Below are 72,089 nucleotides of genomic sequence, written 5' to 3'. Positions count from 1 at the left end.
TTTCGTTTTGTCATCTCGTTTCCCTCTCTCAGCTGTCATCTAGTTGCACTGATTGCATCCCTTTAATTCCCTTCCCATACTGCATCACTTTGTGGTTTATATAACTTCCTGGAGTGTGCTGATGCTAGAAGCTATTACTGCTGCATCCACAAGATAAGTCTGTTTCTTTAATCCTGTTTTCCTGTTTGCTTGATCCTAGGTGACCCTGACTCCCTCCGTATTAAGTGTAGGGAGCCGGTGGTCGTGTCCCCTCACTATTATAGGGTGTTCAGGTGTCATACAGTCGAGGAACGAGGGTATGCAATTATCTACCATAGAGATTTTTGCATATGCTGAGCAGTAAGGGAGAGAGCTAGGGCTGTTACAGGGCTTACCCTTTGGTTCCTTAGTTTTGGGATCAAGTCAGTCGGATCTTCATTTGTGTCTTCTAGTTTTCTGTAACACCTTCCGTGACATTATAAACCGCCAAAACCGTCTCAAGCATGGATCCGGTTTCACTTTTGACTGAACACATGCAGGGTCTTTCATTGGAGGTAGCAGATCTCCGTAAAACTGTATCTCAGTTTCAGGTGACCGGTTCAGCTTGCGTTCATGGAGTTTGTTCTGAGCCTAAGATCTCGCTCCCGGATACGTTTTCCGAGGGTAGTGAGAATTTTGTTTGTTTTAGAGAGGCTTGCAAACTCCATTTTCGCCTACTTCCCCATTCCTCTGGTGATGAGGAGAAGAGGGTGGGGATCATCATCTCGCTGCTCAGGGATAACGCTCAGTCTTGGGCCTTTTCGCTGCCGGTGGGGGCACGGCCCCTCTGTTCAGTGGATGAATTTTTTTTAGCTCTGGGTCAGATATATGATGATCCGGATCATATTGCTCTGGCTGAGTCTAGACTACGTCTTTTATGCCAGGGTAGACAGTCCGCAGAGATATACTGTTCAGAATTTCGGAGATAGGCAGCTGATAATGGTTGGAATGATGCTGCACTCCGAAGTCAATTTTGCCATGGTCTTTCAGAGGGATTGAAAGATGCATTTGCCTTATATGAGAGACCTACCTCCTTGGACTCTGCCATGTCTCGGGCCGTTCGTATTGACAGGCGTCTTAGAGAGAGAGGAGAGATCACTCCTTCCTGTTATACTCACTCCAAGGACAGTGCGGTGGTCTCTTTCAGTGCGCAGGGGTCTCAGTCTCTCTCAATCCCCTCTGAGCTGGAGCCCATGCAGCTGGGTTTGCTTGCCTCTGACAATAGAAGATTCAGCTCTCAGAGGAGGGTATGTTGTTGTTGTGGAGGTATAAATCATTTGGCAAATGTTTGTCCCTCTAGGAGATTCAGGCAGTTTTTTGAGAGTAATAAAGAAACAAAAAGAAAAAAATCCTCTAAAAACGTTCCATCTGTTACTATTGGCAAGGTTGATGCGGAAATTGAAGGTTTATCGTTTGCTTGTAGTTCCCGTTTTGTCCTACCTGCCAGGGTATCGCTAGACAGCAAGAACATTTTTTGTAAGATTTTTGTAGATAGTGGAGCAGCTGTCAATCTCATTGATAATCAATTTGCTATAACACATGGTTTCCAGGTATGCACTTTGGGAAAGGATATACCTGTTTTTTCTATTGATTCCGCTCCACTTTCTCAGAAATCGTTAAAGGGCATAGTTCACAATATCCGTTTGATTGTGAGTGATACTCATGTTGAGGATGTGTCATGTTTCGTCCTTAGCGGGTTGCCTACTCCTTTAGTGTTGGGGCTACCCTGGCTCACTAAACATAACCCCACCATTGATTGGCAAGCAAGGCAAATAAATGGTTGGAGTGACTTTTGCAGAGAGAATTGCCTCACAACATCTGTTTCAGAGGTTTCTACTAAGACTGTACCATCTTTTCTCTCTGAATTTTCAGATGTGTTTTCTGAGAGTGGTGTTCAGGAGCTGCCCCCTCACAGGGAGTACGATTGCCCTATTAATCTCATCCCAGGCGCCAAGCTGCCTAAATCTCGTTTATACAATCTCTCCCAACCTGAAAGGGTCGCTATGCGTGCTTATATCTCTGAGAGCCTGAGAAAGGGACACATACGACCCTCAAAGTCACCTGTTGCCGCTGTTTTTTTCTTTGTTTAGAAAAAAGATGGTTCTTTAAGACCATGTCTGGATTTCAGGGAGCTGAACAGTATCACAATTCGTGACCCTTATCCGCTTCCTCTGATCCCGGACCTGATTAACCAGATTGTTGGGGCTAAAGTTTTTTCCAAGTTGGATCTAAGAGGGGCATACAACCTGGTCAGGGTCAGAGAAGGAGACAAATGGATGACCGCCTTCAATACCCCTGAGGGCCATTTTGAGAATTTGGTTATGCCTTTTGGTTTGATGAATGCTCCAGCCGTCTTTCAGCATTTTGTGAACAGCATTTTTTATCATTTAATGGGGAAATTTGTACTAGTGTATCTAGATGACATTTAGATTTTTTCTCCTGATTTCAAAACTCATAAGGAACACCTACGTCAGGTCTTGCTCATCCTGCGGGAGAATAAATTGTACGCTAAACTGGAAAAATGTGTGTTTGCGGTTCCAGAAATTAAATTTCTGGGGTTTCTTCTCTCCGCTTCTGGTTTTCGCATGGACCCCGAGAAGGTCCGCGCTGTGCTTGAGTGGGAGCTTCATGAGAATCAGAAGGCGCTGATGCGTTTTTTGGGTTTTGCCAATTATTACAGGAAGTTTATTTAGAATTATTCCTCTGTTGTTAAACCACTCACTGATATGACTAGAAAGGGGGTAGATTTTTTTCCTCCTGGTCGGTAGAGGCGCGTAAGGCCTTTTCTAGTATCAAGGAGAGTTTTGCTTCCGCTCCCATCTTGGTACAACCTGATATCTCTCTGCCCTTCATAGGTGGACGCTTCTGAGGTGGGTGTGGGTGCGGTCTTGTCTCAGGTTCCCTCTCCTGCCAAATGGTGACCGTGTGCCTTTTTCTCAAAGAAACTCTACTCCGCAGAGAGAAATTACGATGTGGGAGATAGGGAGTTGTTGGCCATCAAGTTAGCTTTTGAGGAATGGCGCCATTGGCTAGAGGGAGCCAGACACCCTATTACTGTGTTTACCGACCATAAGAATCTGGCCTACTTGGAGTCAGCCAAGCGTCTGAACCCGGGACAGGCCAGATGGTCTTTGTTCTTTTCAAGGTTTAATTTTGTTGTCACGTTCCGCCCTGGGGTTAAGAATGTGAAGGCGGATGCCCTGTCACGTTGTTTTCCGGGAGGTGGGAATTTTGAAGACCCGGGTCCCATTTTGGCTGAAGGTGTGGTGGTCTCTGCTCTTTATCCTGAATTGGAGGCAGAGGTTTAGGCAGCCCAGGCAGAGGCTCCTGATCTTTGTCCTCCTGGGAGGTTGTTTGTGCCTCTCGCTTTAAGACACAAGGTTTTTAAGGAGTACCACGATACTGTCCTTGCTGGGCACCCGGGGGGTAGAGCCACAGTGGATCTCATCGCTCGGAGATTCTGGTGGCCGGCGCTTCGTAAGTCGGTTGAGGGTTTTGTGGCAGCCTGCGAGACCTGCGCTCGTGCCAAGGTCCCTCATTCACGGCCATCAGGTACTCTCCTCCCGTTACCCATTCCTTCCCATCCTTGGACACATCTGTCCATGGACTTCATTACGGACCTGCCTGGTTCCTTGGGGAAGACTGTGATTCTGGTGGTGGTGGACCGCTTTAGCAAAATGGCACATTTCATTCCTTTTCCTGGGTTGACCAATGCTAAGACGCTGGCGCAGGCATTTGTTGATCACATTGTCAAGTTGCATGGTATTTCTTCAGACACAGTCTCTGATAGGGGCACTCAGTTTGTTTCCAGATTCTGGAAGGCTTTCTGTTCTCGCTTGGGGGTTCGGTTGTCATTCTCTTCTGCTTTCCACCCACAGTCGAATGGCCAGATGGAGCGCGTCAATCAGAATCTGGAGACATATCTGCGCTGTTTTCTGGTGGAGAATCAGGAGGATTGGTGTTCTTTTTTGTCCCTTGCTGAGTTTGCTTTAAATAACCGTCGTCAGGAGTCCTCTGATAAGTCACCATTTTTTGGTACATATGGGTTTCATCCGCAGTTTGTGACATTCTCTGGAGAGGGGTCTTCTGGTTTACCTGATGAGGAGAGATTCTCCTCGTCTTTGTCATCTATTTGGCAAAAGATTCAGGATAATCTAAAGAGCATGAGTGAGAGATATAAGCGTGTAGCAGATAAGAGACGTGTGCCTGGTCCGGACCTGAATGTTGGTGATCTGGTGTGGTTGTCTACTAAGAATATCAAATTGAAGGTTCCCTCCTGGAAGTTGGGTCCTAAGTTTATTGGGCCTTACAAAATCTTGTCCGTCATCAATCCTGTTGCCTACCGTCTTGATCTTTCTCAGACTTGGAAGATCCATAATGTTTTTCATAAGTCCCTATTAAAACCTTATGTCCAACCCATTGTACAAAAATCAAAGGTAAAGTAAAGAGGTCAGATCAGGGTATGTCTGCGCTCTGGATTATCTGAATTAAGGAGCAGAATACTGAAGAAATCATCCTAATACATAAAACATAACATTTATTGATATGCTAATAAAATCCTAGATAATGTGTGCAACAACTGTATACTGGAATGGACAAGGAATGTAGCCACTAGTAGCAGTGGTCAATGGTCACCCCAGTAACAAATACAAAGATAATTAAAGTGCACAGCGGCACTGAGTAGGTAACCAGTGTGTCCTACCGGTACCCAGGGAAAGTCGTCAGAAGCTTCACCACACGATGTAATAATAGTAGTTCATCCTGTATGGATAGACGGATAAATCACAGGGGGAAAGAATACAACGGCTGACAGTAGAACACATGCGTGTAGGGTCCCTAGGGTATTCCCTATAGCTGTCTAACCGTAGACCCTGATACTAAAAGTGTGGTAGCAGCCTGACCACAGGGCACTCGTCCTTGAAAGGACGACCCTGTCTGGAACCTGTCCCTAACTCTGGAAACTGTACAGTATGTCCCTAAATATGCATAGGCAAAATCCCTACATGCATGTTTCGCTGCCGGGACATGCGGCAGTTCATCAGGGGAGATGATAAGCAATCAGGCAAGTCGATCCTGGATGAAGCGGTCAAGCCTGCAGACCAAGTATGACACGGTCAGTCATATGGTCAGGAGGTGCATGATGATAGTCAACCCCTCCAAGGGCTACCTCATAGGTAAGAGGTTACAGGTAAATGCAGTATGCAGATGAGAATCACTGCATATGGGACGCCAACTAACCTGGTGTACCCACCTTATTTAAATACACCTCGTTTCCCGCCGCTGCCATCCATAATAGAGGCCAATGGGCGCGTCTGCCCGCTTGCACGTGAGCGCGGCGCATGCGCTCATCACAGGGTGGAAACGAGTCCTGCAGTGCAGGAAGGGTGCGTGATACGAGACGCACTCCTGCGCATGCGCGAATTCGCATTAGGTATCGCGAGATCGCGGGAGCTGTGCAGAGCAGCAAAAGAGATAGGAAGCAACATAGGTATCGATTACTTCATAATATTCGGCAAAGTACAAACGATCGGACATACGGAAGTACAGCCGAATATGCCAAACCACGATCGGTTCTAATTTAAAGATATTTGTGGCTTTTAATCCTGTGTTGGATAAGTGCAGCTAGAACATAGTGGAACAAACGAAAAGACAAGTCAGAGTAGGTAGTCATGAGAGATATGTTGAAATCCCATGTGGGGTCATAGTCAATGGTGATAATAGACCTAGAGACTATTGATACAGAGTTAAGATACTAATGAATAATATCAAAAAGAGGTACAAACTACGTGCATAATGTTTTTACTACAAAAAGAAAGTACATACTGCACGTACTTACTACACGTATATACAACGCCTCGGTGTACATAATAATTTACTGCTCGCAGAAAGATGATTAGTACAGAATAGTGACGGCTAGATCAATTACTGCCAGGTAGACTGGTACAGACGGCAATAAGACTAACAAAAGGTCTATTCTACAAAAAGCAGCTATAATTCAGCTGCTCATTAAGACCATTAGGTGTAACAGTCCTCAAAAGGAATATCCAACGTGACTCCTGCGCTGCAGGCCTCGTTTCCACCCTGTGATGAGCGCATGCGCCGCGCTCACGTGCAAGCGGGCAGACGCGCCCATTGGCCTCTATTATGGACGGCAGCGGCGGGAAACGAGGTGTATTTAAATAAGGTGGGTACACCAGGTTAGTTGGCGTCCCATATGCAGTGATTCTCATCTGCATACTGCATTTACCTGTAACCTCTTACCTATGAGGTAGCCCTTGGAGGGGTTGACTATCATCATGCACCTCCTGACCATATGACTGACCGTGTCATACTTGGTCTGCAGGCTTGACCACTTCATCCAGGATCGACTTGCCTGATTGCTTATCATCTCCCCTGATGAACTGCCGCATGTCCCGGCAGCGAAACATGCATGTAGGGATTTTGCCTATGCATATTTAAGGACATACAGTTTCCAGAGTTAGGGACAGGTTCCAGACAGGGTCGTCCTTTCAAGGACGAGTGCCCTGTGGTCAGGCTGCTACCACACTTTTAGTATCAGGGTCTACGGTTAGACAGCTATAGGGAATACCCTAGGGACCCTACACGCATGTGTTCTACTGTCAGCCGTTGTATTCTTTCCCCCTGTGATTTATCCGTCTATCCATACAGGATGAACTACTATTATTACATCGTGTGGTGAAGCTTCTGACGACTTTCCCTGGGTACCGGTAGGACACACTGGTTACCTACTCAGTGCCGCTGTGCACTTTAATTATCTTTGTATTTGTTACTGGGGTGACCATTGACCACTGCTACTAGTGGCTACATTCCTTGTCCATTCCAGTATACAGTTGTTGCACACATTATCTAGGATTTTATTAGCATATCAATAAATGTTATGTTTTATGTATTAGGATTATTTCTTCAGTATTCTGCTCCTTAATTCAGATAATCCAGAGCGCAGACACACCCTGATCTGACCTCTTTACTTTACCTTTGATTTTTGATCATTATTGTATTTTTGATATGGCAGGCTTTTTGGATAGTGGAATAAATACTGAGACATGGTTTGAGGAGGCCAAAGAGGTCTTTTCTGATAGATCATATCAGATCAATCGACTTTATAAAGAGCACTTGTCCACCTGGTGGGAGGTACAGAGCCTTGATAACTACATCAAGCAGGGCATTATACCGCGAGGACTTCGTATCTCTGTTACTCCGGTGCAGAAACAGCGGAGCCCAGGTTTTACCACCCGTTGGGAACAAGTGGCCACCAAAAGTTCACTTCAATTGATGACACTGTTGTTGGAGGAAGAAAGACTTAATCTAACTTGTCTTACTGAAAAACTTAACACCCAAATTGAGGTCACCAAAACCTTCTCAAGTGATCCTGATTCTACGGTTGAGAAATATCAGTATTATTTGCGTGAACGAAAACATATGCAGTTCAACAAGGATCTAGCCGAATTCAAAGAGAACAAGGCCTACCTGGTCTTAAGAGAAGCGGCCCCCAAAGAAGCAACCTCAGAGATCTCCACCACTGACACTGAGGTTTCAGACAGTGATAGAGAGCCTGGTGGCAATCCCAATAGAAATAAACAAAAGAATTTCAACAAAAAAGGGAAAGGCAGGGGGAGGGGTAGAGGTTTAACTGGCCCCGGCATAGTCGGTTTTTTAGATCAGGGTGTGAACTACCCGCTCAGGAACCGTCCCAACACTCGGGATCCATCGGGCCTGAAGAAATTAACCTCTCCAGCCGCATCCTCACACATAGCGAAATGGCGATACTATCTAAGGGACTGTCCTTTGTCCCTATTCGCCATTACGATATGTTCACGTGGGTTAAAGACCTACACCTGTTCATACGAAAGCTCAGGTGGCATAAACATTTTAAGATCTCCGAAAAAAAGAAATGTCAGCTGTTAGGCATACCGACTGACATCCTGAGGGATGTGGAATTGCTGCATGGCCTCGCAGAGGACGCCCACACATCGCAGGGAGTTGGTCCATTTACTCCTTTGCGTAATAAAAGTAATAAAATGCCGCCGGCTGGCGACATTTCGTGTGTGGACGTCTTTCTGCAACTTGTCAGTACCGACATGATGGCTATGCAACATTTCCCGCATTACAACAATTGTTCATCTGAGGAACATCGTGCTATCAGGTCATTGAAAGAGGATAAGGATATAATTATCAAACCATCAGATAAAGGTGGCAACACGGTGATCATGAATCGAACTGATTACCAATCCATGTGTGAACATATCCTAAAAGATAAGAATAGCTATCAGTTATTGACATCTAACCCGACAGCACTATACCTAGTTGAACTTAAGGAGATCCTTTTGGCAGGAAGAGCATCGAATCTAATCTCAGCAGATGAGCTGGATTTTTTGTACCCCAGGCACCCGATTGTGGCAACGTTTTATAGTCTCCCCAAGGTCCACAAAGGCCTGAAACCACTCAAGGGTAGGCCAATCGTGGCCGGAATCGGGAGCATTGGACAAAATCTAGGTGTGTATATTGACCAAATCTTAATTCCATTTGTCGTTGCACTCCCCTCTTACACCCGTGATACTATGGATCTCTTAAAACGGGTGGAAGGGATATGCATCGAGGATCACTCCCTACTAGCCAGTATTGATGTGGAGGCATTATACTCCTCCATACCACATGAGGCTGGTTTGTTGGCGGTCAGTTACTATCTAAGTATGCGGGGGCAGCAGTACAAAGCGCACAATACTTTTGTTTTACAGCTGCTCAGATTCTTGCTGACGCATAACTTCTTCACCTTTGACGGTCGCCTCTACCACCAGCTCAGGGGTACGGCCATGGGTTGCTCCTGTGCGCCGTCCTATGCCAATCTGCTCCTGGGCTGGTGGGAGGCCACCGTTGTTTTTGGTGAAGGAGAACCGATGACCGGGCCCATTACCTTATGGGCCCGGTACATCGATGACATCCTCATAGTCTGGAATGCGGGCACCCTGGCATTCAAAAAGTTTGTGGACTTTCTCAATGTAAACACCATTGGCCTCCGTTTCACTTATGAGGCTAACGATAGTTCCCTTCCTTTTTTGGATGTCCGCATCTCCAAGAAACCTGGAGGTGAGCTCTCTACAACGGTTTTTCTTAAGATCACGGCCACTAACTCAGTCCTACATTGGCAGAGTAGCCATCCACTGCCACTAAAAAGAGGTATACCCTACGGACAATACCTGAGTTTACGCAGGAATTGTTCTGATGAACAAGAGTTCTTACATCAGGCAGCCGACCTTCGACTAAGGTTTAGGGCTAGGGGTTACCCTGATAAGGTACTGAGAGGAGCCTTTCAGCGAGCAGTCAACACCGCTAGAGAGACCTTACTTACCCCCAAGACTAGACAGGAGGGTGAGAAGAAGGTGAGATTCATCACTACTTTTGACGGCTCTGCCAAAGAATCTAGAGAGATTTTGGCACGACACTGGTCCATCCTACTTATGGACCCAGATGTCCGAGAAGTCCTGCATGAATACCCACAGGTGACGTTCAGAAGAGGCCAAAGTCTCAAGGACTTATTGGTGCATAGTCATCTTGCACCACCAACCCGACCTAGTACGTGGCTGAGCCGTCGCCCCGTGGGTTCTTTCAGATGCAGTGGATGTGTGGCCTGTGGCAACATTGACCAAGGAAAAATCTTCCACAGCACTAATCTCAAACGTAATTTTGAGATTAAAGATTTCATTTCATGCAGAACAGCTGGGGTGATATATAAAATCACATGTATTTGCCAAAAGGAATACATCAGCAAGACTAAGCGCGAGTTGCGCAGACGCATAGGAGAGCACCTCTTGGATATTGATAAGCGTCGCGACACCCCAGTGGCCCGTCATGTCTGTGACTTGCACCAAGGCAATCCCAAGGCCATTAAAGTCATGGGCATTGAAGTTGTCAGTCCCCCCAAAAGAGGTGGTGATTGGGATAAGATCCTTCTACAACGGGAGTCACGTTGGATATTCCTTTTGAGGACTGTTACACCTAATGGTCTTAATGAGCAGCTGAATTATAGCTGCTTTTTGTAGAATAGACCTTTTGTTAGTCTTATTGCCATCTGTACCAGTCTACCTGGCAGTAATTGATCTAGCCGTCACTATTCTGTACTAATCATCTTTCTGCGAGCAGTAAATTATTATGTACACCGAGGCGTTGTATATACGTGTAGTAAGTACGTGCAGTATGTACTTTCTTTTTGTAGTAAAAACATTATGCACGTAGTTTGTACCTCTTTTTGATATTATTCATTAGTATCTTAACTCTGTATCAATAGTCTCTAGGTCTATTATCACCATTGACTATGACCCCACATGGGATTTCAACATATCTCTCATGACTACCTACTCTGACTTGTCTTTTCGTTTGTTCCACTATGTTCTAGCTGCACTTATCCAACACAGGATTAAAAGCCACAAATATCTTTAAATTAGAACCGATCGTGGTTTGGCATATTCGGCTGTACTTCCGTATGTCCGATCGTTTGTACTTTGCCGAATATTATGAAGTAATCGATACCTATGTTGCTTCCTATCTCTTTTGCTGCTCTGCACAGCTCCCGCGATCTCGCGATACCTAATGCGAGTTCGCGCATGCGCAGGAGTGCGTCTCGTATCACGCACCCTTCCTGCGCTGCAGGCCTCGTTTCCACCCTGTGATGAGCGCATGCGCCGCGCTCACGTGCAAGCGGGCAGACGCGCCCATTGGCCTCTATTATGGACGGCAGCGGCGGGAAACGAGGTGTATTTAAATAAGGTGGGTACACCAGGTTAGTTGGCGTCCCATATGCAGTGATTCTCATCTGCATACTGCATTTACCTGTAACCTCTTACCTATGAGGTAGCCCTTGGAGGGGTTGACTATCATCATGCACCTCCTGACCATATGACTGACCGTGTCATACTTGGTCTGCAGGCTTGACCGCTTCATCCAGGATCGACTTGCCTGATTGCTTATCATCTCCCCTGATGAACTGCCGCATGTCCCGGCAGCGAAACATGCATGTAGGGATTTTACCTATGCATATTTAGGGACATACAGTTTCCAGAGTTAGGGACAGGTTCCAGACAGGGTCGTCCTTTCAAGGACGAGTGCCCTGTGGTCAGGCTGCTACCACACTTTTAGTATCAGGGTCTACGGTTAGACAGCTATAGGGAATACCCTAGGGACCCTACACGCATGTGTTCTACTGTCAGCCGTTGTATTCTTTCCCCTGTGATTTATCCGTCTATCCATACAGGATGAACTACTATTATTACATCGTGTGGTGAAGCTTCTGACGACCTTCCCTGGGTACCGGTAGGACACACTGGTTACCTACTCAGTGCCGCTGTGCACTTTAATTATCTTTGTATTTGTTACTGGGGTGACCATTGACCACTGCTACTAGTGGCTACATTCCTTGTCCATTCCAGTATACAGTTGTTGCACACATTATCTAGGATTTTATTAGCATATCAATAAATGTTATGTTTTATGTATTAGGATTATTTCTTCAGTATTCTGTTCCAACCCATTGTACCCTCCTCTTTGCCTCCTCCTCCGATTGTGGTTGATGGTAACCTTGAATTTCAGGTCTCTAGGATTGTGGATTCTCGTGTTGTCCGCGGTACTCACCAGTACCTCGTTCATTGGGAGGGTTAAGGTCCTGAGGAGAGGATGTGGGTCCCAGTGACGGACATTAAGGCCACTCGTCTCATCAGGGCTTTCCATAGGTCCCATCCTGAGAAGGTGGGCTCTGAGTGTCCGGAGTCCACTCGTAGAAGGAGAGGTACTGTCACCGCCAGACATCTCTGAAGCTCTGACAGACGTTCTTCAGAACCTCCTGCTTGAGGTTCTTTTGTTTTGCTTTCGTTTTGTCATCTCGTTTCCCTCTCTCAGCTGTCATCTAGTTGCACTGATTGCATCCCTTTAAATCCCCTGCCATACTGCATCACTTTGCGGTTTATACAACTTCCTGGAGTGTGCTGATGCTAGAAGCTGTTACTGCTGCATCCACAAGATAAGTCTGTTTCTTTATTCCTGTTTTCCTGTTTGCTTGATCCTAGGTGACCCTGACTCCCTCCGTATTAAGTGTAGGGAGCCGGTGGTCGTGTCCCCTCACTATTATAGGGTGTTCAGGTGTCATACAGTCGAGGAACGAGGGTATGCAATTATCTACCATAGAGATTTTTTGCATAGGCTGAGCAGTAAGGGAGAGAGCTAGGGCTGTTACAGGGCTTACCCTTTGGTTCCTTAGTTTTGGGATCAAGTCAGTCTGATCTTCATTTGTGTCTTCTAGTTTTCTGTAACACCTTCCGTGACATGAGCTTTACGGTTGATTTTCATGTGCACACTATTTCATTTTTGGATCTTACTCTCCATGGTGATGTGGAAAAATCTGAGATAGCCACTTGTACTTATAGAAAAGAGACAGCTGGAATTACCACTTTATTAGCCCTGTCCTGTCATCCGAAACATGTGGTTAAAAACATCCCTAGGGGTGAATTTATCAGATTAAGAAGGAACTGCTCAGATGATTCCACCTTCCTTAGAGAGGCAGAAAAGTTGACTGCTCGGCTGCAGTTCAGAGGTTACGGCCAGTCTTTAATAGACACAGCTAAAAAAACAGCTCTTGCATTACCCAGGCGAGACCTGTTTTTTCCGAAATATAAAAAATACAAAGGTTTAAAACAAGGAGGCCAGACTGCAATGCCATTCTTTATAACTAACTATAGTCTTGAGTATCTGGATGTCTGCAAGATTGTCAGAAAGAATCTGTAACGGAACGCCTAGCACCCCGACCGGGTACCTCCTTTGATAAGGCTCCTAGTGCTTCCAGAGGACTCCAAGCACTCCACTTGACACAGTCAGCGCTGCAGACCCCACAAACCGCCGAAGCTTGGTTGAGGTCTCGCCGTCTCCTACCCACCCTGGACCTACGACAAGGCTCCAGGCTCCAGTGGGTGAACCTCTCCTAAATCCAGAGACAGGAACCAGGAACAAGCTCTTACAAGAGCTTATACTCAGGGGAGTATTATGATATAGCAATCCCCAAGAGTGTAGTTATCCCATTCCCCAAACATGAGACAAAACTTCATGAAGGTATAAAAACAGGAACTCTCTTTATTTGAACACACAAGCATTGATTTATACACATCTTCCAACAAGGTTACCACCAAAGGGTTTTGTAAAAACAGCCAATCACATGCATTTACAGTATTCAAACCTTCCCAGCAATTGTACACAAAATCCCCTTCCCTCTGTCTGTAACGCAATCAACAAAATACAATGAGCATTGTCTGAGACGCAATCAACAAAATACAATTACCAAACGTAATGGGCTAACTTAATCACTCACAGACAGAAAACACACATTTTTCCCCAAAACACAGAAAACACCCCAAAACCCCACATATCTCCATAATGTATACATCCATGGATAGTTCTGATCTGGGTGAACAACATATCCAAAAATCACCCAGGTCCGAGCAGGGGTTCCCGAATTCCATGGAAGTCACATTTGGCCGGCCGCAAGCATGGCTTTCCTGCACAAAACAGTTCCACAGATTTAAGCTGTGCGGCCGATCTGTCTTCTCCTTCAAAGTTAGTATGGGCCATAATCCTGGGGCAGGAGGCTGGCAAACAGCCCCCTCCAGAACACCGTGGCGAGGTTGGTTTCGCCACAGAATCTGACAGTTTTGCGCACAGATGCCGCCTGGAAACCGATTGTGGACAAGGGAATAAAATGTGTTGCCCGCAAGGCGCCAACACTTTCTCAAAAAGTCAGTCCGAGTTGGTTTTCAGATGGTACGGTATTACAACAATGTTGGCTTAGGTCCAAAGGGATGTTCAAATGCGGGCACCGCATTTGTACATGTTGCAGTGTCGTACAAACAGGACGGTATGTGGCCTCTGTTGCAGCCCAGCAGTCATTTGAGATACAACAATACATTAATTGAAATACCACATACGTGGTGTATTGTGTGTCTTGCTCTACATGTCAATTGCAATATGTGGGATGTACGTCCAATGCCCTCAAAGTTCGGATATGCAGACATATCTCAGATATATCTCATGCTTTTGTAAAAAATGTGTCAGCAGTCAGCCAGCATTTTGCCTCTTGCCATCAGGGCAATATTGCTGGCATGAAAGTTCAGGGCATTGAACGAGTTAATTTTCCTAAACGGGGCGGAGACCATAGGAAAGCTCTTCTCAATAGAGAAGCTTATTGGATTTTTAGATTTCAGTTCTGTATGCCTTTGGGCCTTAATCAAATACAAGATTTAATATTACATTATTAGATGTATCTTCTTCTCTTGTCCTTTAGGGTCGGTTCTTGCGTGTAAGGAAGAGAGGGGAGAAAATTAAAAGATAATTATATATATATATTTTTTTTTCTCTCTCTCTCTCTTCTTCTCATGCAGTTCTGTTCCTGTGCCTCAGTGGTATATGCTGTGGGTGGGGTGAAAGAAGTCTAATTGCCAATTAATAATCCACAGCTGAATCACTGCTTTTACTCTGTATATAAGATTTGTCAGTCTTATTCTCTGTGTCATGAGGAAGGATCTGTAATATATGTTGATCCGAAACTAGGGATGAGCGAACCCGAACTGTATAGTTCGGGTTCGTACCGAATTTTGGGGTGTCCGTGACATGGACCCGAACCCGAACATTTTCGTAAAAGTCCGGGTTCGGTGTTCGGCGCTTTCTTGGCGCTTTTTGAAAGGCTGCAAAGCAGCCAATCAACAAGCGTCATACTACTTGCCCCAAGAGGCCATCACAGCCTTGCCTACTATTGGCATGGCTGTGATTGGCCAGTGCAGCATGTGACCCAGCCTCTATATAAGCTTGGGTCACGTAGCGCTGCACGTCACTCTGCTGATTCAAGCATAGGGAGAGGTTGCTGCTGCGACGTTAGGGCGCGATTAGGCAGATTAACTCCTCCAAAAGACTTCATTCTGTGATCGATCTCCAGCTGTGGATCATTGAAGTGCTAATATCGACTTGCTCACTTTTTTTAGGCTGCCCAGAGCGTTTTTAGATCACTTTTTTCTGGGGTGATTGGCGGCCATTTTGTGGCTTGTGGTGCGCCAGCACAAGCTACCACCAAGTGCTTTTAACCATCAATAGTGTGGTTATTTTTTTATATATCCTACATCAGCTGCAGGCTGAGCCTGTGTCACCGAAGTGCATTTAACCATCAACAGTCTGGTTATTTTTTGGCCATATACTACATCAGGTGCAGGCTGAGCCTGTGTCACCCAAGTGCATTTAACCATCAACAGTGTGGTTATTTTTTGGCCATATACTACATCAGGTGCAGGCTGAGCCTGTGTCACCCAAGTGCATTTAACCATCAACAGTGTGGTTGATTTTTGGCCATATACTACATCAGGTGCAGGCTGAGCCTGTGTCACCCAAGTGCATTTAACCATCAACAGTCTGGTTAATTTTTGCCCATATACTACATCAGGTGCAGGCTGAGCCTGTGTCACCCAAGTGCATTTAACCATCAATAGTGTGGTTATTTTTTGGCCATATACTACATCAGGGGCAAGTTGAGCCTGTCACCCAGCGCCTAAAAAATAGATCTGACATTTCTATTCAACCAAATCTGTACTGTTTTAGCTGGTCAAGTTATTTGTAGTGACCGTAAAAGCACAGTTTTTGTTCTGGGTTGAAAAACTATTCCCAAATTTGGCATTCTAAAAAAAACTAAGTAGTTTATGTTATATGAGGCCTACTTGAAATCGATCCCAAAAAGGATATCTTAGATTCAAGGTGCTGATAGTGTCATTCAGAAAAACTTAACACACACACTACCGTGCAGATACAAGTCTAATTCTGTGATTAAACGTATACCTGTCACACAGCGCAAAAAAAAATAGGCCTCACATTTCTATTCAACCAAATCTGTACTGTTTGAGCTGGTCAAGTTATTTGTAGTGACCGTAAAAGCACAGTTTTTGTTCTGGGGTGAAAAACTATTCCCAAATTTGACATTCTCAAAATAAGTAGTTTATGCTATATGAGGCCTACTTGAAATCTATCCCAAAAAGGATATCTTAGATTCAAGGTGCTGATAGTGTCATTCAGAAAAAACTTAACACACACGCTACCGTGCAGATACAAGTCTAATTCTGTGATTAAACGTATACCTGTCACACAGCGCAAAAAAAAATAGGCATCACATTTCTATTCAACCAAATCTGTACTGTTTGAGCTGGTCAAGTTATTTGTAGTGACCGTAAAAGCACAGTTTTTGTTCTGGGGTGAAAAACTATTCCCAAATTTGACATTCTCAAAATAAGTAGTTTCTGGTATTTGAGGCCTACTTGAAATCTATCCCAAAAAGGATATCTTAGATTCAAGGTGCTGATAGTGTCATTCAGAAAAACTTAACACACACGCTACCGTGCAGATGCAAGTCTAATTCTGTGATTAAACGTATACCTGTCACACAGCGCAAAAAAAAATAGGCCTCACATTTCTATTCAACCAAATCTGTACTGTTTGAGCTGGTCAAATTATTTGTAGTGACCGTAAAAGCACAGTTTTTGTTCTGGGGTGAAAAACTATTCCCAAATTTGACATTCTCAAAATAACTAAGTAGTTTATGCTATATGAGGCCTACTTGAAATCTATCCCAAAAAGGATATCTTAGATTCAAGGTGCTGATAGTGTCATTCAGAAAAACTTAACACACACGCTACCGTGCAGATACAAGTCTAATTCTGTGATTAAACGTATACCTGTCACACAGCGCAAAAAAAAATAGGCCTCACATTTCTATTCAACCAAATCTGTACTGTTTGAGCTGGTCAAGTTATTTGTAGTGACCGTAAAAGCACAGTTTTTGTTCTGGGGTGAAAAACTATTCCCAAATTTGCCATTATCAAAATTGTGGTGAACGGGAACAATGAGGAAAACATCTAATAAGGGACGCATACGCGGACGTGGACATGGTCGTGGTGGTGTTAGTGGACCCTCTGGTGCTGGGAGAGGACGTGGCCGTTCTATCACAGCCACATGTCCTAGTGAACCAACTACCTCAGGTCCCAGTAGCCAGCAGAATTTACAGCGATATTTGTTGGGGCCCAATGCCGTTCTAAGGATGGTAAGGCCTGAGCAGGTACAGGCATTAGTCATTTGGGTGGCCGACAGTGGATCCAGCACGTTCACATTATCTCCCACCCAGTCTTCTGCAGAAAGCGCACAGATGGCGCCTGAAAACCAAGCCCATCGGTCTGTCACATCACCCCCATGCATATCAGGGAAACTGTCTGAGCCTCAAGTTATTCAGCAGTCTCTTATGCTGTTTGAAGACTCTGCTGCCAGGGTTTCCCAAGGGCATCCACCTAGCCCTTCCCCAGGGGTGGAAGAGATAGAATGCACTAACACACAACCACTTATTTTTCCTGATGATGAGGACATGGGAATACCACCTCAGCACGTCTCTGATAATGACGAAACACAGGTGCCAACTGCTGCGTCTTTCTGCAGTGTGCAGACTGAACAGGAGGTCAGGGATCAAGACTAGGTGGAAGACGATGCAGGGGACGATGAGGTCCTAGACCCCACATGGAATGAAGGTCGTGCCACTGACTTTCACAGTTCGGAGGAAGAGGCAGTGGTGAGACCGAGCCAACAGCGTAGCAAAAGACAAAGAGGGAGCAGTGGGCAAAAGCAGAACACCCGCCGCCAAGAGACTCCGCCTGCTACTGACCGTCGCCATCTGGGACCGAGCACCCCAAAGGCAGCTTCAAGGAGTTCCCTGGCATGGCACTTCTTTAAACAATGTGCTGACGACAAGACCCGAGTGGTTTGCACGCTGTGCCATCAGAGCCTGAAGCGAGGCATTAACGTTCTGAACCTTAGCACAACCTGCATGACCAGGCACCTGCATGCAAAGCATGAACTGCAGTGGAGTAAACACCTTAAAAATAAGGAAGTCACTCAGGCTCCCCCTGCTACCTCTTCTTCTGCTGCCGCCGCCGCCTCGGCCTCTTCCTCCGCCTCTGGAGGAACGTTGGCACCTGCCGCCCAGCAAACATGGGATGTACCACCAACACCACCACCTGCGTCACCAAGCATCTCAACCATGTCACACGGCAGCGTTCAGCTCTCCATCTCACAAACATTTGAGAGAAAGCGTAAATTCCCACCTAGCCACCCTCGATCCCTGGCCCTGAATGCCAGCATTTCTAAACTACTGGCCTATGAAATGCTGTCATTTAGGCTGGTGGACACAGACAGCTTCAAACAGCTCATGTCGCTTGCTGTCCCACAGTATGTTGTTCCCAGCCGGCACTACTTCTCCAAGAGAGCCGTGCCTTCCCTGCACAACCAAGTGTCCGATAAAATCAAGTGTGCACTGCGCAACGCCATCTGTGGCAAGGTCCACCTAACCACAGATACGTGGACCAGTAAGCACGGCCAGGGACGCTATATCTCCCTAACTGCACACTGGGTAAATGTAGTGGCGGCTGGGCCCCAGGCGGAGAGCTGTTTGGCGCACGTCCTTCCGCCGCCAAGGATCGCAGGGCAACATTCTTTGCCTCCTGTCTCCTCCTCCTCCTACTCAGCTTCCTCCTCCTCTTCTTCCACCTGCTCATCCAGTCAGCCACACACCTTCACCACCAACTTCAGCACAGCCCGGGGTAAACGTCAGCAGGCCATTCTGAAACTCATATGTTTGGGGGACAGGCCTCACACCGCACAGGAGTTGTGGCGGGGTATAGAACAACAGACCGACGAGTGGTTGCTGCCGGTGAGCCTCAAGCCCGGCCTGGTGGTGTGCGATAATGGGCGAAATCTCGTTGCAGCTCTGGGACTAGCCGGTTTGACGCACATCCCTTGCCTGGCGCATGTGCTGAATTTGGTGGTGCAGAAGTTCATTCGCAACTACCCCGACATGTCAGAGCTACTGCATAAAGTGCGGGCCGTCTGTTCGCGCTTCCGGCGTTCACACCCTGCTGCTGCACGCCTGTCTGCGCTACAGCGTAACTTCGGCCTTTCTGCTCACCGCCTCATATGCGATGTGCCCACCAGGTGGAACTCCACCTTGCACATGCTGGACAGACTGTGCGAGCAGCAGCAGGCCATAGTGGAGTTTCAGCTGCTGCACGCACGGGTCAGTCGCACTGCGGAACAGCACCACTTCACCACGAATGACTGGGCCTCCATGCAAGACCTGTGTGCCCTGTTGCGCTGTTTAGAGTACTCCACCAACATGGCCAGTGGCGATGACGCCATTATCAGCGTTACAATACCACTTCTATGTCTCCTTGAGAAAACACTTAGGGCGATGATGGAAGAGGAGGTGGCCCAGGAGGAAGAGGAGGAAGAGGGGTCATTTTTAGCACTTTCAGGCCAGTCTCTTCGAAGTGACTCAGAGGGAGGTTTTTTGCAACAGCAGAGGCCAGGTACAAATGTGGCCAGACAGGGCCCACTACTGGAGGACGAGGAGGACGAGGATGAGGAGGAGGTGGAGGAGGATGAGGATGAAGCATGTTCACAGCGGGGTGGCACCCAAAGCAGCTCGGGCCCATCACTGGTGCGTGGCTGGGGAGAAACACAGGACGATGACGATACGTCTCCCACAGAGGACAGCTTGTCCTTACCTCTGGGCAGCCTGGCACACATAGTAACATAGTACATAACATAGTAACATAGTACATAAGGCCGAAAAAAGACATTTGTCCATCCAGTTCGGCCTGTTATCCTGCAATTTGATCCAGAGGAAGGCAAAAAACCCTGTGAGGTAGAAGCCAATTTTCTCCACTTTAGGGGAATAAAAAATTTCTTCCCGACTCCAATCATGCAATCAGAATAACTGCCTGGATCAACGACCCCTCTCTAGTAGCTATAGCCTGTAATATTATTAAACTCCAGAAATACGTCCAGGCCCCTCTTGAATTCCTTTATTGTACTTACCATCACCACCTCCTCAGGCAGAGAGTTCCATAGTCTCACTGCTCTTACCGTAAAGAATCCTCTTCTATGTTTGTGTACAAACCTTCTTTCCTCCAGACGCAGAGGATGTCCCCTCATCACAGTCACAGTCCTGGGGATAAATAGCTGATGGGATAGATCTCTGTACTGACCCCTGATATATTTATACATATTAATTAGATCTCCCCTCAGTCGTCTTTTTTCTAAAGTTAATAACCCTAATTTTGATAATCTTTCAGGGTACTGTAGTTGCCCCATTCCAGTTATTACTTTAGTTGCCCTCCTCTGAACCCTTTCCAGCTCTGCTATGTCTGCCTTGTTTACAGGAGCCCAGAACTGAGCGACTACATGCTGCAGTGCCTGCGCAACGACAGCAGAGTTGCCCACATTTTAACGTGTGGGGACTACTGGGTTGCCACCCTGCTGGATCCCCGGTACAAAGACAATGTGCCCACCTTACTTCCTACACTGGAGCATGATATGAAGATGCGCGAGTACAAGCGCACGTTGGTAGACGCGCTACTGAGAGCATTCCCAAATGTCACAGGGGAACCAGTGGAAGCCCAAGGCGAAGGCAGAGGAGGAGCAAGAGGTCGCCAACGCAGCTGTGTCACAGCCAGCTCCTCTGAGGGCAGGGTTAGCATGGCAGAGATGTGGAAAAGTTTTGTCACCACGCCACAGTTAACTGCACCAACACCTGATACGGAACGTGTTAGCAGGAGGCAACATTTCACTAACATGGTGGAACAGTACCTGTGCACACCCCTCCACGTACTGACTGATGGTTCGGCCCCATTCAACTTCTGGGTCTCCAAATTGTCCACGTGGCCAGAGCTAGCCTTTTATGCCTTGGAGGTGCTGGCCTGCCCTGTCTGAACGTGTATTCAGCACGGCAGGGGGCGTCATTACAGACAAACGCAGCCGCCTGTCTACAGCCAATGTGGACAAGCTGACGTTCATAAAAATGAACCAGGCATGGATCCCACAGGACCTGTCCATCCCTTGTGCAGATTAGATATTAACTACCTCCCCTTAACAATATATTATTGTACTCCAGGGCACTTCCTCATTCAATACTATTTTTATTTTCATTTTACCATTATATTGCGGGGCAACCCAAAGTTGAATGAACCTCTCCTCTGTCTGGGTGCCGGGGCATAAATGTGTGACAGTGGCCTGTTCCAGTGGTGGGTGACGTGAAGCCTGATTCTCTGCTATGACATGAAGACAGATTCTGTGCTGACATAAGGCCAGATTCTCTGTTACGGGACCTCTCTCCTCTGCCTGGGTGCCGGGGCCTAAATGTGTGACAGTGGCCTGTTCCAGTGGTGGGTGACGTGAAGCCTGATTCTCTGCTATGACATGAAGACAGATTCTGTGCTGACATAAGGCCAGATTCTCTGTTACGGGACCTCTCTCCTCTGCCTGGGTGCCTGGGCCTAAATATGTGACAGTGGCCTGTTCCAGTGGTGGGTGACGTGAAGCCTGATTCTCTGCTATGACATGAAGACTGATTCTGCGCTGACATAAGGCCAGATTCTCTGTTACGGGACCTCTCTCCTCTGCCTGGGTGTCGGGGCCTAAATGTGTGACAGTGGCCTGTTCCAGTGGTGGGTGACGTGAAGCCTGATTCTCTGCTATGACATGAAGACAGATTCTGTGCTGACATAAGGCCAGATTCTCTGTTACGGGACCTCTCTCCTCTGCCTGGGTGTCGGGGCCTAAATGTGTGACAGTGGCCTGTTCCAGTGGTGGGTGACGTGAAGCCTGATTCTCTGCTATGACATGAAGACAGATTCTGTGCTGACATAAGGCCAGATTCTCTGTTACGGGACCTCTCTCCTCTGTCTGGGTGCCGGGGCCTAAATATGTGACAGTGGCCTGTTCCAGTGGTGGGTGACGTGAAGCCTGATTCTCTGCTATGACATGAAGACAGATTCTGTGCTGACATAAGGCCAGATTCTCTGTTACGGGACCTCTCTCCTCTGTCTGGGTGCCGGGGCCTAAATATGTGACAGTGGCCTATTCCAGTGGTGGGTGACGTGAAGCCTGATTCTCTGCTATGACATGAAGACTGATTCTGTGCTGAGATAAGGCCAGATTCTCTGTTACGGGACCTCTCTCCTCTGTCTGGGTGCCGGGGCCTAAATATGTGACAGTGGCCTGTTCCAGTGGTGGGTGACGTAAAGCCTGATTCTCTGCTATGACATGAAGACAGATTCTGTGCTGACATAAGGCCAGATTCTCTGTTACGGGACCTCTCTCCTCTGTCTGGGTGCCGGGGCCTAAATATGTGACAGTGGCCTGTTCCAGTGGTGGGTGACGTGAAGCCTGATTCTCTGCTATGACATGAAGACTGATTCTGCGCTGACATGAAGCCAGATTCTCTGCTATGGCATGAAGAGACTGATTCTCTGCTGACATGAAGCCAGATTCTTTGCTATGGCATGAAGAGACTGATTCTCTGCTGATGTGAAGCCAGATTCTCTGCTATGGGACCTCTGTCCAATTGATATTGGTTAATTTTTATTTTTTTTATTTTTATTTTAATTCATTTCCCTATCCACATTTGTTTGCAGGAGATTTACCTACATGTTGCTTCCTTTTGCAGCCCTCTAGCTCTTTCCTGGGCTGTTTTACAGCCTTTTTAGTGCCCAAAAGTTCGGGTCCCCATTGACTTCAATGGGGTTCGGGTTCGGGACGAAGTTCGGGTCGGGTTCGGATCCCGAACCCGAACATTTCCGGGAAGTTCGGCCGAACTTCTCGAACCCGAACATCCAGGTGTTTGCTCAACTCTATCCGAAACATGTTGATGAAATGAGCCTGATGTTTGGTTTTTAAGCACGTTTCCTAATAAAACACGCACTGCGAGGTGAAGCTGGACAATCTACTTTTTTTGCTGTCCACGTAAAGGTTACATTTTTTGAGACTGCATCCAGCCAACCATTCTTCATTCTGACAGTTAGCACTGCAACTACAAGCATCTGGCCAGTAAATGTCTAATTTTTTGAGGCTGCATCCACCCACCCTTTTCTTTGTTATGACAGTTTACTTAAAGGAGATTTGTTGTATATAATATGCTGGTTAGTGTTCCAATATCATAACAAAAGAGCAACAATTAATACAGGGTTTAGGATGTTAAACCCTACCATTATAGTTGTAATAAGGTTGTTGAAATATTCACAAAATCTACATAATGATTGTCACAAAAATTGACCCTCTGTAAACCCTGATGTTAAAATATCATTCTATGGCTAAGGCTACTTTCACACCTGCGTTCGGGTGTCCTTCAAACGGAGCTCACAAGCGGCCCCGAACGCATCCGTCCTGCCCTAATGCATTCTGAGTGGATGCGGATCTGCTCAGAATGCATCAGTCTGGCAGCTTTCAGCCTCTGCTCCGCTCAGCAAGCGGACACCTGAACCTGAAGTCAATGGGGACGGATCCGTTTGAAGATGACACCATATGGCTCAATCTTCAAATGGATCCGTCCTCCATTGACTTTCAATTTAAAGTCTGGACGGATCCGTTCAGGCTACTTTCACACTTAGAAATTTTTTTCAACTATAATGCAGACGGATCCGTTCTGAACGGATCCAAACGTCTGCATTATAGGAGCGGATCCGTCTGAGCAGACATCAGATGGACCCGCTCTGAACGGTAGTGTGAAAGTAGCCTTAGACAATAACTATTCTTGGTATAACAGCCTTGCAACTCCAAGATGTAGTTGTGACATAAAAAGGAGAATAATAAAAGGCTATTCAAATGAACAATCGAAACCTAAGGGATTAGATGTCACCTAAATAAAATGTATGGTATATGAAATAAAATCATTAAGACCAAAAGGTTTCACTGTCTGTAGTGTAAACGTCCATTGTGCCTCCTTATGTGACAAAAGATAGTAAATATCTCCTCCACTTGGTGACTCTCTTACATGTTCCATTCCTTGAAATTTTACACAATCCTTTGCCCCAGAGTCGTATTCCAATATACAGTTGCAAGAAAAAGTATGTGAACCCTTTGGAATGATATGGATTTGTGCACAAATTGGTCATAAAATGTGATCTGCTCTTTATCTAAGTCACAACAATAGACAATCACAGGCTGCTTAAACTAATAACACACAAAGAATTAAATGTTACCATGTTTTTATTGAACACATCATGTAAACATTCACAGTGCAGGTGGAAAAAGTATGTGAACCCCTAGACTAATTACATCTCCAAGAGCTAATTGGAGTGAGGTGTCAGCCAACTGGAGTCCAATCAATGAGTTGAGATTGGAGGTGTTGGTTACAGCTGCCCTGCCCTATAAAAAACACACACCACTTCTGGGTTTGCTTTTCACAAGAAGCATTGCCTGATGTGAATGATGCCTCACACAAAAGAGCTCTCAGAAGACCTACAATTAAGAATTGTTGACTTGTATAAAGCTGGAATGGGTTATAAAAGTAACTCCAAAACCCTTGCTGTTCATCAGTCCACGGTAAGACAAATTGTCTATAAATGGAGAAAGTTCAGCACTGCTGCTACTCTCCCTATGAGTGGCCATCCTGTAAAGATGACTGCAAGAGCACGGCGCAGACTGCTCATTGAGGTGAAGAAGAATCCTAGAGTGTCAGCTAAAGACTTACAAAAGTCTCTGGCATATGCTAACATCCCTGTTAGCGAATCTACGATACGTAAAACACTAAACAAGAATGGATTTCATGGGAGAATACCACAGAGGAAGCCACTGCTGTCCATAAAAAACATTGCTGCACGTTTACAGTTTGCACAAGAGTACCTGGATGTTCCACAGCAGTACTGGCAAAATATTCTGTGGACAGATGAAACCAAAGTTGAGTTGTTTGGAAGAAGCACACAACACTATGTGTGGAAAAAAAGAGGCACAGCACACCAACATCAAAACCTCAGCCCAACTGTGAAGTATGGTGGTGGGGGCATCATGGTTTGGGGCTGCTTTGCTGAATCAGGGCCTGGACGGATTGCTATCATCGAAGGAAAAATGAATTCCCAAGTTTATCAAGACATTTTGCAGGAGAACTTAAGGCTATCTGTCCACTAGTGTTGAGCACGAATATTCGAATATCGAATTTTTTCGCGAATATCGGCACTTCGCTAATTCGCGAATATTTCGAATATAGTGATATAAATTCGATATTTCGAATATTCGTTTTTTGTTTTTTTTTATTGTTATTTTTTTTTCTTTCCCTCTTCCCTAAAGTTGTTCTTACCTGTCCTTTGGATTTCTGGCTGCTCCAGTCAGTGCCTGTTGCCGCTTCTGCCGACTTCCGTGCTCATGGAGCGTCCCCATCACCATGGGAACGTCTCCATATGCTAGAATGTACTGTCGGATTTGAGAATTACGTGAAAAATCGCAATTCGATTATTTCAAGTTATAAAAATCGAATTTCGATTTTAACTTAGCACTGCTAAATTTAATTCTAGCCTAATATGGAATATAGCAGTGCTAAGTTAAAATCGAAATTCGATTATTATAGCTTGAATTTTTTTTTTTTTTTTATTGTTATATTTTTTTCTTTCCCACTTCCCTAAAGTTGTTCTTACCTGTCCTTTGGATTCCTGGCTTCCTGGCTGCTCTAGTCAGTGCCCGTTGCCGCTTCTGCCGACTTCCGTGCTCATGGAGCGTCCCCATCACCATGGGAACGTCTCCATATACTAGAATGTACTGTCGGATTTGAGAATTACGTGAAAAATCGCAATTTGATTATTTCAAGTTATAATAATCGAATTTCGATTTTAACTTAGCACTGCTATATTTAATTCTAGCCTAATATGGAATATAGCAGTGCTAAGTTAAAATCGAAATTCGATTATTATAACTTGAATTAATCGAATTGCGATTTCAACTTGGACCTGGTTTACTATGGTTGGCTTGGTAGAATTAGCGAATATGACGAATGTATTCGTCATATTCCACAAAACGAATATAACGAATGTATTCGTCATATTCCACAAAACGAAGATAACAAAGTATTCTGCATCTTCGTTTTAGCTACCTATTCATCAACTTCGCTAATTCTAGCAATCATATAGGAAAGTTTACTATAGAGACAGCTAAGTTTAATTCGCTATGCGATTATATGACTGCTTTTAAAAAAAAAAAAAATAGAATAATTATAATACCTGATAATTATTATAATTATTCTATTTATAAAAAAAAGCAAAGTAATATAATCGCATAGCGAATTAAACTTAGCTGTCTCTATAGTAAACTTTCCTATATGATTGCTAGAATTAGCGAAGTTGATGAATAGGTAGCTAAAACGAAGATGCAGAATACTTAGTTATCTTCGTTTTGTGGAATATGACGAATACATTTGTTATATTCGTTTTGTGGAATATGACGAATACATTCGTCATATTCGCTAATTCTACCAAGCCAACCATAGTAAACCAGGTCCAAGTTGAAATCGCAATTCGATTAATTCAAGTTAAAATAATCGAATATCGATTTTAACTTAGCACTGCTATATTCCATATTAGGCTAGAATTAAATATAGCAGTGCTAAGTTAAAATCGAAATTCGATTATTATAACTTGAAATAATCGAATTGCGATTTTTCACGTAATTCTCAAATCCGACAGTACATTCTAGTATATGGAGACGTTCCCATGGTGATGGGGATGCTCCATGAGCACGGAAGTCGGCAGAAGCGGCAACGGGCACTGACTGGAGCAGCCAGGAAGCCAGGAATCCAAAGGACAGGTAAGAACAACTTTAGGGAAGTGGGAAAGAAAAAAATGTAACAATAAAAAAAAAAAAAAAAAAATTCAAGTTATAATAATCGAATTTCGATTTTAACTTAGCACTGCTATATTCCATATTAAGCTAGAATTAACGAATATGGAATATAGCAGTGCTAAGTTAAAATCGAAATTTGATTATTATAACTTGAATTAATCGCATTGCTATTTCAATAGGAGAGTAGCCTTTAAGTTAAAATCGCAATACGCGATTATTTAAATTGCATATTAATCGCAATAACAAGTATAATGACGAATATTCGATTTCGACGAATATAAAACGAATATTCTATCGAATATTCGCTAATTTCGTCGAAATTGAATATGGCACCTGCCGCTCATCACTACTGTCCACCAGCTGAAGCTCAACAGAAGATGGGTGTTGCAACAGAAGAACGACCCAAAGCATAGAAGTAAATCAACAACAGAATGGCTTAAACAGAAGAAAATATGCCTTCTGGAGTGGCCCAGAGTCCTGACCTCAACTCGATTGAGATGCTGTGGCATGACCTCAAGGAAGTGATTCACACCAGACATCCCAAGAATATTGCTGAACTGAAACCATTCTGTAAAGAGGAATGGTCAAGAATTACTCCTGACTAGAGTTGAGCGGACACCTGGATGTTCGGGTTCGGAAGGTTCGGCCAAACTTGAAAAAAAGTTCGGGTTTGGGACCCAAACTTGACCCGAACTTGACTCCGAACCCGAACCCCATTGAAGTCAATAGGGACCTGAACTTTTGGCCACTAAAATGGCTCTAAAATAGTCCTGGAAAGGGCTAGAGGGCTGCAAAAGGGATCAAAATGTGCTTAAGAGCATGGCAATTGTTCTGCAAACAAATGTGGATAGGGATATGACTTAAAATAACATAAAATACAGAAAAATAAAAAATAAAAATCTGGATCTAGGAGTAGGAGGTTGAGGAGGCGGTGGATGGGTGGATGTGGCGGCGTAGGTTGACGTGGCGGTGTAGGTCGAAGCGGCGCTGAAGGAGGAATAGGTAGCCAACACTAGTTTGTGTTATTTTTTATTTTTGGGACATATAACAAAATAAAACAAAGAATAAGTGCACTTGAGTACAAGAATGGATGGTTGAGGCTGGTATAAATGTCTATTCTGCACAAGGTACGGACAAGTCCTGTGGGATCCATGCCTGGTTCATTTTAATAAACGTAAGCTTGTCCACATTGGCTGCGGCCTGTGATAATGCTCTCTGCCGTGCTAAACACACGTTCACACTATACACTGGCTGCAGGGCAGGTCAGCACCTCCAAGGCTGACAAAGCGTTTCTACATTTGGGCCATGCTAACCCTGCCTTCTCAGGTGCTGGTGGTGCCCCAGCTGCGTTGGCGACCTCCTCTGCCTTCGCTTTGTGCTTCCACTGTGCCCCCGCTGTCAGGTGGGAATGCCATCAGCAGCGTGCGCTTTTAGTCGCGCATCTTACGATCAGTAACAGATGTTTTCACAATTTAGTTCCCTGTCAACAATGCAGAGCAGGGGTTCATTCACGGCAAAAGGGGGTTCATGTCACCCAGCAATAGAACCGAGGATTTTGAGAGATTTAGGGCCCTGTCAACTAGGCACAGCAAGGGTTCATTCACGGCAAAAGGGGGTTCATGTCACCCAGCAATAGAACAGACGATTTTGATAGATTTAGGCCCATGTCAACCAGATACAGCAGGGGTTCATTCACGGCAAAAGGGGGTTCATGTCACCCAGCAATAGAAGAGTCGATATTGAGCGATTTAGGCCCCTGTCACCCAGGCACAGCAGGGGTTCATTCTCGGCAAAAGGGGGTTCATGTCACCCAGCAATAGAACAGACGATTTTGAGAGATTTAGGCCCCTGTCAACCAGGCACAGCAGGGGTTCATTCACGGCAAAAGGGGGTTCATGTCATCCAGCAATAGAACAGAGGATTTTGAGAGATTTAGGCCCCTGTCAACCAGGCACAGCAGGGGTTCATTCACGGCAAAAGGGGGTTCATGTCACCCAGCAATAGAACAGATGATTTTGATAGATTTAGGCCGATGTCAACCAGGCAGAGCAGTGGTTCATTTACGGCAAAAGGGGGTTCATGTCACCTAGCAATAGAACAGATGTTTTTGAGAGATTTAGGTCCCTGTAACCCAGGCACAGCAGGGGTTTGTATACGCCAAAAATGGTAAAATGTCACCCGACAATTGAAAATATGAATTTTTTCAATTTAGGGCACTAAAATTGGCACTTTTTTTTGCATTAAAATGGCTCTAAAATAGTCCTTGAAAAGGCTAGAGGGATGTAAAAGGCAGTAAAATGTGCTTAAGAGCATGGCAACTGCTCTGCAAACAAATGTAACCTAATGGCCGTATTTGTGGCCTAAACGTGACTGTAATCAATGAACTTAAGCAGTCCAGCAATAGTACCCTGTTAAATTATAAGATAACTAAATTTAATGAGAAACATAGACATAGACAAAACTCTACATAGTCAATCCAAAGGGGGGGGGGCAGGATACAGTAAGATACACTGGGTAAGTGGTGGGGAAATTATCCCTACCACTGCTACCGTGATCTGGTCCTCTTCCCAGGGACGTCTCCTGGTGGTGGGGACTCCCTGTCCTCGTACCTAGTCTCAACCTCCTGTCTGTCCCTGGTGAGGTGACGGGTGGAGAGAGACAAGTGTCAGAGTGGCACCCTAGTGGATGACTAGCACATCGATAAAGAAAGACTTAAAGGTGTCCACTGTATATAGCCCTCGTGACAGATCGCCAGGAGGTACAGGGTCCACCTAGAGGATAAAATACACAGACAGACACACGCACATATAGACACAAAAACAATAATTAGATGATAACCTACAACCCGACGCGTTTCACCCACACAGTGGGATCATCAGGGGGTGATACGGGGTAGGTATAGACGGGACGCCCATAACAATAAATTCAGCAGGCCCTGTCCAATAAATGATGCGTAAATAAATGCGTTTAAGAAAATTAAGAAAATTATAAAACGTCAACAGACCCAGAGTTGATAAATCAATGCCTAATGGCAGAGTACATACGGTCACTGCGCGGCGCCATTGATGATGGAGTTAGCCGAACAAATGCAAAGAATGCAATTCTCTGAGATTAGAGAGAGCACAAAGTCACAAAAGGATAAATTGTGAGAGTGCACATGAGGGGGCGTCAAGGGTAATCACCCCGAACCTACATAGATATAACTGACATACACTCCAAGCACAGGATGATACCGCAGCGTGTAGCTCCTAAGATATAGGGCTACCTGCCAGATGGTCCATGGTGCCACCGTCAGTGTGAAGAAATGGGTCTGAGGCCTCATCCTTTTGCGACTTTGTGCTCTCTCTAATCTCAGAGAATTGCATTCTTTGCATCTGTTCGGCTGACTCCATCATCAATGGAGCCGCGCAGTGACCGTATGTACTCTGCCATTAGGCATTGATTTATCAACTCTAGGTCTGTTGACGTTTTATAATTTTCTTAAACGCATTTATTTACGCATCATTTATTGGACAGGGCCTGCTGTATTTATCGTTATGGGCGTCCCGTCTATACTATACCTACCCTGTATCACCCCCTGATGATCCCACTGTGTGGGTGAAACGCGTCGGGGTTATAGGTTATCATCTAATTATTGTTTTTGTCTATATGTGCGTGTGTCTGTCTGTGTATTTTATCCTCTAGGTGGACCCTGTACCTCCTGGCGATCTGTCACGAGGGCTATATACAGTGGACACCTTTAAGTCTTTCTTCATCTATGTGCTAGTCATCCACTAGGGTGCCACTCTGACACTTGTCTCTCTCCACCCGTCACCTCACCAGGGACAGACAGGATGTTGAGACTAGGTACGAGGACAGGGAGTCCCCACCACCAGAAGACGTCCCTGGGCAGAGGACCAGATCAGGGTAGCAGTGGTAGGGATAATTTCCCCACCACTTACCCAGTGTATCTTACTGTATCCTGCCCCCCCCCCCCCCCCTTTCGATTGACTATGTAGAGTTTTGTCTATGTCTATGTTTCTCATTAAATTTAGTTATCTTATAATTTAACAAGGTACTATTGCTGGACTGCTTAATTCCATTAAATTACTCTGATTTTGTATAACGTTGGTATCATTCTTGCTGGACTTTTTGTAATCAATGAACGTTTAATCAAAAATGACCAGTATATGAACAAACTTATTTTTTAAACCGCAGTAACCAAATGGCCGTATTTGTGGCCTAAATGTGACTGCAATCAATGCATGTTTAATAAAAAATGACCAGTATATGAACAAACGTTTTTTTTAAACCGCAGTAACCAAATGGCCGTATTTGTGGCCTAAATGTGACTGTAATCAATGCACGTTTAATCAAAAATGACCAGTATATGAACAAACATTTTTTTTAAACCAGAGTAAGCAAATGGCCGTATTTGTGGCCTAAATGTGACTGTAATCAATGCACGTTTAATCAAAAATGACCAGTATATGAACAAACAGTTTTTTTAAACCGCAGTAACCAAATGGCCGTATTTGTGGCCTAAATGTGACTGTCACCTATGCACGTGTAATCAAAGATGACCAGTATATGAACAATCTTTTTTTTTAACCGCAGTAACCAAATGGCCGTATTTGTGGCCTAAATGTGACTGTAATCAATGCACGTTTAATCAAAAATGACTAGTATATGAACAAACGGTCTTTTTTAAACGCAGTAACCTAATGGGTGTATTTGTGGCATAAATGTGACTGTCACCTATGCACGTGTAATCAAAGATGACCAGTATATGAACAAAAAGGTTTTTTAAGCACAGTCAGCAAAAAAGCTGTATTTCTGGACTAGCAGACATGCAGATAGATAGTGCTGGTGCACTATCGTTGCATAAAATAGCTGCCGATTAGGTATTGATAGTGAAAAACTGAAGTAAAAAAAAGTTTGTTTTCAGCAGAAGTTGGCTCAGTGCAGGCTTAAAAAAATTGTGCACTGCACCCACAAAACACATTGGATTTAGATTGCTGAGTAAAAAGGCAGTTCTTCTTAATATTTCTCCCTGATCTCTCCCTGACAGCAGCTGCAGCCTCTCCCTACACTAATCAGAGCAGAGTGACGGGCGGCGCTATGTGACTCCAGCTTAAATAGAGGCTGGGTCACATGCTGCAGTTGGCCAATCACAGCCATGCCAATAGTAGGCATGGCTGTGATGGCTTCTAAGGGCACACAGTTAAACGCTTGTTGATTGGCTGCTGTGCAGCCTTTCAAAAAGCGCCAAGAAAGCGCCGAACACCGAACTTTTACGTAAATGTTCGGGTTCGGGTCCGGGTCCCGAAAAAGCTAAAGTTCGGTACGAACCCGAACTTTACAGTTCGGGTTCGCTCAACTCTATACTCCTGACCGTTGTGCACGTCTGATCTGCAACTACAGGAAACGTTTGGTTGAAGTTATTGCTGCCAAAGGAGGTTCATCCAGTTATAAAATCCTAGGGTTCACATACTTTTTCCACCTGCACTGTGAATGTTTACATGGTATGTTCAATAAAAACATGGTAACATTTAATTATTTGTGTGTTATTAATTTAAGTAGACTGTGATTGTCTATTGTTGTGACTTAGATGAAGATCAGATCACATTTTTTGACCAATTTGTGCAGAAATCCATAGCATTCCATTTTCTTGCAACTGTATGTTGTGCTAAGGGGGTATCATCCTGTTTGCTGATGCTCAGTAGATGTTCTCCTATTCATTTTTTTAACTCTCTTTTTGGTTTTCCTACGTATTGTTTGCCACAGTTGCATGTAGCAACATACGGTGTATACCACTAATGTTGTTTTACAGTTTATAAATGACCTGATATTGTATTTACGTCCCGTGGTCATACTCGTCACTATGTTGCCCTTTTCAATAGCTTTACAGGCACACAGTTGCCGTATTTGAATGTTCCCGGTGGTCTTTTTTTCAACCATGTTGATTTGATCGGAGAGTTATAGGCACTGTGCACCAATTTATCTTTTAGATTGTTTCCCCTTCTGTAAGTAATCAAAGGATGAACCCCCACCAGGTGTCCCACTACCGAGTCTAATTTGAGGATGCTCCAGTGGTCCTCCAAAATTCTCCGTACCTCCTTATGCGCCAGATCATATGTTCCTATAATCCTGATTTTATCATCCTTCATGATTCGTTTCTTGGGATGTAAAAGTTCTTCTCTGTTACTCATGGCTACATGATGATAGGCCTATTTAAGGCATGACTCTGGGTCATCTTCTGTGACATTCAATGTATGTCGATTGTGTAGCCGGAGTGATCTCATTTTCTCTGTTGTAGCCACAAGGAAGGCATCCATAGGAGAATATTCATTTAATGGAGGATTCTTTCATGATGGTGGTCGCAAATTAGTGAAAGGACCTTCGCCTATCTGTCTCTCCCCCTCTTCAAGGAGGTCAGCAAGAAGCCTGACGTCATGCAATTCAGTTGGTTCTATGCCTAATTTACGGCACTCTTCCCTATCATTCATAAGGAAAAACTTGCGTAATAAATTAATCTCAGTTTCTTTTAGGGGATATTTTGAAATATTGATAATCTGCAATTGATCTATATTCTCAGTCTGTTTCATACCCCTTCCCTTCCTCAGTTGGTAATCTGAGATTGGAGGTTTTACTCCTAAAAAAAAAACTCTATTGCCCCTTTCACTTCCTCCATGTCCTCAACCGCGACCTTGATATCTCCCTCGGCCTCTGCCCCTAACTCTTGTAAAGAAGCTGATGTTGGCCTGTGTATCTGACTCAGTGTCGTACTCCGATGATGACTGATCAGTCTCACTTTCAATATTTGTTTTTGTATATTGTTCTAGCAAAATCAAATATTTTTCCTTCTTTGAAGTCTTTGAAGTCTTTAATATATTGGAAGTGTTTCCTTTCCTTGATAAAACCCGTGAATCTCTCTATTGCTTGTTATAGAGCTAGTTCTTTTTTCTCAAAATCTGCTACAGAGGAGACTTTTTTTGCTGTTTCTATACACTCCTGGAGTTCTGATGTGTTCCTAGACAATAACTCTCTCTCCTCCTCCAGGAGTGACTTCATAAGACGGAGGGATGAATCAATTGATTCTTTTTCCCATTTTTTCATAAATTGTTCTGATCGTACCCTTACATTCGGTAAAATAGCGTTTCTCAGACCACGTGGTACATAATTCGATCCGAAGTTTAGGAAAAATTTTATTAGCCGCGAAGCCAAATATCCTCGCGCTTCATGGTAGCGAAACAATTGTTCCTAAAATGGTGCCTGAAAATAAAAAAAATATATACTCACCTCATCCACTTTATCATGGAGAGACTGTCCTCCCCAGTGTTGATTGAATAAAACCTGCCAAAGGACCTCTGGCAAGAGTGAAGACGTCACCATGTGATCACGCGGGCTGCGTGCGGTGACGTTATCAGTGAGAGTTGATGAATCAGAGATCTTCTTTAGTGATTAATATGGATGAATTGAGCATCAGAGCATTTCGTTGCTCAGATGCTCCCCCTTGACATTTGCTTCATCGCACAGGAAAAGGTCTGCTTGTTTGCTGCCGGACGTACTGGGCTTCTCCTCACTATGCTAGGCAGACACTTCATCCTAGCAGTGAGCCTGGTGACGTAAAACATCCTGCACGATATGATAATGAATGTTGCGGATGTACATGGCTACATTTATACAGTCACAGAAAAGAATGCACTATAATAATAGATGCAAGCATAACATATATACTAAGCCCTCACTCTATTGATAAAATCTGAGACACTTGGTCAATACATTTTGATCAAAACACATCTACTGTAAGCCCACCTACCAAGCTAAAAGGTGGTCTCAGTTCAGGCGGGTCCTACGCTAAACCTGCCTATGCCGTTATGCATTTATGTTCAGGAGCGCAGACCCCGCACATATAGTGTGTTGCTCCTAGTTACCTCCATGTGCAGTGAAGGCTTAGTCCATATGTTATGCTTGCATCTATTATTATAGTGCATTATTTTCTGTGACTGTATAAATGTAGCCATGTACATCTGCAATATTCATTATCGTATCGTGCAGGATGTTTTATATATTTTTTTCCGTGATTTGTTTAACTTGTCTTGAAGGAGTGGCACCTTCATTTGTGAATACGCTCCTATTTTGGGAGTAATATTCATGTGCACTTTTGCCCCACCTATCTAATAGGCGACCTTGATTAAGGTGGTGTGGCGAAACCGACCTCGCCACTGGGTTTTGGAGAGGACTGGCTGCTGGCCTCTTGCCCCAGGATTATGGGCCATATACTAACTTTTAAACCCCTGAACCGATTCAAGTGAATTTTGGATAGGTTTGTCCCAAACTTATACTGTTTAAATTAATGTAAGTTATATGTATGGCCAATGTAAACTCACAAAGTTGTAACAATTTATAATAAGTGTAACTTGTCAGCTTGGGAGGAATATGCGGGTGTGTTTCTATTGTCCCATTGTGTGTTTAAAATGGTGATGTCTGTTCTGTTGTCCTCACATGTGTATTGGCGATCTCCCTTTGTCCTCAGAGATAATTGGATTGCTCTTCAGGTTGTCTGGACAGAGAGGAGGAAACCATGATGCATTGTGGGGATATGTTGTCCTATGTCACAGTCTTCATTCTGGTCCTCTGGGGGCGTGAACGATTGGTTGCTGTAGTTACATTGTATGTGTTGTTAATTACTGATTGGTTGTATTTCAAACCCCTGTGGGCAGTACTATGTTTGTGGTTTATGATTAAAAGAGGCTGTACGTGAAGTACAGTCAGACCACTGTTTGACCCTCAACACGGAGCTTTGTCTCGTTATTGGGGGGATTCACTGTATGCTGTTAGAAGACCGATTGCCAGGATTGAATGCTTTTCCTGTTCGTCTGCTAGCAGCTATTCGTGAGGTTCCAGTTTGGAGTGCTACTTTGTATCCAGTTCGGGAGTTTGGTGTTCTGCAGTAGCTGGGCCTGTCTCTCAGAAAGGGGCTTATCGCCTAAACGGATTTTAACCCCTTGTCTGCTGAATCGGTCCGTTACAGGTGGTACATACAGGTGTGTGTGCTCCTCCTTCCAACGGTTGCTGCTGCACATGGCGGTATATAGTGCTGCCCTAGGCTGTTTTAGATGTTGGTACTGTACTTTAGTGTTAACGACCTGGGCCTACCTAGGGTAGCACTACAGACCGCCTATTTGTGCCGATGACATCACCGGGCTCAGTGCTAGGTGTCGGTGTCATCACTGGGATCAGTGCTAGGCAGAAGTCTCCAACTAGCATAGGTTCTATCTGGGTTCAGCTCTGAACTCAAACAATCCCTTTAAGCATTCTTAATGCAGTCACTCCATGCTAAAAAGAAACATAAAAATAAAGGTGTGTGTGCTCCTCCTCCCACCGGTTGCTGCTGCACATGGAGGTAGCTAGGAGCAACACACTATATGTGCGGGGTCTGCGCTCCTGAACATAAATGCATAACGGCATAGGCAGGTTTAGCGTAGGACCCGCCTGAATTGAGACCACCTTGTCGCTTGGTAGGTGGGCTTAGATGTGTTTTGATCAAAATGTATTGACCAAGTGTCTCAGATTTTATCAGTAGAGTGAGGGCTTAGTCCATATGTTATGCTTGCATCTATTATTATAGTAACATAGTACATAAGGACGAAAAAAGACATTTGTCCATCCAGTTCGGCCTGTTATCCTGCAAGTTGATCCAGAAGAAGGCAAAAAAAAAAACTGTGAGTTAGAAGCCAATTTTCCCCACTTAAGGGGAATAAAAAATTCCTTCCCGACTCCAATCAGGCAATCAGAATAACTCCCTGGATCAACGACCCCTCTCTAGTAACTATAGCCTGTAATATTATTACACTCCAGAAATACATCCAGGCCCCTCTTGAATTCCTTTATTGTACTCACCATCACCACCTCCTCAGGCAGAGAGTTCCATAGTCTCACTGCTCTTACCGTAAAGAATCCTCTTCAATGTTTGTGTACAAACCTTCTTTCCTTCAGACGCAGAGCATATCCCCTTGTCACAGTCCTGGTGATAAATAGATGATGGGAGAGATCTCTGTACTGACCCCTGATATATTTATACATAGTAATTAGATCTCCCCTCAGTCGTCTTTTTTCTAAAGTGAATAACCCTAATTTTGATAATCTTTCAGGGTACTGTAGTTGCCCCATTCCAGTTATTACTTTAGTTGCCCTCCTCTGGACCCTCTCCAGCTCTGCTATGTCTGCCTTGTTCACAGGAGCCCAGAACTGTACACAGTACTCCATGTGTGGTCTGACTAGCAATTTGTAAAGTGGTAGGACTATGTTCTTATCACAGGCATCTATGCCCCTTTTGATGCAACCCATTATCTTATTGGCCTTGGCAGCAGCTGCCTGACACTGTTTTTTGCAGCTTAGTTTGCTGTTTATTAAAATGCCTAGATCCTTTTCCATGTCAGTGTTACCCAGTGTTTTACCATTTAGTATGTATGGGTGACTTGCATTATTCCTTCTCATGTGCATAACTTTACATTTGTCAGTGTTAAACCTCATCTGCCACTTATCTGTCCAAGCCTCCAATCTATCCAGATCCATCTGTAGCAGTATACTGTCCTCTTCAGTGTTGATTACTTTACACAGTTTAGTGTCATCTGCGGAAATTGTATTTTACTATGCAAACCTTCTACAAGATCATTAAGAAATGTATTGAAAAAAATAGGGCCCAATACTGACTCCTCAGATACTCCACTAGTGACAGTGACCCAATGTCTACTATTAATAACCACCCTCTGTTTTCTATTACTGAGCCAGTTACTTACCCACATACAGACGTTTACTCCCAGTCCGAGCATTCTAATTTTATATACTATTTTCTGTGACTGTATAAATGTAGCCATGTACATCCGCAACATTCATTATCATATTGTGCAGGATGTTTTATAAAAAAATTTCTGTGATTTGTTTAACTTGTCTTGAAGGAGTGGCACCTTCATTTGTGAATACGCTCCTATTTTGGGAGTAATATTCATGTGCACTTTTGCCCCACCTATCTAATAGGCGACCTTGATTAAGGTGGTACATACAGGTGTGTGTGCTCCTCCTCCCAACGGTTGCTGCTGATCATGGCGGTATATAGTGCTTCCCTAGGCTGTTTTAGATGTTGGTACTGTACTTTAGTGTTAACGACCTGGGCCTACCTAGGGTAGCACTACAGACCGCCTATTTGTGCCGATGACATCACCGGGCTCAGTGCTACCGGTAGGTGTCGGTGTCATCACTGGGCTCAGTGCTAGGCAGAAGTCTCCAACTAGCATAGTAAATGAGTAAAGAATGAGTAAAGAAGAGTTATATCTGGGGTCAGCGCTGAACTCAAACAATCCCTTTAAGCATTCTTAATGCAGTCACTCCATGCTAAAAAGAAACATAAAATATGTCTAAACATTTTTAACACAGCAACATCAATTTGTAAGTAGGGTGATGCCTCCCCTTTACATGTATATCCCCAATAATGTAGTAAACAAGGCTGTAATACTCACAACAACCACTATGAAATGTGTGGTACTCTTGCTGCGAGCCCTTGAGGAGCCGGCGCAGAGGAAGGGAGTGGTAGTGGCCCGATGAAGTGTTGTGTCATGGTGTACTCCCTCAGGCTATTGCTCCCTGGTGTTTAGTGCAGGCTCTTTTTACTAAGTGCAAAGTATAACTTCAGGTATTTTCAATAGCTGTGGATTCCAAGTGTAATTTTCTGCCACCAGCAAGAAATATGGAGGCAGGTTAGCTGGCTGCAATTAAACCCTTGTAGTTTTAGATGTTCTCTGTCTGATCCAGATGTTAGCTTTAACTGGCCTAGTGGTATTTTGGGTGATGGGTGTCTTAGCTTTAGTCCAGGTAAGATGTTCAGATGCAGATGTTCAGCTGTTCACTTTGCTTCCTGACCTCTCAAAGATTTACATGAAGATGTTTCTTATGATTATTTCTTATGTCTGGACAATCCCTCACAGGAGCAGGAGCTCTGCAGTGTGCTTCCTCTGCTCTCCAATGCTGCTCTGGAACTCCTCCTCCTGGCAGGAAGCAGACCAGCCCATCCCTAACAAGAGGGGAGGAACAGGGTGGTTAACCCTGTAGCTGCCAATCATTTGCCAACCACATCCTTACTAATATTTAAGGCCAGAACATGAACAATACAATACAACTGTCATGGTCTTACCTTCCTGCTGTTCTCCTTCGTTTGACATGTGCTGGCGGCCATCTTGGTTTCTGGGTTTCTTGTAGCCTTCCACCCTGCGGCTCCTCCTTCCCACTGGGAGGAGCTGGATGCCTAGCTCATATATATAGGAGGTCTGTGGCTTCAGTTCCTTGCTTGGTCCTCTTGTGTTCACATGCTTCTAAGACTGCTGCTGCTTCTGGTTCCTGATCCTGGCTTCGTCTGACTACCCTGCTGGTTCCTGATCCTGGCTTCGTCTGACTACCCTGCTGGTTCCTGATCCTGGCTTCGTCTGACTACCCTTCTGGTTCCTGACCTCTGGCTTCGCAAAGACTCTGCTCGGTTTCACCATCCGTTTGGACTTTTGCTTTACAGCTTTATTTTCAATAAAGCCTTCTTATTTTCACTTATCTCTTGTTGTACGTCTGGTTCATGGTTCCGTGACATTAGGACCAAGCCATGAATTCTGACGGTACAGGGCCATCCTCGCTACCCACGCTGGTTGCCAGACTTGATCAGCAGGATCACCTGTTGGGTCGGTTCGCTGTGGCGTTGCAAACCCTGCTTGAACGCACGGCTCATTTCGCTCCCGTTGCCGATGGGTCGGTTGTCGCTCCTGGGCTCGCTCCTACTGCCGCTCCGGTTGTTGCGCCAGAGTCTACCCCGACACCTGTTGTTGCGCCTGCGGTGTTTCGGGGTATGACCGGTTCTGCCCCTCTTCCACAGCGCTTTGGGGGAGAGCCAACTCAGTGCCGAGGTTTCCTTAACCAGGTGGGCATTTATTTCGAGTTGCTGCCACATGCCTTTCCTACTGAGAGATCAAAGGTGGGCTTCTTGATCTCGCTGCTCTCGGACAAGGCCTTGGCCTGGGCCAGCCCTTTATGGGAGAACAACAATGCGGTGGTTGCCGAGTTTTCCGGTTTTGTTGCTTCTCTTCGGAAGGTATTCGATGTGCCGGCTCGTGCTGCCTCTGCTGCGAAGCTCCTTATGTCCATCAGACAGGGTTCACGATCCGTAGCTGAATACGCCATTGAGTTTCGTACCCTGGCAGCAGAGGTGGGCTGGAATAATGAGGCTCTGGTCGCTGCTTTCTCTCATGGTCTCTCGGATGCCTTGAAGGATGAGGTTGCAGCTAAGGACCTACCAGTTGAGCTCGAGTCTCTTATTTCTTTCCTGATTTTGATTGACACCAGACTCAGGGAGAGACCTTCCTTTAAGGAGAACCTGCGGAGGTCTTCTAACAGATTGGTGCCTACGTTTGCTGTCCCACCCGTGCCTCCCTCTCCTCCCACGCCTCCTGGGGATGACTTGTCTGGGGGTGAACCCATGCAGCTGGGGTTTGCTCGCCTGTCCGAGGGGGAGAGGGCACTCCGGAGACGCGAGGGCCGATGCATGTACTGTGGTCTCGGTGGGCATTTTCGGTTGGCATGTCCGAACCGTCCGGGAAAACGCTCGTACCTGAGATCCTGTCGGGGGCAGATCTTGGGTGGAGTCTCCTCGTTCCCGGTTTCCCGTGTTGACAAACCACTGATCACTGTTGTCCTCTCCTGGGTCGGGGGCTCGGTGACGACCCAGGCGTTGGTGGACTCTGGTGCTGGTGGTTTGTTCATTGATAGTGTGTTCGCTGCCGCCAATTCCATTCCTCTGCAGGCTCGAGGTTCCCCACTGGCTCTTGAGGCGATAGACGGCAGACCCCTTCTGCCGCCACACGTGACTCATGAGACCCTTCCAGTGGGGATAGCCATTGGTGCCGTTCACAGAGAGTCGGTCTGCCTCCAGGTTATTTCGTCTCCACACTACTTGGTGGTCTTGGGGTACCCCTGGCTCCAGAAGCATAATCCGACTTTCGATTGGAGATCGGTCGAGATCCTCTCGTGGTCACCGCAGTGTGGGGCTAGTTGCATCCATGGGTCTGTCAAGTTGCTGTGTACTTCCTCGGACTCTCTGTTGCCTCCTGAATACGAGGAGTACCGGGATGTATTCGATAAGGTGCGCGCGGTTGCCCTACCTCCGCACCGCCCATACGATTGTGCCATAGAGTTACAATCTGGTGCCGTTCCTCCTCGTGGCAAAGTCTATCCACTGTCGGTAGCGGAGAATGAGGCCATGGAGGAGTACGTGAGGGAGGCGCTTTCACGCGGACACATTCGCAAATCTTCGTCCCCGGCAGGGGCTGGATTTTTCTTTGTGAAAAAGAAGGGCGGTGAGTTGAGGCCTTGCATCGATTACAGGGGTCTCAATCGCATCACGATCAAGAACGCTTACCCGATACCCTTGATTTCCGAGCTGTTCGATCGCCTTAAAGGGGCCACGGTCTTTACCAAACTCGACCTGAGGGCGGCATATAACCTGGTAAGGATCAAGGCGGGCGATGAGTGGAAGACCGCGTTTAACACCAGGACCGGTCATTATGAATCCTTGGTTATGCCCTTTGGGTTGTGCAATGCGCCCGCAGTCTTTCAGGAATTCATCAACGATGTTTTCCGTGACCTGTTGCAGCAGTGTGTGGTGGTCTATTTGGATGACATCTTGGTATATTCTGAATCCATGGAGGCCCACATTCTGGATGTCAGCCGAGTGTTGCAACGGTTACGAGAGAACAAGCTGTTCGGTAAGCTTGAGAAATGCGAATTTCACCGATCCCAGGTAACCTTCTTAGGTTACATCATTTCCGCTGAGGGGTTCTCCATGGATCCTGAGAAGGTTTCGGCTGTCTTACAGTGGCCCCAGCCCAGTGGTCTTCGTTCCCTGCAGCGCTTTTTGGGCTTCGCCAATTATTATCGGAAGTTCATCAGGGACTTTTCCATGCTGGCCAAGCCTCTCACGGATCTGACCAGGAAGGGCAGTAATTCCCAGGTCTGGCCGCTCGAGGCCATCCGAGCTTTTGAGGCCCTAAAGTCCGCCTTTGTGTCGGCTCCGATTCTGTCGCATTCCAACCCTGGGTTGCCCTTTGTCCTCGAGGTGGACGCGTCTGAGACGGGAGTAGGCGCCCTTCTGTCTCAGCGTAGAACGCCAGAGGGTCCTCTGCTTCCCTGTGGGTTTTACTCCCGGAAACTGTTTTCCGCGGAGTGCAACTATCAGATTGGTGACAGGGAGTTATTGGCAATCGTGCAGGCCCTTAAAGAATGGAGGCACTTGCTCGAGGGTTCGGTGGTTCCGGTTCTCATCCTGTCGGACCACAAGAATCTGACCTACCTTTCTGAGGCCAAGAGATTGACACCACGTCAGGCCAGATGGGCTCTGTTCTTGTCACGTTTTAATTACGTGGTCTCCTACCTACCCGGTTCCAAGAACATCAGGGCGGATGCCTTATCACGGCAGTACTCCGAGCTGTCCAGGGAGGAGTCGATTCCGACTTCGGTCATACCTCCGAATCAGATCCTGGCCGCCATTCGCACCAGCCTGACCTCTCCCCTGGGTGAGCAGATTTTGGCGGCTCAATCTGGTGCTCCCTCTGGGAGACCCAACGGCAGATGTTTTGTGCCTGAGGAGTTGCGCACTCGGTTGTTGCGAACCTACCATAACTCCAAGACCGCGGGGCATCCTGGAAAGAATCAGCTGTCCTGGGCTGTTTCACGTCTGTTCTGGTGGCCTTCCCTACGTTCCGACATCGCCGCATATGTAGCGGCATGCTCCGTTTGTGCCCAGAGTAAGTCCCCTCGGCACCTTCCGTTGGGCCTTCTGCAACCCATAGCCACCGGGGAGCGCCCATGGTCACACCTGGGGATGGATTTCATTGTGGACCTCCCTGCATCCCGAGGCCATACGGTCATTCTCATGATTGTGGATCGGTTTTCCAAAATGTGCCACTGTGTTCCTCTCAAGAAGTTACCCTCTGCACAAGAGTTGGCCACGATTTTTGCCAGGGAGGTCTTCCGGTTGCACGGTTTGCCCAAGGAGATTGTGTCGGATCGGGGGAGTCAGTTTGTGTCCAGGTTCTGGCGCGCCTTTTGCTCCCAGTTGGGGATTCATCTCTCTTTCTCCTCGGCCTACCACCCTCAGTCCAATGGGGCCGCAGAACGATCCAATCAGGCCTTGGAGCAATTCCTTCGTTGCTATGTCTCCGATCACCAAGACAATTGGGTTGACCTCCTGCCTTGGGCTGAGTTTGCCAGGAACACGGCGGTGAACTCTTCCTCTGGGACGTCTCCCTTCATGGCCAATTATGGGTTCCAACCTGCCGTGTTACCGGAGGTATTCTCTCCCCAGGATATTCCGGCTGTGGAGGATCACCTTTCCGTCCTACGTGCTTCTTGGGTACAGATCCAGAAGTCCCTTGAGGTCTCTGCGCAGCGCCAGAGACTCCAGGCTGATCGCAGACGAGCGCCTGCTCCTTCCTACCAGGTCGGAGACCGTGTATGGTTGTCCACCCGCAACCTCAACCTTCGAGTGCCCACTCCCAAGCTGGCGTCTCGCTTTGTTGGTCCCTTCCAAGTGCTTCGCAGGGTAAACCCGGTAGCCTATGCCCTTGCGCTTCCTCCTGGCATGCGGATCTCCAACGTGTTTCATGTCTCCCTGTTGAAGCCACTGGTGTGTAATCGTTTCACTTCCTCGGTTCCTCGGCCTCGTCCGGTCCAAGTGGGCAATCGTGAGGAATATGAGGTGAGCAATATCCTGGACTCACGCCTGGTCCGCGGTCGGTTGCAGTTTTTGGTCCATTGGCGTGGTTATGGTCCAGAGGAGCGTTCCTGGGTTCCCTCCGCAGATGTCCATGCTCCTGCCTTGCTCCGAGCCTTCCACGCACGCTTCCCTCAGAAACCGTTTTGTGCTCCGCGGAGGAGGGGCCCTTGAGGGGGAGGTACTGTCATGGTCTTACCTTCCTGCTGTTCTCCTTCGTTTGACATGTGCTGGCGGCCATCTTGGTTTCTGGGTTTCTTGTAGCCTTCCACCCTGCGGCTCCTCCTTCCCACTGGGAGGAGCTGGATGCCTAGCTCATATATATAGGAGGTCTGTGGCTTCAGTTCCTTGCTTGGTCCTCTTGTGTTCACATGCTTCTAAGACTGCTGCTGCTTCTGGTTCCTGATCCTGGCTTCGTCTGACTACCCTGCTGGTTCCTGATCCTGGCTTCGTCTGACTACCCTGCTGGTTCCTGATCCTGGCTTCGTCTGACTACCCTTCTGGTTCCTGACCTCTGGCTTCGCAAAGACTCTGCTCGGTTTCACCATCCGTTTGGACTTTTGCTTTACAGCTTTATTTTCAATAAAGCCTTCTTATTTTCACTTATCTCTTGTTGTACGTCTGGTTCATGGTTCCGTGACAACAACAATATATAACTATTTACAATTATTACAGATACCCCCTGGTGTACTGCACTCTTAGCAGAAACAGACTTGCAGCTTAAAGTGAACATTGAAGAGGTTTCAGTGCTCCCCACTGTGGGATGCTGAAAAAAATCTGACACAGTTGTAATTTAAACAAGAAGAACTTTACTTGATTCATGTGGGGCAACAAGCTTGGTGGTTACAATAGTCTTTTGATGGACAATGTCTCCTGTCTGCTCTGCTCTTGGGGCTTGCCTGCGTTTATCCTTTCCCAGCCATGTGTTCTCTCAGCTTAAGGACCATTATACATTAAAGTAACATGACTAAAAGGTTCTTGTGCATCTACAAAACATATTTGTCATGGATGGTGTTGCAGAAAGCTGGAACTTATAAATAAACATCCGACTGGCTTGATCACAAACTAAGGAGCATATGGGTGAGCCCTATAAAACCCCTAGAGCTCTCCCTGACTGCTATGCCCATGCAAAGGTCTTTGTGGTAGACGATTGCATGCCCACATACCTTATATTGTGTGACACCTGAAAACCCTATAATAGAGAGGGGACACGACCACCAGCTCCCTGCACTTAATACGGACGGAGTCAGGGTCACCTAGAATTAAGCCAGCAAGGAAACACAAATAAAGGAAAAGGACTTATCTGAGGAATCAGTAGTAGCAGCCTCCAGCAGTGAACAACTCATCCAGGAAGAAGTATAAACCGCAAAGTGAGGCAGTATGGGAGGGAATATAAAGGGAGACAATTAGTGTAAATAGAACCTCATGCAAGAGGTAGAGAAGAACGTCTAACAGACCTTCTCACAGAACTGGCGGTGACAGTACCACTCCCTCTACGGGTGGACTCCGGACACTCAGAGCCCACCTTCTCAGGATAAGACCTATGGAAAGCCCTGATGAGATGAATGGCCTTAATGTCCGCCACTGGGACCCACATCCTCTCCTCAGGACCATAACCCTCCCAATGAACGAGATACTGGAGAGAACCGCGGATAATGCGAGAATCCACAATCCTAGAGACCTGAAATTCAAGATTACCATCAACAACAATCGGAGGAGGAGGCAAAGAGGAGGGTACAGTGGGTTGGACATAAGGTTTTAATAGGGACCTGTGAAAAACATTATGGATCTTCCAAGTCTGAGGAAGATCAAGACGGAAGGCAACGGGATTGATGATGGACAAGATCTTGTAAGGCCCAATAAACTTAGGACCCAACTTCCAGAAGGGAACCTTCAGTTTGATATTCTTTGTAGACAAGCACACCAGATCACCCACATTCAGGTCCGGACCAGGCACATGTCTCTTATCCGCCACACACTTATATCTCTCACTCATCCTCTTCAGATTACCCTGAATCTTTTGCCAAATAAATGACAAAGACGAGGAAAATCTCTCCTCATCAGGTAAACCAGAAGACCCCTCTCCAGACAATGTCCCAAACTGCGGATGAAACCCATATGCACCAAAAAATGGTGACTTATCAGAGGACTCCTGGCGATGGTTATTTAAAGAAAACTCAGCAAGGGACAAAAAAGAACACCAATCCTCCTGATTCTCCGCCACAAAACAGCGCAGATATGTCTCCAGATTCTGATTGATGCGTTCGGTCTGACCATTCGACTGCAGGTAAAAAGCAGAAGAGAACGACAACCGAACCCCCAAGCAAGAACAGAAGGCCTTCCAGAATCTGGAAACAAATTGCGTTCCCCTATCAGAAACGATGTCTGAAGGAATGCCATGCAATTTCACAATGTGATCAACAAACGCTTGCGCCAGCGTCTTAGCATTGGGTAACCCAGGAAAGGGAATGAAATGTGTCATTTTGCTAAAACGGTCCACTACTACCAGAATCACAGTCTTCCCCGAGGAACGAGGCAGGTCCGTAATGAAGTCCATGGACAGATGCGTCCAAGGATGGGAAGGAATGGGTAACAGGAGGAGAGAACCCGATGGCCGTGAATGAGGGACCTTGGCACGAGCGCAGGTCTCGCAGCTGCCACAAAACCCTCAACCGTCTTATGAAGAGCCGGCCACCGGAATCTCCGAGCAATGAGATCCACTGTGGCTCTACTCCCCGGGTGCCCAGCAAGGACAGTATCGTGGTGCTCCTTAAAAACCTTGTGTCGTAAAGCGAGAGGCACAAACAACCTCCCAGGGGGACAAAGATCAGCAGCCTCTGCCTGGGCTGCCTGAACCTCTGCCTCCAAATCAGGATAAAGAGAAGAGACGACCACCCCTTTAGCCAAAATGGGACCCGGGTCTTCAAAGTTCCCCCCTCCCGGAAAACAACGTGACAGGGCATCCGCCTTCACATTTTTAACCCCAGGGCGGAACGTAACAACAAAATTAAACCTAGAAAAGAACAAAGACCATCTGGCCTGTCTCGGGTTCAGATGCTTGGCCGATTCCAAGTAGGCCAGATTCTTATGGTCTGTAAACACTGTAATAGGGTGTCTGGCTCCCTCTAACCAATAGCGCCATTCCTCAAAAGCTAATTTGATGGCCAACAACTCCCTATCTCCAACATCGTAATTTCTCTCTGCAGAGGAGAGTTTCCTTGAGAAAAAGGCACATGGTCGCCATTTGGCAGGAGAGGGACCCTGAGACAAGAACGCACTCACACCCACCTCAGAAGCGTCCACCTCAACAATAAACGGTAGAGAGACATCAGGTTGTACTAAAATGGGAGCGAAAGAAAAACTCTCTTTGATAGTAGAAAAGGCTTTAAGCGAATATACCGACCACGAAGAAAAATCTACCCCCTTTTTAGTCATATCAGTGAGTGGCTTAACAACAGAGGAATAATTCAAAATGAACTTTCTGTAATAATTAGCAAAACCCAAAAACCGCATCAGCGCCTTCTGATTCTCAGGAAGCTCCCAATCAAGCACAGCACTGACCTTCTCAGGGTCCATGCGAAAACCAGAAGCGGAGAGAAGAAAACCAAGAAATTGAATCTCTGGAACCGCAAACACACATTTTTCCAGTTTAGCGTACAATTTATTATCCAGCAGAATCAGCAAGACCTGACGTAGGTGGTCTCGATGAGTCTTGAAATCAGGAGAAAAAATCTAAATGTCATCTAGATACACCAGTACAAATTTCCCCATTAAATGATAAAAAATGCTGTTCACAAAATGTTGGAAGACGGCCGGAGCATTCATCAAACCAAAGGGTATAACCAAATTCTCGAAATGACCCTCAGGGGTATTGAAGGCCGTCTTCCATTCTTCCTCTTCCCTGACCCTAACCAGGTTGTATGCCCCTCTTAAATACAACTTGGAAAAAACCTTAGCCCCAACAATCTAGTTAAACAGGTCCGGGATCAGAGGAAGCGGATATGGGTCACGGATCGTGATACGGTTCAGCTCCCTGAAATCCAGACAAGGTCTTAAAGAACCATCTTTTTTCTTAACAAAAAAAAAACCAGCGGCATCAGGTGACTTTGAGGGTCGGATGTGTCCCTTTCTCAGGCTCTCAGAGATATAAGTATGCATAGCGACTCTTTTAGGTTGGGAGAGATTGTATAAACTTGATTTTGGCAGTTTGGCGCCTGGGATGAGATTAATAGGGCAGTCGTACTCCCGATGCGGGGGCAACTCCTGGACACCACTCTCGGAAAACACATCCGAAAATTCTGAGAGAAAAGATGGCACAGTCTTGGTAGAAACCTCTGAAAAATACGCTGTGAGGCAATTCTCTCTGCAAAACTCACTCCAACCATTTATTTGCCTTGCTTGCCAATCAATGGTGGGGTTATGTTTAGTGAGCCAAGGAAGCCCCAACACTAGAGGAGTAGGTAATCCGCTTAAGACGAAACATGACATATCCTCAACATGAGCGTCACCCACAGTCAAATGGATATTGTGAACTATGCCCTTTAACGATCTTTGAGAAAGTGGAGCGGAATCGATAGCAAAAACAGGTATATCCTTTTCCAAAGTGCATACCTGGAAACCATGCGTTATTGCAAATTGGTTATCAATGAGATTGACAGCTGCTCCACTATCTACAAAAATCTCACAAACAATGTTCTTGCTGTCTAGCGCCACATTTGCAGGTAGGACAAAACGGGAACTACAAGTAAACGGCAAACCTTCAATTTCCGCATCAACCTTGCCAATAGTAGCAAATGGAAAGTTTTTAGAGGGTTTTTTTCTTTTTGTTTTTCTTTTATTACCCTCAGAAAACTCCATGAATCTCCTAGAGGGGCAAACATTAGACAAATGATTTATACCCCCACTACAGAAACAAACCCTCCTCTGAGAGCTGAATACTCTACTATCAGAAGCAAGCAAACCCAGCTGCATGGCCTCCTCCTCAGAGGGGATTGAGAGAGACTGAGACCCCTGCACACTGAATGAGACAGCCCCACTGTCCTTGGACTGAATATGACAGGAAGGAGTAGTCTCCTCTCTCTCTAAGACGCCTGTCAATACGAACAGCTAGAGACATGGCAGATTCTAACGAGGCTGGTCTCTCATGAAAAGCAAATGCATCTTTCAATCTTTCCAAAAGACCATGGCAAAATTGACTTCGGAGTGCAGCATCATTCCAACCAGTATCAGCTGCCCATCTCCGAAATTCTGAACAATATATCTCTGTGGACTGTTTACCCTGGCATAAAAGACGCAGTTTAGATTCAGCCAGAACAATACGATCCGGGTCATCATATATCAGCCCCAGGGCTACAAAATATTCATCCACCAATCGGAGGGGTCGTGCCCCCACCGGCAGAGGAAAGGCCCAAGACTGAGCGTTATCCCTGAGCAGCGAGATGATGATCCCCACCCTCTGCTCCTCATCACCAGAGGAATGGGGAAGTAGGCGAAAATGGAGTTTGCAAGCCTCTCTAAAGCAAACAAAATTCTCACTACCCCCGGAGAACGTATCTGGAAGCGAGATCTTAGGCTCGGAACAAACTCCATGAACGCCAGCAGAACCGGTCACCTGAAACTGAGACACAGTTTTACGGAGATCTGCTACCTCCAGCTAAAGACCTTGCATGTGGTCAATCAAGGCTGAAACCGGATCCATGCTTAAGACGGTTATGGCGGTTTATAATGTCACGGATGGTGTTGCAGAAAGCTGGAACTTATAAATAAACATCCGACTGCCTTGATCACAAACTAAGGAGAATATGGGTGAGCCGTATAAAACCCCTAGAGCTCTCCCTGACTGCTATGCCCATGCAAAGGTCTTTATGGTAGACGATTGCATGCCCACGTACCTTATACTGTGTGACACCTGAAAAAACTATAATAGTGAGGGGACACGACCACCGGCTCCCTGCACTTAATACGGACAGAGTCAGGGTCACCTAGAATCAAGCCAGCAAGGAAACACAAATAAAGGAAAAGGACTTATCTAAGGAATCAGCAGTAGCAGCCTCCAGCAGTGAACAACTCATCCAGGAAGAAGTATAAAACGCAAAGTTAGGCAGTATGGGAGGGAATATAAAGGGAGACAATTAGTGTAAATAGGTGACAGCTGGGAGAAGGAAAGGAGATGACAAAGTGAAACCAAAACAATACCTCATGCAAGAGGTAGAGAACAACGTCTAACAGACCTTCTCACAGAACTGGCGGTGACAATATTATTTAGTAAAAATAATACAGTTAGCCAGTAGGTGACAGCATAACTACAGTAATATACTTACAGCATCTATAATTAAAGTACAATACATTTAAACAGTGTAAAAGAGTATTAAATTGTTTCTCAGTGTCCCCAGTGACCATCGCACCCTGCCAAGGTATATGACTCCCCTAAAGTGGAAAACACCATTGCACATTACCTGCGATATTCCCCCTATATCCGAACTGTACACATAGGGCATTTCACTCTGCTTAGCGCAATGTCTACTATTGCGGTATTCCAGTTGCCATTTCCTGAGCGGTGTAAGAACCACATATCACATATGCAGCACAATATAACACATATTACATATCCAGCGTATATATCTTATATTTATGTAAGGTAACATCAAGTGAACTTAGGTGGAGTGTTCATGGCCATGGTATACGGTAAACCATGGCAACTGAGCTGAACTTAAAGGATAAGACTGTACTTTTTACCTTTTTATGTTACTTTTTACATTGGTCACATGAGAGTCTGATAGTTTTGTTCATTTCATAACTGCAACAGTAATTCAATATTAGAGAGGAGCGAATTTCATGTTATGAAATTGGTTCACACTTTGTTTGGTAGTAAAAGCAGAATTAGGTTTTGAATTCCGTTACCACGGACCATAACGCAATTCTATGACGGAGTGCATAACGGAATGCATAACGAAATGCCTTTAGAGGCATTCCGTTATTCATTCCGTCATAATAGAAGTCTATGGGCTGCAAAACGGATCAGTCCCGTTTCCGTTATGCAGGAGAGGGCTCCCCTGCATAACGGAAACGCAACGGATCCGTTTTGCAGCCCCTAGACTTCTATTATGACGGAATTCCTCTAAAAGCATTCCGTTATGCATTCCTTCGTAGAATTGCATGATGGTCAGTGGTAACGGAATCCATTGTGCAAGTCTGCTTTTACCACCAAACAAAGCATGAACGAATTTCAAAATATTAAATTTGCTCATCTCTATTCAAGATATAGCAAACTTTCAAGATGCTCACTGGGCTTTTAATGTAACACACTATGGTGCTTTATGCTATTACCATAGCACACTGTTCTAATATTCTTATTATCCCTCTGCTCTCGACTAACAGTTCTAGGGTTCTCCTGGATGGACACTAAAGCTGTCACTCAAAGGCATAAGGAAGGGGTAAAGAGTGTTTACTGCAGAGAGGCCATGATGCTTCATAGTTAGAGAACACCCAGTGGACAAGTTAGGACTGCTTTTCTAGCTTATTCAACTGGTATGACAATTACCATAACTTTACACATCACAAATATAGCACTTTCAAGAGGTCCAAAGGACTGACAAACTCCCTTTAACTCTTAATATGTTTTAATAAACATTTAAATCCACTCATACTATTACATGGAGTTAAATTACTTGTTATTTAGTACATTGTAAAAAGCAGAACCTAACTGTAATATTTTACCAGAAAGTATTAAAAGAAAAGATTTTTTAAACCAAGGGTAAAATAAGCCATAAATAATAGGATTAAATGCAGAATTAAAATAGCCAAGCCATAGAACTGTATTGTATACGTCATCAGATATTGAAAAATTGACATATGGATCAGTAACAGTTAGAGTGAAAAAAGGCAACCAACAAAGAATGAAGACCCCCATGACTAAACTCAGTGTTCTAGCTGCTTTGTTTTCAGCATTTACCCACATTTTATTCTTACTGCTTTTGTTCTGATTTGTAGAATTGGGAATATTGTTAATCAACTTGGCTTGTTTCCTTGCAACAGAGAAAATGTGTATGTAAATTCCTATCATGAAGATGCCTGGAATAAAGAAGGATAACGATGCAGATATTATGCCCCAAATTTTGTTAAACACAAGAGAACAAGACCCCATACATGGTACAAGTGTCTCCTCCTCTAAACCTTCGATATTCACATTTGATAAAACAAGGCCAAATGAATATAGGCACGGAACAGACCAGCTGATAAATACATAAACCTCTATGACAGGAATCGTTATCTTCCTGCTGTAATGAAGAGGCTGACATATTGCATAGTAGCGGTCAACAGCAATGAAGAATAGATGAAATATGGAGGAGGTGCACAATGTCATATCAATGCAGCTATGCACCTTACAGAAGAGGTCTCCAAAATACCAGCATGCGGTAATGGACCTCACCATACTGTATGGCATAATTGTGAGTCCAAGGAGGAAATCTGCAGTGGCCAATGATAAAATTAGAAAATTGGTTGGCGTGTGAAGTTGTCTGAAATGAGAAACTGAAAGTATCACCATAACGTTTCCCACAATTGTAAGAATGATAGCGCCATATATGACAGTATACATAGCTATATCAGTAAACACATGTCTGACAGTTCTCGTACAGGAAATATTCAAACCATTAAAACATAGTTCATTATTTTGTATGCTCTGGAAGTCAAGTATACTCATGATGTTATCATATCATCATCATGTCTTTTATCTCTGTAATGAAAAAGTCAATGTTTAAATCTTTTATAAGGGCAAAATATGACTATGTTTCAGATATTTTTCAAAACTAAAGAATTCAGCTTCATGTTATTGGGTTTGTAAAAATTAATTATGGAATTAACATATTCCTGCATATAAATAAGCACACAGACATAAAAAGAAAAATACATATACACTCAGCCAAAAAAAAAAGATGAAAATTTTTAATTCTGCAAAATGAAAAATGAAATTTTAAAAGTTTGCATTTACTTAGCTTTAGTTTCTTTGAAACACCGAAAGGGTTAACCAAGTTCCTAAATGCATTTTTGAATACTTTATGAGCTTTCTTTTTAACATGTGGTAATTGCTGTGGGTTTCTAAATTATAGACAATGTAATGCCATTCCACAGCAAACATTTTCCCCCCAAAAAAATAGGTTTTAAAAATTTTCTTCAAAATGTGAAACATCTGCTAAAATCTTAAGGCTTCTACGATCCTAAAAAAATGATAGAACATTTGAAAAATTAGGCCATCGTAAAGTAGACATATGGTGTATATCAGGGATGCCCAACTTGCGGCCCTCCAGCTGTTGCAAACCTACAACTCCCAGCATGCCGAGACAGCCTACAGCTATCATGCTACAAGCGGAGTGGGGGGAGTTGTAGTTTTACAACAGCTGGAGGGCCGCAGGTTGAGCATCCCTGGTGTATATTAATTATTGACTCATTTGTGTGGTATGATTGTGAAAATTGCTATTTTTTTCTTAATTTCCTGTTTGTTTTTTCTAAATAAAAATAAATCACATCATCGAAAAATTTGCAACTGACACTAAGCTCAATGTGTCATGAAAAAATAACCACAAAATCAATTGGATAAGTAAAATAGTTCCAAAGTTATCTTAATCATTGACAAATATCAGATTTGAAAAATCTTTAAGGGGTTAAAATATTTTTTTTTGTAATAGAACAAATCTAGTAATAATAGAAATTAAATACAGTTTTAGGGTACAAATTAAGGTACTTTTCCCATATACATTGAATTTTATTTCATCAAATTACCTGTTTTATCACCAGATTCAGATGGATCTTTTCAGGAGCAAGTCATCTATTCTTTTAGATCTGGTAGGATGAGCGGTGGTTTATATATACTGTAGCCAGTTTCTCCCAGTGGACCACACATTGAGGACATAAGGGACATTTTTACAGCTGCTTAGACTGTTTTCAAAGAAAGATAAACAAGAGTGTTAGTTGTAGTTGAACCAAACAATTTTTTGAAAATTCCGTATAAACATCAAGTAAGGCTAGAGATGAGTGATTTGATTCTAAATTAATCAAATTTTCTAAATATTCCCAAATTCTTTTCTTCTAAATGGAGCCAAAGTTTTGGCGATTCACACAAAATAGTGCTAGCTATTTTACATATTAAATTCAGTACAGCAATGAGGGAAGCAGCACAAGGAAGATTAAAATGTAGGATCACATGACCTTGAGTGGGACCCTGGTTACTGGACTGGCCTATAATGCCTTGCAGTCAGACCCACAGCCAGTCAGGAGGGACACTGTTGACTTATGTAATAGGCACAATGTCAGGTCCCAAGCAGAGATGCCACTCTCACTTCAGCAACTGATATGATAAAACGTGTCTATTAGTGTTGAAAGAGCATGCTCGGCCGAACACCAGTTCGGCTTGAGCATCGCGATGGTCGGCACATCGCGGTGTTCGGCTGAATACCACGTGTGCTCGAGCACGATTCTCGAGTCTCCTCCTCGCATGCAGCCAATAAACATGCAGGTAAGTACTGCCACTCACTGTAATGCCGTAGCCAAGTTAGTTACTGGCAATACAGTGATTGGCTGGCCGAAACACGTCATCGGGTGCTATAAAGCACCCGATGACACTTGGTTCCGCTCAGTCTTAATCAGGGAGAGCTGTGCTGCAGGAAGGACAGATAGTGTAGGGAATTGAATTTTATTTTTTTGTTAGGCAGGGTTGGTGTTAGAGACCCAAAAGTCCTTTTAAGGACTATTGTTGTGTCTGGCAGCAATATATATTATTCAAACACTCAACGGTCAATAGACCAAAAAATATCCCTTTAGGGGTCTCTACTCCATAAGTATAGAATAAAAATTATATCTTTATTTCGTAATTTAAAACACTAAGTGTCAGGGAAAAGAAAAGGGAATTGATTAAAACTATCAGTCCACAGTAGGGTTTAATACTTGTAAACCTAGTGGCTGCTAGTGGTTGCTAGCGGTAACTGAGGGATTGTCACCTCTGGTGACTGTTATAAGTACAGCCAAGTGCTCAGTGCACTATATTTGGGGACAAGTCGGATGATTTGTGTTATTGAATTGTTGTTAATTTTAATAAGTGTATAACATATCCCTAATTTATCAAAGCCTGTGTTAAACTGTTGGCAACAATGTGGAGCTTAGTTAATCAAATATAGCCCATTATACATATGTACTTGCTGTACTTTATTACTTTTTAGGGGATGGCAAGTTTATATATTCTTTGTACTAATTACATACTGTATGTAACCTATGTCATGCTGACTACTATTTGTGGCTTCTTTGGGCCATATAGACACCGAACCACCGAACCGAATTATTTCTACTATGTATATAGTAGAATATGGATGTAAGGTGGGTCCTATTCCGGCCCACTCCTTTTCCCTCCCCCCCCTCCCTTCTCCCTATTATGGAGATTAATAGGTTAGCGATACCTGTAGGGAGAAGTTACAATAGCAAATGGACGGCACAGCAGTGAGCCATGACGTCAGTGGGGAGGAGATCAGCGTGAGCATGATTTGGAGAGATCAGCGTGAGTTAAAAGGGGCGGGAGCGCATGCAATGAGTTCACATTGGTGCGCCGACACTTGTCAGCAGTATGCGCCAGTCAGTTAACCTTACTGACCGTTCATAGGCCACTGGTGTAGAGGGTGGGCTCCTGTAATGCATATCAATTGGCGTCTTCAAGCGCGCGCACGCTAGTACCCCACATCCCCTGACGAAGCCACTTCTGTGGCGAAACATGTCGGGAGGGGTATAATAGTGCTGCGCATCAGTTTTTAGGTAGTTCCCAACAGGGATCCTAGTGAGCGATAGGAATAATTCAGGGCCAACCAGTCGGATGCCTGTGTGACCACCAAGGTCTGATACTGTCTGGTTGAGAAGATAGAGGACAGACAGGGGCAGCATTCAGACAGCGTTCAGCAACAGTGTTTCCAACTGAGATCTGATGCTCAGAGCACATTGCTACATCTTTAGGACAATCGATATAAGTGTTAAGTCTGTGAAATAAACAGACTTAAATTAACTGCAAATGAGTTGTGCAGTTTAATTGTAGCACCATTAAATCACTAACAGTGTATGCCTGTTATCAAGACAGGTTGCATGCATGAGCTGACTGCCAAGGTATTAAGTACAGATAAACCACTGCAGTGTCTGCTTGACCCTATTGCCAACTAAGCTCCACATTGTTGCCAACAGTTTAACACAGGCTTTGATAAATTAGGGAATTAACAACAATTCAATAACACAAATCATCTGACTTGTCCCCAAATATAGTGCACTGAGCACTTGGCTGTGCTTATAACAGTCACCAGAGGTGACAATCCCTCAGTTACCGCTAGCAACCACTAGCAGCCACTAGGTTTACAAGTATTAAACCCTACTGTGGACTGATAGTTTTAATAAATTCCCTTTTCTTTTCCCTGACACTTAGTGTTTTAAATTACGAAATAAAGATATCAATTTTATTCTATACTTATGGAGTAGAGACCCCTAATGGAGAGGACTCCCCTGCATAACGGAAATGCGACGGATCCGTTTTGCAGCCCATAGACTTCTATTATGACGGAATGCCTCTAAAGGCATTCCGTTATGCATTCCTTCATAGAATTGCGTGATGGTCCGTGGTAACGGAATCCATAGCGCAATTCTGCTTTTACCACCAAACAAAGCATGAACGAATTTCAAAATATGAAATTTGCTCATCTCTATTCAAGATATAGCAAACTTACAAGCTGCTCACTGGGCTTTTAATGTAGCACACTACGGTGCTTTATGCTATTACTATAGCACACTGTTCTAATATTCTTATTATCCCTCTGCTCTCGACTAACAGATCTAGGGTTCCCCTGGATGGACACTAAAGCTGTCACTCAAAGGCATAAGGAAGGGGTAAAGAGTGTTTACTGCAGAGAGTCCATGATGCTTCATAGCTAGAGAACACCCAGTGGACAAGTTAGGACTGCTTTTCTAGCTTATTCAACTGGTATGACAATTACCATAACTTTACCCATCACAAATATAGCACTTTCAAGAGGTCCAAAGGACTGACAAACTCCCTTTAACTCTTAATATGTTTTAATAAACATTTAAATCCACTCATACTATTACATGGAGTTAAATTACTTGTTATTTAGTACATTGTAAGAAGCAGAACCTAACTGTAATATTTTACCAGAAAGTATTAAAAGGATAGATTTTTTAAACCAAGGGTAAAATAAGCCATAAATAATAGGATTAAATGCAGAATTAAAATAGCCAAGCCATAGAACTGTATTGTATATGTCATCAGATATTGAAAAATTTACATATGGATCAGTAACAGTGAGAGTGAAAAAGGCAACCAACAAAGAATGAAGACCCCCATGACTAAACTCAGTGTTCTAGCTGCTTTGTTTTCAGCATTTACCCACATTTTATTCTTACTGGTTTTGTTCTGATTTGTAGAATTGGGAATATTGTTAATCAACTTGGCTTGTTTCCTTGCAAGAGAGAAAATGTGTATGTAAATTCCTTTCATGAAGATGCCTGGAATAAAGAAGGATAACGATGCAGGCCTTTGAACGAAAGCGCTAATACCCAGCCACCCACCCACAGACCATAGCACTAAATGCACATCTTTCCAAATTGCTGGCCCTGGAAATGTTGCCATTCAGGCTTGTGGACACTGTGACTTTCTGCAGCCTGATGGCGGCAGCCGCCCCTCGTTACTCAGTCCCCAACCGCCACTATTTTTCCCGGTGTGCCGTCCCCGCCTTACACCAGCATGTGTCATGTAACATCACCCGTGCCCTGACCAACGCAGTTATTGGGAAGGTCCACTTAACGACTGACACATGGACAAGTGCTTGTGGCCAGGGATGCTACACTTCCCTGACGGCACACTAGGTGAACGTTGTGGAGGCCCGGAGCGAGTCGTACCCTGGGATGGCACAGGTGCCACTGACTCCAAGGATTGCAGGCCCTACTTCCATCTGGATTTCCGCCACCACCTACATTAGTGGCTGCAACCCCCCCTTCTCCTCCTCCACTTCCACCTCTGAATTGTCATCTTGCAGCACCAGTCAGCCATCAGTCAGTAGCTGGAAGCAGTGTAGCACTGCAGTGGGGAAGTGACAACAGGCCGTGCTGAAACTTATTTGCTTAGGTGACAAACAGCACACCGTCGCAGAGCTGTGGCAGGGTATAAGGGACCAGACTGAGCTGTGGCTCTCGCCACTCAATCTACAACCAGGCATGGTTGTGTCTGATAATGGATGTAACTTGGTGGCGGCTTTAAAGCTCAGCAAGCTTACACACATACCAAGCCTACATGTTAACTTAGTGGTATAGCGGTTTCTCAAAACCTACCCCAATTTGCCTGAGCTACTGGTGAATGTGTGCGGCGTGTGTGCCCATTTCCGAAAGTCATCTACAGCTGCCGCTGTTCTGGCAGCGCTGCAGCAGCGCTTGCAATGGCCAGCTCACTGACTGTTGTGCGATGTGAGCACGCGCTGGAACTCCACGTTCCACATGTTGGCAAGGCTTTGTGAGCAGCAGAGGACAGTAGTGGAATACCAGCTGCTACATGGTCGTTGCCTTTCCAGTCAGCTTCCGCTCTTCACAAGCAACAAGTGGGCATGGATGTCTGACCTCTGTGAGGTTTTATGCAACTTTGAGGAATCAACACAGATGGTGAGCGCTGATGCCGCTATTTTCAGCGTAACATCCCACTTCTGTGTCCACTGAAACGCTCGCTGCTCCCAATGAAGGCGGAGAAGGCGGACGCTTCGCATGTGGTAGAGGTGGAAATGGGGGAAGACAGTACAAAGGGTGATAGCCAGACCACCCTCAGTTCGTCTTCTCAGCGCGAATTGGATGATGATGAGGAGAAGGAGGAGCAGGAGACGGTTGCCTTCGCTACAAAGGGTATTACCCATAACAGTTTTATTCCATCTGTTCAGCGTGGATTGGCCGAAGAGTAGGAAGAGGATGAGGAGATTGAGAGTCGTCCTCCTGATGAGGACAGCGAAGTCTTGTCTGTTGGGACTCTGGCGCACATGGCTAACTTTCTGTTATGCTGCCTTTCCCGTGACCCTCGCATTAAACGCATTTTGGCCAACACCGATTAATGGTTGGTCACCCTTCTCAACCCCCGCTACAAAGAGAACTTCTCATTTCTCATTCCTGTGGTGGAGAGGACTAGCAAAATGGTGCAATACCAGAAGGTCCTTGTGGAAAAATTGCTCCAAAAATTTCCATCTGACAACGCTGGCGGCAGAGTCCGTAGTTCCTTGGGCAACCGAGCAGGGGAGATGAGGGGAACACACAGCAGTCCCAACAGAAGCAGGGCAACACTCTCCAAGGCCTGGGACAGTTTCATAATACCCCGCCAGCACCCTCACGCTGATGCATGGCCTACTGTCACAAGGAGGGAAACATTTTGAAAGATGGTGAAGGAGTACATAGCAGACCGTGTCTGCGTTCTCAATAATCCCTCTGTGCCTTACAACTATTGGGTGTAAGGCGAACCTGCATATCCCCTGAGGACGCCGAAGGTTCGGCGAAACATGTAGGGAAGCGGGAGCACTTACCTTTTAGAGTCAGATAGAGCGCAGTGAGCCTCCTTAGTAGTGACACACATGCAACTAAATACAAAGTTGCTGTCAAGATTTAGGGATTAGGGCAAGCCCTGAGAATGTTATCAGGAGCTATCCCATCCAGTGGTGTATACTGAGAAGAGGTATACACATATACACACCAGTCTCACCGCTCATTCTGAGGATTTTTAATCATTAATTTAGAGTTCAACTTTTAAATTGAAATAATAAAGATACAAGTTTTATGTAAATAAAATAAAAATTAGTCAGTAGGTGATTCAAGCCACGCTTTGGTCGCATGACCCTTGAAAAATTCTGCTACAAGCTGGACATGTGGCACGAACTGGCGCTTTACACCTTGGAGGTGCTGGCCTGCCCTGCCGCCAGCGTTTTGTCAGAGCGGGTATTTAGTGCTGCTGGGGGCATAATAACTGATAAGCGTATCCGCCTTTCAACTTAAAATGCTGACTGGTAGACTCTTAGCAAAATGAACAAGGCCTGGATTGCCCCTGACTTCTCTTCTCCACCAGAGGAAAGCGGCTGAACTTAAAGGCACTTTAAATGTGACTTTTATGGTGTATTCAACCCCTTCCACCACAAAAAAAGGATATATGGTTTAATCTTCCTTTTCTACTCCTCCTCCTCCATCATATCAACATGCTTATTAGGCTGCCCTCGCTCCAAATAATTTAGAGGGTCAGCTCAGCAGCAGGCCCTCGCCCATAATTTTTTTCATGGTCAGATCAGCAGCAGGCACTTGCCCCTAATGTTTGTTTTGTGTTGTTTCAGACAGTATATTGGAAAATTCATGATTGTGTATTTGGATGACATTTAGATTTATTCTTCTGACTGGGATTTTCACATTAGCCACATTAGGCAGGTACTGAAGGTTCTTAGTGAGAATCAATTATTCACTAAACAGGAAAAGTGTATCTTTGGGGTACAAGAAATGTTATTCTTGGGATACATTCTCACACCCCAATCCTTTAAGATGGATCCGGGAAAGGTGCAGGCTATTCTAGAATGGGTGAGACCCTCCTCCCTTAAAGCATTACAAGTGTTTCTCTAATTATTATCAAAAACTTCAAAAAATTCTGTTATTGCTAAGCCTCTCACCGACCTAACTAGGAAGGCAGAAGATTAAGGCTGGGTTCACACCTGAGCATTTTACAGCGCGTTCTCACGCGCTGTAAAACGCTCAACAGGCAAGAACCAATGTTTCCCTATGGGAATGGTTCTCACCTGAGCGTTTCACAGCGCGTACGATCGTGCTGTAAAACGCCCGACGCCCCAAGAAGTACAGGAGCTTCTTTGGGGCGTCTTGTTGCGCGTTCCCGTACATAGACTTCCGGGAACGCGCGACAATGGGCGTTCGCTTGTTCCGGAGCCGCGTCTGTAAACGCACATAAAATCGCGTATACAGAGCGCTCCATCCTGTACGCTCAGGTCTGAACGCAGCGTTACTGAATTGGTAACCGGAAGCCATTAAATCTTTCGAAGCACTCAAGAGGTGTTTTGTTAACGCCACTATATTGGTCGAAGCAGACCAAGAGAGGTCTTTTATAGTCGAGGTCGATGCCTCCGAGGATAGGGTAGGAGCAGTACTCTCCCAGGGGCCAGCAACTCTCACTAATCTTAGGCCCTGTGCGTTCTTCTCTCGTAAATTCTCTCCTACTGAGACAAATTATGATATTGGGAACCGAGAGTTACTTGCTATTAATTGGGCCTTGAGGAATGGCGCAATTGTTTGGAGAGGGCTCACCATCAGGTCACTGTACTTACTATTCATAAGAATTTGATGTTTTTGGAGTCTGCTAAGCGTTTGAATCCCAGACAGGCTAGTTGCTCTTTACACGTTTTAATTTCTGTATTACTCTCAGGCCAGGAAGTAAAAATATCAAAGCAGACGCCTTACCCCACAGTTTCTGTGCTTTTCAATCTACCGATACTCCACCAGAACCAATATTACCGGCAGGTGTCATTGTGTCTTCGGTCTCCTCCGATCTGACGACTGAAATAACTGCGGGGCAACACTTGGCCCAGGTACAATCTCCTGCAGATAAGTTATTTGTCCTGGGTCATTTACGTCTCCGACTGTTGGGTGAGTGCCATAATTCTGTGTTTAGTGGACATCCGGGTATTAATTCCACCAAGGAACTCGTCTCCAGATTTTATTGGTGGCCTACTTTGTCTAGAGATGTCCACTCATATGTGTCTTCATGTGAGGTTTGTGCCAGTTCCAAAACTCCTAGGTCTCGTCTGGTAGGGGAGTTACGACCACTGCCCATCCCTAGTAGAGCTTGGTCCCATAGCTCCATTGACTTCATCACCGACCTACCGGTGTCTGCGGGTAAGTCGGTGATATGGTTAGTTGTGGACTAAGTAAAATGGATTTAGTAAAAGGTTGCACCTCATCCCTCTGTCAAAACTGCCCAATGCCAAGACTCTAGCTTCTCTGTTTATTGATCATGTTATACGGTTACATGGAATTCCTAAGAATGTGGTTTCAGATAGAGGTGTTCAATTTGCTTCTAGGTTTTGGAGGGCCTTTTCTTATAAATTTAACATATTTGTCTTTTTTTTCGGCAAGGCTTTTGGAGATACTTTTATAACCCTTTCCAGCTTTATGCAAGTCAACAATTCATAATCGTAGGTCTTCTGAGAGCTCTTTTGTGCGAGGCATCATTCACTTCAGGCAATGCTTCTTGTGAAAAGCAAACCCAGAACTGGTGTGGGTTTTTTATAGGGCAGGGCAGCTGTAACCAACACCTCCAATCTCATCTCATTGATTGGACTCCAGTTGGCTGACACCTCACTCCAATTAGCTCTTGGAGATGTCATTAGACTAGGGGTTCACATACTTTTTCCAACTGCACTGTGAATGTTTACATGGTGTGTTCAATAAAAACATGGTAACATTTAATTCTTTGTGTGTTATTAGTTTAAGCAGACTGTGATTGTCTATTGTTGTGACTTAGATGAAGATCAGATCACATTTTATGACCAATTTGTGCAGAAATCCATATCATTCCAAAGGGTTCATATACTTTTTCTTGCAACTGTATAATCAGACCTTGCTTGTTTTGACCTCGGCTTTGTTTGTGACCTCGACCTCACTACCTCCATTTGTATTTGACGTGACCTCTTGGCTTCCGAGCACGGCTTTGTTTGCGACCTTGCTATGGTGTTTTTCCCTATGTACTGTGTGACCTCCTGGTTTTTGACTTTTGCTTCCCTGACTCTGTTCACGGTTTTCCTTTGCTTTTAGGCCCCTGCACATATTTAAGCTAGGGACCGCCGCCAAGTTATACACCGTCAGATAGGACGGGTCGTGCAAGTAGGTAGGGACAGAGGTGTGGGTGCAGTCCAGGACTGCACTCTTCCCTACCCTCCATGGCAATAGGACTGTATGTTGGGGCTGAAGGGAGGTAAATTGTGTTATTTACATGGGACTGTATGTTAGAGGGGACTGGAGGAAATGTGTGATGTTTCTTACATGTGACTGTATGCTGGAGAGAGAGGAATGATTTTATTTATATGGGCCCGTATGTTGAAAGGGCTGGGGCATTATAATTTTGGGGGGCACTACTGGGAGGATTATAAGTAAAAAGGGCACTCCAGGGGGCATTATAAATACTAGGGGCACTACAGGGGGGAGCATTATAATGGTAGTGATAGTACTTTTTCAGAAGTACCAGGCTTTGAGAAAAAAGATGTAACAGCTGTGACCGAGATCAGGCAGCAGGTTGAGAGGGGAGTTTTTTTTTTTAGCCCTTCATATCTTGGACTGGGCAGGAGCTATAGATATGGGGCTGGTCTTTTTTTTAAAGCTGACAGCTTAAGCTTTAAAACAAGACCAGGCTCAAAGTATTAAATGATTTTTCTGTATATTGGGCTATAAAGCTGTTAAAATTGTGTTTGGACATGATTTCTAACAACTATGTATATCGCCCGATAATGATAATGCTTTCAAACAAGACCAGCCCCATTTCTGTAGCTGCTACCCAGCCCAAGATATGAGGGATTAAAACAGCCCTTGACTTTTCGCCCTGATAAGACCTTCAGAGCTTCAGCTGAACTGTTAAATCCTTAGCCCTGCTCCTGCCCTGCAGTGGCTCTGCACTGAGAATAGCCTGTATACCACCTTGAAACAGACTATTAGCATAGCTGAGTTTAGGGGGTGCAGCGCAGGGAGCTGAATGATTGATCTTTTCAGCTCAGTGTTAATTCAGCAGTGTCAGGCTGACACCATGTCAGCCAGAGGCTGCAGAAGAAGAAAGTAGAGAGGAGCAGATCAGGAGGAAAACAGGTGAGTATGAAAGGTTTATTATTTTAATTGGAATTTTTATTTGTATGTGTGTGTGTTTTTCAGGGTTTTTTTGTTTTACAGATCTACTATCTGGACTTACCCAGATTTGATGGACTACTTTGAAGAGCCGCATGGAGATTTTAATAAAATGGTTAAAGAGGGCTAGAATTGGGGAGTTTTTATCTTTTTTTTAATCTTTTTTTTTTATGTTTGATTGTGGTATTAGTAATTGAAGCATCTGACAGACACTTCCTTTGCTATTACTGGGTCTTAGTGTCAGCAGGCAGAGTTTTTGCACCCAAGGCCGACATTAACAACGTCCTATTACCCCAGTACCCAAAGGCCCAGGGGTGTCTGGAAGAGCCGAGATGCTGTCCAGAGCACAACCATGTATTGTAATGGTTTAGCCCCTGAGCAGCTGCGGGCTGGTATTTTTCAGGTAGGAAGGGGCCAATAACCGTGGACCTTCCCATCCTCATAACGCAAGCCACCAACTGTCGGTTTAACCTTGACTGGTTATGAAAAAAGGGGGAACCCCATATATTTTTTGAATTATTAATATTTACTTATTTTACAAAAATGATATAGGGTCCCCCTGGCTTCTTCAGTGGGCTCTCGTGCCCTAGTGCCACAACACTGTAGTCATGCCACCTTAGTGTCCCCATACAATAGTTTTTTTTTTCTCCTTACAGTAGTGCTACTCCTGTAGGTTTAATAAAATAAAACTCACCTAATCACATTCTATCCCCAGCTGGGCTGTAACAGATGAGAGATACAGCAGAGCAGTCCAGGGCCAAATTAGATTTTTTGCCCTTTGCAGCCATCTATCGGTCAAACCTGGAATTGCACATATATTTAAGTTGTCTTCTGTGAAAGGAAAGTTCAAGGCGTACAGAACGTGATATATATCACACCGATGGGGCACCTAACATTCTTCTAAGCCTGGCTACATCTGTACACTTCTGGGTCACTGTGTTAACACTGTGTTAAGGACTTGGTCAATTATCATTTTTGTGATTTCATTTTAACCTTCCAAGAGCCATAATTTTTTTAATATTGTGCTCACAGAGCCATATCAGGGCTTATTTTTTGTGGAACAAGTTGTATTTTTAAATTCCACCATTTAACCAATAGTACACTGCGTGCAGAATTATTAGGCAAATGAGTATTTTGACCACATCATCCTCTTTATGCATGTTGTCTTACTCCAAGCTGTATAGGCTCGAAAGCCTACTACCAATTAAGCATATTAGGTGATGTGCATCTCTGTAATGAGAAGGGGTGTGGTCTAATGACATCAACACCCTATATTAGGTGTGCATAATTATTAGGAAACTTCCTTTCCTTTGGCAAAATGGGTCAAAAGAAGGACTTGACAGGCTCAGAAAAGTCAAAAATAGTGAGATATCTTGCAGAGGGATGCAGCACTCTTAAAATTGCAAAGCTTCTGAAGCGTGATCATCGAACAATCAAGCGTTTCATTCAAAATAGTCAACAGGGTCGCAAGAAGCGTGTGGAAAAACCAAGGCGCAAAATAACTGCCCATGAACTGAGAAAAGTCAAGCGTGCAGCTGCCAAGATGCCACTTGCCACCAGTTTGGCCATATTTCAGAGCTGCAACATCACTGGAGTGCCCAAAAGCACAAGGTGTGCAATACTCAGAGACATGGCCAAGGTAAGAAAGGCTGAAAGACGACCACCACTGAACAAGACACACAAGCTGAAACATCAAGACTGATTTTTCTAAGGTTTTATGGACTGATGAAATGAGAGTGAGTCTTGATGGGCCAGATGGATGGGCCCGTGGCTGGATTGGTAAAGGGCAGAGAGCTCCAATCCGACTCAGACGCCACCAAGGTGGAGGTGGAGTACTGGTTTGGGCTGGTATCATCAAAGATGAGCTTGTGGGGCCTTTTCGGGTTGAGGATGGAGTCAAGCTCAACTCCCAGTCCTACTGCCAGTTTCTGGAAGACACCTTCTTCAAGCAGTGGTACAGGAAGAAGTCTGCATCCTTCAAGAAAAACATTATTTTCATGCAGGACAATGCTCCATCACACACGTCCAAGTACTCCACAGCGTGGCTGGCAAGAAAGGGTATAAAAGAAGAAAATCTAATGACATGGCCTCCTTGTTCACCTGATCTGAACCCCATTGAGAACCTGTGGTCCATCATCAAATGTGAGATTTACAAGGAGGGAAAACAGTACACCTCTCTGAACAGTGTCTGGGAGGCTGTGGTTGCTGCTGCACGCAATGTTGATGGTGAACAGATCAAAACACTGACAAAATCCATGGATGGCAGGCTTTTGAGTGTCCTTGCAAAGAAAGGTGGCTATATTGGTCACTGATTTGTTTTTGTTTTGTTTTTGAATGTCAGAAATGTATATTTGTGAATGTTGAGATGTTATATTGGTTTCACTGGTAAAAATAAATAATTGAAATGGGTATATATTTGTTTTTTGTTAAGTTGCCTAATAATTATGCACAGTAATAGTCACCTGCACACACAGATATCCCCCTAAAATAGCTAAAACTAAAAACAAACTAAAAACTACGTCCAAAAATATTCAGCTTTGATATTAATGAGTTTTTTGGGTTCATTGAGAACATGGTTGTTGTTCAATAATAAAATTAATCCTCAAAAATACAACTTGCCTAATAATTCTGCACTCCCTGTATACCAACATCGTATAGGTACAGTGCTGTGGGACATGAATTAAGTCCCAGCGCAGTACAGGAGCTGTACCTGCTCGATCAGCTCGGCTGTGGTTAGGCCTGTTCTGTATACATATACGTCAGCATCAGTGAATACACTGATGCCGGCGCATTAACCCCTTGTATGCCATGGTCAACCCTGACAGCCGCATGTAGAGGGTAAGGGCTCAGTCTCAGACCTCATTGGGTCCCCATGATGCTTTGACAGGGTCCCGATGGCTTCTATGGCAGCCCAATGTCTTACAGAGGCATCGGAGCCTGCCAGCTACAGAATTCTATGAGACCCTCTTTGGCAGTGTAAATTCTGACAGGCAATGCATTACAATACACAATGTATTGTAATGCATTGTAGAGGGGATCAGATCCCCAAAAGCTGAACTCCCATACTGTAGTGGGACAAAAATAAAAAAGTGAAAAAAGTGTTTTACATAATAAAAAAATAAAAATTTAAAGTAAAAAATTTCTTTTCCCCATAATCAAGTCATATAAAGTTGTAAAAAAATAGAAAACAAAATAGAAAAACAGACATATAAGGTATTGCCGCATCAGTAACGACCGATTTTATATAAATAAATAAATAAAAACTGTGCCAAAAAGCAATTTTTTGGGTCACTTTGCCTCACAAAAAGCGTAATATCAAATGATCAAAAAGTCTTATGTACCCAAAAATTGTACCAATGAAAATATTTTTTTGTCACCTTTCTTCACAAACAGTTTAATATCAAGAGATCAAAAATTACTATGTACCCCAATGAAAATGTCACTTCATCCCACAAAAAATGATCACCCACACAAGACGATTGGCAGAAAAATAAAAAAGATAAGTTTATCCTGCTTCCCAAAAAAAAAAAAAAAAAAAAAATTGACCAAAAAGTCATATGTACAGATGCATCTGAGCTAAACTTGATGGTTAACGCATTAAGTAAAGAATAGTAAGAAAAATATAAATAACTTTTCAATGAATTTCAATGGCTTTTGTCATGAGATAACCAAGATAACACTGTACCATGTACTGTATTATCAGAGTCAAGTTTAACTCGGCTACATCTGTACCCCAAAATAGAATCAATGATGATGGAAACTCATCCCACAAAAAAAAGCCCTTACACAGCTCCAGAGAGAGAGAAATATAAATCGCATGGTTGTCAGAAAGTAGTTGTACTGGTACCACAGGGGTTGTTCAATAGCAACATGGAGCCCATGAACAAATCCATCTAAATCTGCATGGTGTGTCTCAGCATGAAATACCATAGCTGGGGAAAACTTACAATTTAAATTTTGGGGTCAAAATGCTCATTCCACTAAAATACCTTGAGGGGTAAAGTTTCTAACATAGGGTCACTTCTTGGGGGTTCAATTTATTATTTCACCCCAGAGCCTCTACTGTTGTCAGCATGGAAAGCTTAAATCGCCAGAATGAGCCTCTATTGTGCATGGTGCTCTTTTACTCCTGAAAACTATGGACTGTCCAGGCAAAACATTAGAGTCACATGTAGGTTGTTTCTCAAAACAGGACAGAATAATAAGAGGGCCCACTTTTCACACTGGCACACAATGGGTATAACATATTGGACACTGAAATGGGATATATGTCAAAAATTGCAATTTTCCCTTTGTACCATCTGCTGGGAATTGATTTTTGCAGAACACCTCTGGTGTCAAAATGCTCACTAAATACCTTGGTAAATTCTCTGAGGGGTGCGGTTTCTAAAATGGGGTCACTTTTTTTTAACATATATTTCACCTCAGAGTCTCTGCAGTTGTCGGCCAATGCTGTATGAATCACCAATCTAGGCCTCATATGCACATGGTGCTCTTTCTCTTCTGAACCCTGTGGTGTGCCCATACAGAACTTTATGACCACCAATGGGGTGTTATCGAATTTAGGAGAAAATAGGTAACAAATTATGGGGTGCATTACATCCTGTTACCCCTTGTAAAAATAAAATATTTGGGGCTAAAGCAACATTTTTTTGTAAAATATTTTTTATTTTATTTTATGTTTTATTTAATTTTTATGGCCAAGTGTTAATAAATCCTATGAAACACATGTTGGGTCAAGGTACTCAATGCACCCCTTAAAAAATTCCTTGGGGGTTGTAGTTTCCAAAATAGGGTCACTTCTTGGTAGCTTCCACTTTAGTGGGTACGTCAAAGTGTCTTCAAATGCGACATCGCAACTGATTATTATTCCAGTGAAATCTTCTATCCAAAACCTATACGGTGTGCCTTCCATTCTGAGTTTTGCTACGTGCCCACAGAGCAGTTTATGATCACATATGGGGTGTTTTCGCATACAGGACAAAATAGGTAACGAGTTGTGTGTGCATTTTCACCTGTTACCCCTTATTAAAATGAAAAATTTGGGCCTAAAGAAACATTTTTCTTTTTAAATTTGTAATTTTTCATTTTCACAGCCAAGTCTTTCTAAATCCTATGAAACGTCTGTTGGGCCAAAATGCTCAATGCACCCCTTGAAAAATTGGGGGGTGTAAGGGACTTTAACTGTAGCAGTACCTCAGGGTGTCTTCAAATGCAACATTACACCCAAAAACTATTCCAGCAAAATCTGCCCTCCAAAAGCCATATGGTGCTCTTTTCCCTTTTGAGCTCTGCCATGTGCCCAAATACAGCAGCTTACAACCACATATGGGGTGTTTCCGTAAACTGCAGAATCAGGGTAATAATTATTGCGGTTTGTTGTTAAGCCGTGCTGTGTTACAGGAAGATAGATTAAAATGGAAAGTCTGCAAAAAAAAATTGAAATAAAAGTTTGAAATGTCACCTCCATTTTCCTTTACTTCTACAAAGTTTGTAAAATAATTTTTTTCAATAGTGTAAGCAAGTGACTGAATTGGTTGTTTAAAAAATTGGTTTTGAAAATTTTCTTTAAAATTTAAAAAATTGCTTCTAAAATTCTAAGATTTCTGATGTATTAAAAAAATGTAATTAAATTTACAAAATGATGCCAACAATTTTCTGTAAATTTGGGATATTTTTATAAATAAAAGTAAAACACATTGACTCATATTTACCGCTAACATGAAGTACAATATGTCACAAAGTTATTACCAAATAAAATGACTCAATGCAAAAATCGGCCTGCGATGAAAGGTGAAAAGTGGCTTGGTACTGAAGGGGTTAATATACTTGTATTGTTTACTTTCCATGTATTGGAAAAAAAATTCTTTGTGGGGTGAAATTGGAAAAAAAAAAGCTATTTCACCATGGTTTCTTGGCTTTTGGGTTTACTATGTACTAAATATGTCTGGTACAATTACAGAAATACTAAATTAATATGGTTTTGATTATGCTTTACTACTTTAAAAAAGATAAAAACCTTTTTTTTTTCTTTTAAATTTTTATGCCACTATCCTCGTGATCTGTAACCAACTTGGTTGAGCTGCTCTATCATTGATGTCAGCTACCAATATACTATTCACAGTGCCTGGAACTTGAGTTGCAGAAGTGGAAGGATGCACTGTCAACTGCTGTTTTTCTTTCATTTAGTAATTAATTAAAATAAGCCATCAATTATGCTCCTTCTCCAAGCTTTCTGGCCTCCATGACAAATAAGCTGATTGTTGGTAGATCAGGAACTTTAAATTCAGCAGTGGTGGTAGCTTATTAACCACTTCCCATCTGGGCCCTTTGCCCCCTTCCTGACCAGGCCAAATTTAGCAAAACTGACATATCTCACTTTATGTGGTAATAACTTTGGAACGCCTTTATTTATCCAAGTCATTCAGAGATTGTTTTCTCGTGACACATTGTACTTCATGATAGTCATAAATTTGAGTCAAAATATTTCACCTTTATTTATGAAAAAATCCCAAATTTACCCAAAAATTTAAAAAAAATCGCAATTTTCTAAATTTCAATTTCTCTGCTTTTAAAACAGAAAGTGATACCTCATAAAATATTTATTATTTAACATTCCCCATATGTCTACTTTATGTTGGCATCATTTTGGAAATGTCATTTTATTTTTTTAGGACGTTAGAAGGCTTAGAAGTTTAGAAGCAATTCTTCAAATTTTTAAGAAAATTGCCAAAACCCACTTTATAAGGACCAGTTCATGTCTGAAGTCACTTTGTGGGGCCTACATAGTGGATACCCCCATAAATGACCCCATTGTAGAAACTACACCCCTCAAGGTATTCAAAACCGATTTTACAAACTTTGTTAACCCTTTAGGCGTTCCACAAGAATTAAAGGAAAATGGAGATCAAATTTTTAAATTTCACTTTTTTGGCCGATTTTCCATTTTAATCAATTTTTTTCTCTAACACATCGATGGTTAACAGCCAAACAAAACTCAATATTTATTACCCAGATTCTGCGGTTTACAGAAACACCCCACATGTGGTCGTAAACTGCTGTATGGGCACACGGCAGGGCGCAGAAGGAAAGGAACTCCACATGGTTTTTAGATGCCATGTCCCATTTGAAGCCCCCTGATGCACCCTTACAGTAGAAACTCCCAAGAAGTGACCCCATTTTGGAAACTAGGGGATAAGGTGCCAGTTTTATTAGTATTTTTTTGGGGTACATATGATTTTTTGATCATTCAATATAACACTTTATGGGGCAAGGTGACCAAAAAATTGGTTGTTTTAGCACAGTTTCTATTTATTTATTTTTACAGCGTTCACCTTAGGGGTTCAGTCAAGTGACATTTTTATAGAGCAGATTGTTACGGACGTGGCGATACCTAATATGTATACTTTTTCTCATTTATTAAAGTTTTACACAATAATAGCATTTTTGAAACCACAAAATTATGTTTTAATGTGTCCATGTTCTGAGAGCTATAGTTTTTTTATTTTTTGAGAGATTTTCTTATGTAGGGGCTCATTTTTTGCGGGATGAGGTCACGGTTTTATTGGTACCATTTTGTGGGACATACGCGTTTTTGATCACTTGGTGTTGCACCTTTTGTGATGCAAGGTGACAAAAATTGCTTGTTTTGACACAGTTTTTTTTTTTACGGTGTTCACCCGAGGGGTTAGGTCATGTGATATTTTTATAGAGCTGGTTTTTACGGACGCGGCAATACCTAATATGTATACTTTTTTTTATTTGTTTCACTTTAACACAATAATAGCATTTTTGAAACCAAAAAAATTATGTTTTAGTGTCTCCATGTTCTAAGAGCTATAGTTTTTTTATTTTTTGAGAGATTTTCTTATGTAGGGGCTCATTTTTTGCGGGATGAGGTGACGGTTTTATTGGTACCATTTTGTGGGACATACGCGTTTTTGATCACTTGGTGTTGCACCTTTTGTGATGCAAGGTGACAAAAATTGCTTGTTTTGACACAGTTTTTTTTATTTATTTTTTACGGTGTTCATCTGAGGGGTTAGGTCATGTGATATTTTTATAGAGCTGGTTTTTACGGACGCGGCAATACTAAATATGTCTATTTTACTTTATTTTTTCTATTTTAATTTTTTTTTTTTTATTCCTAACTTGGGAACTTTTTTTTTTTTACATGTGAAACTTTATTTTATTTTATTTTTCAACCCTTTATTTTTTTTATTTTTTTTTACACTTTTCGTCCCCCATAAGGTCATACAAGACCTCTGGGGGACATTTGCTTCACTTTTTCTTTTTTTTTTCACTGTTGATTTCTCCTGTAACTGGGGCTGACATAGTAGCCCCAGTTACAGGACAAATGCACCCCTATAGAGGCTGTACAGCAGCAATCCTGCGCTGTACAGCCTCACAGCAGGGCTGATCGAGGTCTCTGAGAGACCTCACACAGCCCCTGCACTCTCCGGTCACGGCGGTCACATGACCGCCGGGCCGGAACAGGAAGCGCACAGCGCTTCCTGCTCTGCAGACACAGCGCTCGGTGAGCGCTGTGTCTGCAGCGATCGTGAAGGCAGGGACACCTGGGCACTGTCCCTGCCTTGTCTTAGGGTTGCCCTGCTGTCAC

The 72,089-nt window shown here is 44.2% G+C and overlaps 1 protein-coding gene across 1 annotated transcript; it reads right to left on the bottom strand.

The window, feature by feature from the left end:
- Positions 1 to 51,197: 51,197 nt before the first annotated feature.
- LOC120999220 (trace amine-associated receptor 4-like) lies at positions 51,198 to 52,235 on the bottom strand. Its single transcript, XM_040430094.1, has one exon. It carries the CDS (start codon positions 52,233 to 52,235, stop codon positions 51,198 to 51,200), a length of 1,038 nt encoding a protein of 345 aa, XP_040286028.1.
- Positions 52,236 to 72,089: the final 19,854 nt, after the last annotated feature.

This window comes from Bufo bufo, chromosome 4, assembly GCF_905171765.1.
Source record: "Bufo bufo chromosome 4, aBufBuf1.1, whole genome shotgun sequence".
In the NCBI taxonomy this organism is placed as follows: domain Eukaryota; kingdom Metazoa; phylum Chordata; class Amphibia; order Anura; family Bufonidae; genus Bufo; species Bufo bufo.
Note: the sequence above shows the minus strand (reverse complement) of the source record. Positions and strands in the feature narration are given on the sequence as shown.

Excerpts from the sequence above, each read along its gene's own strand:
- LOC120999220 (XM_040430094.1), bottom strand. The coding sequence starts at position 52,235 with ATGAGTATACTTGACTTCCAGAGCATACAAAATAATGAACTATGTTTT.